Raw genomic sequence first — 72,089 nt, 5'->3', positions numbered from 1 at the left:
AATAATACTCCTCAGGCACACAAAACTTAACAGTTAAAATAAACTAACATCAAAATTGAAGAATTACGGGGGGGGGGGGGAAGGCTACACAGTTAATAGAAAATGACATAAAATGAAAGTAAATAATTAAAATAACAAGAAGTGGTTGAATTGTTACCAGATATTGAGAAGAAGTGAAGAAACACAATGCAAACAAGCTAGTATGAAGAAGAGGGAAGATGAACAGTGATTTTTAGGTCTTTGAGAATTAATTTTTCGAAAAGGGTAACCGGTGACCTCTGAGGTCTATTTATAGAAAAGCATGTGGGACCCAGCCTCACCTACCAGCGCGGCCGCACAAAACAGACCGTGGACCGCACTGGGTTTGTTCAGAATAAGGCTGAGAAGGCAGCCTCCGCGGACCGCACAAAACAAACCGCGGCCGCAGAGGTCCACCGCGGTTCGCACTAAATGGAATGCGGTCGCGGTGGCAAACTTCAGAGAGTACCTCACTTGGCCTTCACCAGTGCGGACCGCACAAAGTGCAATGCGGCCGCACTGGCAACTGCAGAGACTGTTCAGTTTTTCCAAAAATGTTTTGCACTGTATCAACACAGTCCCTGCAACATCTCACAACCAATTAGCTCAAAATTCAATCCTACACTACAAAGAAAATGAAAGAAAACAAGAAGAAAAAGACATGGGTTGCCTCCCAAGAAGCGCCTGATTTAACATCGCGGCACGACGCATGTTACCATCACATCACTTTGGATGAAGAAGTGCCACCACGTGGATGTCATCAAATTTTCCAAGATAATGCTTGACCCAGTGCCCATTAACTCTGAAAACTTTACCTTTTTTGTTCCTTAGATCAAGAGCACCAAATAGGGTCACAAACACAATTTCAAATGGCCCACTCCACTTTGACTTAAGCTTACCCGGAAACAGATGTAACCGAGAATTGAACAAAAGAACCATATCTCCAACCTTGAACTCCTTACCCCGAGCATATTTGTTGTGAAGGTACTTCATTTTGTCCTTATACAGGGATGAAATTGAGTAGGCATGGAATCTAAACTCATTGAGCTCATTGAGTTGTTCAACACAAAGATTTGCCGCAACATCCCATTCCAAATTCAACTTCCTCAAAGCCCATATGGCCTTGTGCTCTAACTCAACCAGAAGATGACAAGCTTTTCCAAACACCAACCAATACGAAGACATACCAATTAGAGTTTTGTAAGCCGTCCGATTAGCCCATAGAGCGTCATCCAACCTTTTTGACCAATCAGTCCTATTAGCATTGATAGGTTTTGACAAGATGCTCTTAATTTCTCTATTGGAGACTTCCACTTGACCACTAGCTTGAGGATGATAGGGGGTAGACACCTTATGATTGACACCATACTTGGAAAGTAACGTGTCGAAAGCCTTGTTGCAAAAGTAAGACCCTCCATCACTAATAATCGCACGAGGAGTGCCAAACCTTGTGAAGATGCTCTTTTTAAGAAACGCAACAACACTCCGGGCTACATTATTAGGCAAATCCATGGCTTACACCCATTTTGAGACATAGTCAACCGCCATGAGAATGTAAGTATTCCCACAATATCTAACAAATGGGCCTATGAAATCGATGCCCCAAACATAAAAAATATCCACTTCTAGAATCGTATTGAGAGGCATCTCATCCCTTTTTGAAATTCCGCCCGCTCTTTGGCACTCATCACACCTCTTCATCAAATCACCCGCATCTTTGAACAAGGTGGTCCAATAGAATCCACAACTAAGAATTTTCGAGGCGGTCCTCACCCCACCATGATGGCCACCATAGGGTGAAGAATGGAAAGCCTCTAATATACACAATTGTTCTTCCTCCGGGACACATCTACGAATCACACCACCCGTGCAAATCTTGAACAAGTATGGCTCATCCTAATAGAAATCCAAACTATCCCACTTGAGCTTCTTCCTTTGGTTAGAAGAGAGCTCACACAGAATTATTTCGGTAATGAGATAATTGGCAACATCGGCAAACTATGACATTCCATTCATTGACACCGCAAGGAGTTGCTCGTCGAGAAATGAATCATTTATCTCAAGGCCGTCACAAGGCCTCCCCTCCTCCTCCAAACGGGACAAGTGGTCCGCCACTTGATTCTCACTACCTTTCCGGTCAATAATTTCTAGATCAAACTCTTAAAGAAGTAACACCCATCTCATCAATCTTGCCTTGGAGTCTTTCTTGGTAATCAAATACCTAAGGGCGGCATGATCGGTGTGCACTATAACTTTGGCCCCCATAAGGTAAGGTCGGAATTTTTCCATCGCAAACACAATAGCCAACAATTCTTTCTCGGTGACTGTGTAATTCCTTTGAGCCTCATTCATGGTCTTGCTTGCATAGTACACCGGATGAAACATCTTGCTAATCCTTTGGCCCAAAATAGCCCCAACCGCAACGTCACTAACATTGCATATGAGCTCGAAAGGCAAGCTCCAATTTAGTGCGGTAATGATGGGGGTAGAAGTCAACTTGAGCTTGAGAAGCTCGAATGCTTGCATACAACTCTCGTCGAACAAAAACTTTGCATCTTTCTCTAGCAACTTGCACAAATGGTGTACCACTTTAGAAAAATCCTTTATGAACCTCCAGTAAAAACCCGCGTGCCCAAGAAAACTCCTCACCCCTTTGACAGAAATAAGGGAAGAAGCCTTGAAATCACCTCTATCTTGTCTTTGTCAACCTTAATTCCTCGCTTTGAAATTTTGTGACCCAACAATATACCCTCTTCAACCATGAATGGCATTTTTCCCAATTGAGTACGAGGTTTGTGTCTTCACACCGGACCAATACTCTATCCAAATTTTTCAGACACTCATCAAAAGAATCCCCAACCACACTGAAATCATCCATGAAAACCTCCAAGATATCTTCCACCATATCAGTGAAAATAGCCATCATGAAATGTTGGAAGGTCGCCAGAGCATTACACAATTCGAATGACATTCGAGAGAAAGCGAATGTGCCATAGGGACATGTAAAAGTTGTCTTCTCTTGGTCCTCCGGGGCAATTAAAATTTGATTGTACCCCGAGTAACCATCCAAGAAGCAATATAAAGCACGCCCCGCAAGACGATCTAGCATTTGGTCAAGGAATGGCAATGGGAAATGGTCATTTTGGGTCACCTTGTTTAGCTTCCGGTAGTCCATACATACTTTCCACACGATGACCGTGTGAGTAGGAATGAGTTTATTTTTGTCATTGGTCACGACAGTCATACCACCCTTCTTCGGCACACATTGCACCAGAGAAGTCCAAAAACTGTTAGAAATAGGATAAACAACACCGGCGTCTAACCACTTGATAACCTCTTTCTTCAACACTTCTTGCATCGCCTCATTTAATCTTCTTTGATGCTCCAAGGAAGGCTTTGCATCCTCCTCCAAGATGATTTTGTGCATGCAAAATGCGGGGCTTATTCCCCGAATGTCAGCTAGAGTCCATTCAATTGCCCTTTTTCGCTTTTGAAGCACCGCCAAAGTGGCCTCAACCTGCATGTTAGTAAGGCAAGAAGAAAGAATAACTGGTAAAGTAGAATTTGAACCCAAGAATTCATACCTGAAGTGAGGAGGAAGTGGCTTCAACTCCAACACTGGTGGCTCCTAAATTGATGGCTTTGTTAGTGGAGTTTTTCGATTTTCAAGATCCTAAGATAGCTTCCTCGGCTCATAAGACTAAGAGCCCATCCCATGTAGGGCATTAACACATTCCACTCTACTAGCATCATCATTGACATCTATGTTCAAGGGCACTGCTTCAAAAGGATCTTCCACGTTGATCATAGCACTGGTATCATCCACAATCACTGATGTTACAAGGTCTACAAATGAGCACACCTCGGTGCTATTGGGTTGCTTCATAGATTTGCAAATGTGGAAAACGACCTTTTCATCTCCCACTTGGAAAGTGAGCTCACCCGCTTCGACATCAACCAATGCCTTCCCCGTTGCAAGGAAAGGTCTGCCCAAGATAATTGGAACCTCATAGTCTACCTCACAATCCAAAATCACAAAGCCGACCGGTAATATGAATTTGTCCACCCGGACAAGCACATCATCAATAATACCCAAAGGTCGCTTCATCGATCGATCCGCCATTTGAAGTCTCATTGAAGTTGGCCTAGGTTGCCCGATACCCAAAGTTTTGAAAACCGAGTAGGGCATCAAATTGATACTAGCTCCCAAGTCACAAAGATCTTTAGCAAAATCCGCACTCCCAATGGTGCAAGGAATGGTGAAAGCACCGGGATCTTCAAGCTTCGGGGCCATTGAATGTACTATAGCACTAACTTGGTGAGCCATCTTTATAGTTTCACAGTCCATAGAACGCTTCTTTGTAACTAAGTCTTTCATGAATTTTGCGTAGCCCGACATTTTTTCAAGTGCCTCCTCCAGAGGCACATTAATAGATAAGCTCTTCATCATGTCAATGAACTTTTTAAACTGATTATCATTCTTCTACTTTGCGAGCCTTTGAGGATAAGGTGGGGGTGGTCTTGGCAAAGGTGCCAAGGCTTTTGGCACAACCGGCTCTGGCACATCAATGATGTGTTCCCTAGACGGGTTCACATCGTTTTGGGTTTCCACCTCGACTTATTCCATATCAATCCTTACTTTATTGTTCACATTTACATAAACCACATCTTCACTACCAAAGGGACTTCGTCCTCTTGCAACTCAACATCATCATCCACGACTTGCTTTTGCTTAGAGGCATTCACATCACTGCCTCTCCTACTTCTTGTTGTGACCGCCATAACATGATTGTTCCCACCCTTTGGGTTCACTACTGTATCACTTGGTAGGGCACCCTTCGGGCGAGTATTCAATGACTAAGAGATTTGGCCTAATTGCACCTCCAAGTTTCGGATAGAGGTGTTGTGAGAAGCCAACTGTGCATCGGAATCCGCATTCCTCTTCATCATCTGCTCGAACATCATTTCAATTCTGCTCATATCATTACCAGAAGAACTAGGACCTTGAGAAGGGAAATGGGGTGGATTGTTCGGTTGTTGGTACATTGGGGGCCTTTGAAAGCCTTGCCCCGATTGCCTTGGTTTCCATTGTTGTTCCACCCACCTTGATTGTTGTTGTTGCCCCAATTTTTGTTATTTCCATTCCAATTGCCTTGGTTGTTATGTTGATTACCCCAATTGTTGTTTTGGTTGTTGTTGTTCCAATTACCACCACCTTGCTATTGATTGCCCCAATTTCCTTGGGGTCGCCATTGTTGGTTTGAAGAGTTGCCTCTATTGCCTTGATAGTTGTTGACATATTGTACCTCCTCACTTTGGTCATCATAACCATCATTTTGACACCCATCATATTCATCAACAAAATGCTCGGAATTTCCTTGATTTTGTTTCCTCCTTTGCTTTCTCTTGTTAACAAGCATACTAACACCCTCCATGGCATTCACTTGGCGAGGATTCTGAACTTGTTGCAACTGTTCCTTAGCCAATTGATTCATCGTAGTGGTAACTTCACTTATCGCTTGCCCATGATCATGTAATTCCTTATGCAAATGGATAACCGTTGGGTCACCTTGAGGTACATTTGCTCTACTCTGCCATGCTGAAGAAGTGTCCGCCATTTCATCAAGTACATCACATGCCTCCTCATAAGAAAGTTTCATAAAATTTCCCTCGGCCAATTGGTTAACAATGCATTGATTTGTAGTATTTATGCCTCGGTAGAAGGTTTGTTAGATTATGGCCTTGGTCATATCATTATTTGGGCACTCCTTCACCATCGTTCTATATCGCTCCCAAATCTCATGCAAAGGTTCTGTTGGCTCTTGCTTGAAGGCTAATATTTCATCTCGAAGTACCACCATATGACTAGGAGAGAAGAATTTGGCAATAAACCTATCCGCCAACTCATCCCAAATTGTGATGGAATAGTTGGGGAGTCTCTCGAGCCAATCCAATGCCTTTCCCCGAAGTGAGAACGGGAAAAGTCTCAATCTCAATGCATCCTCGGACACATTTGTCTGTTTGCTCCCCCAGCATATATCTACGAACCCATTGAGATGTTTGTAGGCATTTTGATTTGCAGCACCTGTAAAGTACCCACGCTGCTCAAGTAAGGTCAACATCACATTGGTTATCTAAAAGTTGCCCGCTCGGACTCGGGGCGGGACAATAGCACTTGCGTAGACCTAGTTCAATAATACTCTGGGAGCCACTCTTGGAGGAACCGAGGGAGGGTCTGCAATATTGTCAATTGGATTAGCATTGGCATTCCGGCCTCTCCGTTGACCTTAAGGTGCAAGAGGCACCTCATCTTGCTCAAGATCATCTACCTCCTCCCCCGCTATCACGTTTCCAAGAGGATCATTAGTGTTGTTTAAAGCCATGTTGGTACCTGAGTAATGCCACAAACAAGTAAGTAACAAAGAAGGAAAGAAGAATAATACACAAAACTAACTAAATAGATAGCCAAAACCGTTAGCTCCCCGGAAACGACGCCAAAAAGTGATCAATACCAACTCCACACTACTAAAAAGTAGGAAGAGAGGGTCGCAATAGCTTTTACCCGATATGAGGGTCGGTATCGATTTCCACAGGGAGCTAGGAATGGAGTCGAGTATCTATCTAGACTAGAGTTGTGTAATTGTTCCAAATATCACTTCCATACATTTTTAGGTTTTTGATTATAAACTACTATTATCAAATTATTAATTGAAACTAGATTATGCTATGAGATAACTGCTAAGTTGTATCTAATGGGAAGAAAGGCACTAGGGTCGTGACATTACCTAGGTGGCTAATTGACGGGTAAATGTTACTAAGGTTCGATTGATATAATTGGGGCTTATGCTATAACCGTTGTACAATTTTATCCACTCTCACACCTCTCGGTAGAGAGAGTGATTTTGCCCAATTGACTCTCTTGAGACCAAACGGGTAGGCAAATTAGCTCAAGCAACTAGGGTTCAAGTTGGGTAATTACTCTCTCGAGATTTAACCCTTTAATTGGAACTATCAATTCTCTTGAGTCCATCCCAATTCCGGTGACCTAGTCCCTCTTTTTCAAGAAGAGCCAAGTTAACTTAGCACAAACCAGTGTTTGCAACTACCAATTCATAGATTAAACCATAAAATTGACCCAAATAACAAACACCCATAGTCAGTCTAACAATAGATGTCAACACCCATCAATTACCCACACTAGGGTTGAGCCACAACCCTAGCTAATGGGTTTAGCTACTCATGCTTGAAGAAGAAAATAGAGAAATAGATGAAGAACAAGGCATATTAATTAAATGCTAAATGAAAATACAAAAATCTATCGTTAATTTGAAGCTAAGATGCCAAAAAATAGCTATAGATAGGGTTCCTACGAGCGCAGCTAAGTTCTGGATATATTTGATGACCTAAAAATGGTAAAATATTCTATTTATACTAGGATGAAAAAACTGGACAAAAATACCCCTGCGGGGTCAGCGCGGGCCGCATAAAATGGACCCCGGCCATGCTAGGCTCTTGGACTTCAATTCTGGGCTCTCTGACTTGGGCTTCGCGGACCGCATAGAATGGACCGCGGCCGCGGAGGTAGCTGGCGCGGTCCACACAATCGTGACCGCGAACCGCATAGCTTGAGCTTTGGCATTTTTACATCTCTCTAAATCTCCCTTCCGCGAACCACACAAAAAGGTAGCGCGGCTGCGGAGCCTTCACCGTGGACCGCAAAATGTGTACCGCGGCCGCGTTACCTAAAGCCCATTTTTGCCAACTCTCTGAATCTCTCTTCCGCGTACCGCACAAAATGATAGCGTGGCCGCGGAGCTTTCACCGCCGACCGTGAAATGTGTATTGCAGCCGTGTTGCCTGAAGCTTGGTTTTGCCTTCTCTCTGAATCACCTAGCGCGGCCGCATTCGACTTTGTGCGGACCGAACTAGGCTTGTTTGCCTGTTTTCCCTCAGTTTACTTTGTCTTTGATACTTGAGCAGGTTTTACTCCTTTTGAGCCTATCTTTGACATTTCGTCACTTTGTCGATCAAACCTGCAATCAAGCATAACTTATGAGCCTTTTGGGACTAATTTGTAACAATTTATAATCAAAGCAAAGGCAAGAAGAAGCATGAAACTCGCTAAAATCCCTACTTATCACAAACCTTTTCAGAAATAGTGTCAAATGGGCTATAAATATGCATTGAATCCCAGAATTTTTACTTACCCCCTCCGTTCCAATTTATGTGAACTTGTTTGACTAGGCACGAAGTTTAAGAAAAAATGAAGACTTTTGGAATTTGTGGGCCTAAACAAGTTAAAAAGGGGCCCAAAGTATTTGTGTGGTTATAAAAGCTTCTCATTAAGGGTAGAATTGTAAGTTTAAGCTAAGTTGTTACCAAATTTAGAAAGGGGTCATTCTTTTTGGAACAGACCAAAAAGGAAATCGGTTCACATAAACTGGAACAGAGGGAGTACTAAAATTTCTCATTATCTTCTTCTTCTTCTTCTGCACAATATTTTCCAGTGTGTTTTACGACCATTAAGTGGCTCGTCGTTCACGAGAGTTTTTGGTACCAATACGCTGGTGAGTTAAATCGTTCTATTTTGGGAGGATATATTCCAGCACCTCAGGTACTTGAGGGGAATAATTTCCTTAAGGACACACTGTGTATTCAATGAGCTCGATTTATTCCTATATTATTTTCTAGAATTTATTTTGTCTGTCTGGTTCTACTAACTTTCCGTTTCTGTTTTTCCAGAAAGTTTACTATTTTATTGTTTATTATAGCAATACAGTTTTAATAACAGGCTATGCCTGACCTATAGCGTGGTCAAGCTGGCTATGCTTGGTCTGTAGCACGGTTAAGCTGGCTACGCTTGGCTTCTAACTAGGCTTGGGTACTTGGTGTTTTTGTGCTCCTTTCTTGTATTTTCGTCCTCTTTTCGTGCTTCATTCGACTCTTTCTACCGATGCGCCTACACATAAAATAACATAATTTAGCTCAAATGTCGCACAATTAATCATTAAACCAACAAAATATAGGGCAAGTAGTGTACTAAAAGTATAGCATTTTGGCCAAACGTCACTATCTGATCCCCAAAGTAAAATTTGGGTTACAAGTTTGATGGCATGGACTTTCCAGACGAAAATAATCACACGACTTTGATAGCTCTCTTGGCAACTTTTAAGTGAAGGAATGTACTCGTTTCGTGATGGATATGAGATAATCTTAAGCCAGAACCCTTCAACTGCAAATTTGATAGCTCAAAAATCTCATAAGCTGTACCAGATTCGGAAAATATTCTCAAGAATGAGAAATATTCGGAGGTGGAAGAGAGCAAAGGCTGCTAGAAGGGATGATTGGACAGACAGGAACATAGGAAGGCGAATTGGAAACTGATGATAAGCTTGCTATGTTGCAGTTTGAAGCTATAACTTCTATTTTTAATGAAGTGGCATGTGTGACAGAGAAAAACTGTCCTAAAGGATTTTGTATGATAGAACATTCTCTAAAGTGTTTGCAAAATCCCTTCTTAGAGATGATATGGTTCATCCAGGTGGGTTAATGGATTACTTAGTGGTTGTTTTTATGTTTTAAGTACTTGACTACTTGTGTTGTTATTTACTTATTTGTAATTTGCCAGTTATATATCATGACAGTAATGGAAGAGGAAAAGGAAAGAAGTCTCAACTTTCATTATTTGTGTTATTCCCTATTTTTAGGTTTTTTATTTTTATTTTTTATTTTTTATTATTAATTACACTACTTAATATATATTCAAAAAACTATTTGATACCAATGTAACATTTGTGTTACAAGTTTGATGGCATGAACTTACAAGACAAAAATAAGCACACAATGAGTCTTCGCTTCTCCAGTTATACTTTAGAAAAAAAACATATGAGGTTTCGGTATAACTGTGTAATCAACTTTGTTAGATGGTACTCTCAAGAATAAGACATGTAAAAATATTACTAGGATCGATGAAAATCGAAGAAAGTGATTTTAAACACTCATCAAGCATGTAGACCTTTTCATGAAATGATAACCAAGAATCCAATGTCCAGATCCATGTCCGGCCTGGCATGAGTAAGGTCATTTTCTCAGCCATGGTGAGATGATTGGAGTTCCCAATAATGGGTCTCATTTTAGAGGCCCGTAATAAGGTTGGGATGGTAAGGACTTTTTCTCAGCCAAGGCTACTTGATTAGAAATTCTAGACCCATAACCAGGTAAAAATAGCACGGTATAGCCAGTTTTCGGTCTGGTCATTAAAAAATAGCGAGCGTTTATGAATTCAATGAAAAATAGCCACTATTTTGCTACAACAGAGACCGGTCCAGCATAATATACTGGAGTTCGGTGTACCTGTGTATGAACTCCAGCATATTATGCTGGACTGGTATACTTTGCTGACTCCAGTATAATATACTAGAGACTGGAGCACCGGTGCTCCAAACTCCAATATATTATACTGGAGAATTATACTTGCTGGAACTCTAGTATATTATGCTGGAGTTCTTGTGTATTTATGCTGGAATTCCATCATATTATGCTGGAGTTCCAGCATACTCCAGTATAATATATTGACGTATTTTTCGATTTTGAACAGTGTTTTCGCTCAGATTTATCTTTACATGAAAAGTGACTAAATTTTGATTACTTTAGAAGCTGGGCTATTTTTGAACGGCCAGTTGTGAATCTGGCAATTTTTGAATTTCTCCCATACAACCAGGTTTGCAAGAGTAAAGCCGTCAAATTTGAAGTCTAAAATGAAGGTAGATCAATAGTTGATTTTGTATTGGGAAAATCGAGTTTACGTATTGAAGTGACTGGAAGATGATGTGTCATGATACGAAGGCTGGTCAAAGAGTGATGATTGGCAAAGAGGCACGAGCTGCAATAGATACGAGCAGAAAGTACAAGTAGAGGCACGAGTAGCTATTCAAAAGACTCAACGCTCGTACCTATTTATACTCAAAAATCAAGGAGAATGAATATGACAGCATAAGAGAGTACAAATACAGTATTTAATAAGCAGTAAATACTGAAAATGTTATAGAATCTGTATTAAATTACAATGATTATGTAATGTAGCATTTAATGCCTTTAATTGTCTATAATGGCCTGATTATAACAAAGGCAAAACGTATATCTTTAAGATAGCTATAAAAAGGAGAGAATGGATCATTTATAAGGACAAAAAAGATCATCTGAATATACTGATTTACTTTGTTTTCTTCTGTCTATCTTATTGTTAGCAAAATCACTTTCATTTATTCAGTTTTGATTATCAGTAACCCGTGTTCTTCTAAATTAAGGCTTTGATTGAAATTCCATTTTTTGGTTAGACAAATTGGTTCTTCTACCGGGAATCTGATAATCTACTCTTTCTTAGCCTAACCTTTTTTGTTGCATCAACTATGTCAAACATCAATGACAACACCCAAGGAAACCAACAACTCCAGGAGAATCCACAGGATGATCACATCCCAATCCATTCTCCACAAAGCTCCCCTTGACAATCTCGAGAAGGCACTCCTGATGGATCTCATGCAAATGGAAATGCTCAATTCGAAAATGATGAAGCTATCAATGAAGCTTTGCAAAAGCTAATCACTCAATAGGTCAATAAAGCTCTTGAGGCCTTTGTCAGCCAATTACCCGTTGCACCACCAACACCCACTCCAAATAATAACACTTTGGAGAACCTAATTTAGGTAGTGGTGGAATCCCCAGCGAGTCACGAGAAGGAGGACCAGGTAACTTGGTCAATTTTGATTTACAAAATTTAGTACTAACATTGCAGAAACAGCTCAAGGAGTAAAGTGACCGCATAGAGCAAATACCTGGAGTACTGCCCGTAATCAAAGGGATAGGTATGGATAAATATTCACAACAACCTTGGAAGCCAAGTGCTTCTCCCCTCCCAATTCTAAAGAAATTTAAAATGCCCGATATTCCAAAATACGATGGAACAATTGATCCACGAGACCACGTGACTGCATTTACAACAGGCGTAAAAGGCAACAACTTGACCAAACAAGAAATTGAATCAGTATTGGTCAAAAAATTCAGTGAAACACTCACTAAGGGAGCATTAACATGGTATTCTCTTTTACTTGAAAATTCCATAAATTCTTTTGATGAGCTTGCAGATTCATTTATCAAAGCACACTCGGGAGCTCAAAAAGTCAAAAAAGGAATGGAAGATATTTTCAAAATCAAGCAAGGGGACTCAAAATTGCTTAGAGAGTTCGTGGATAGGTTCCAGCGTGATAGAATGACGTTACCGCGCGTACCTGACAATTGGGCAGCTATTGGCTTCACTAGTAATTTGAATGAAAAAAGCTTTGACGCCACGAGGCGACTCAAGGAAAGTCTTCGTGAATTCCCAGCAACAATGTGGAATGACGTTTACAACAGGTACAACACGAAGCTAAGGATAGAAGAGGATATTATCTCACGATCTCAAAAGGAAGAAAAGGTGAGTTTGAGACGGGCGGAAACCAAAAAAAGGTCTGGTAAAAACAGGTATGAACCATATATGGGTCATGTAGCAAAATATTCACAGTCAAAACAGGACAATCCAAGGTACGATTATAGGTCGAGGAATAGAGAGTCGGGCTCGTCATCAAAATTTGGGAAAGATCGAAACGTGCGAGAGTCACGGGATGATGATAGAAATTTGAAAGCAAGGTTTGGCGGTTATAATTTTAATGTGAGCACTTCCGAGCTCGTAGCTATTTTAAAAAGTATGGGTGATAAGGTACGGTGGCCAAAATAAATGAGATAGAATCCAAACAGGCGCAACCCTGATCACTGGTGCGAATTTCACAACGATCACGGGCATAAAACAGCAAACTGTAGGTTGCTTCAAGGTGAAGTTGATCATCTACTAAAGCAAAGGTATCTCACTAAATTATTCAGTGAGAGAGGTAAGCAAGCATATATGAAGAATAGGCAGGAGCCCCCCCAAAATCACCTTCTCCCAAAAGGACCGTTAATGTGATAAGTAGAGGTAAATTACATCAATGGTGTGACGTACACAACAGCCAATAAAGCTTTCAAAGTCACAATTACCCACGGGAAGCGGGTGCGACATGTCTTAGAGGAAGAAAGAATTACGTTTGATGATGTAGATGCAGATGGCGTATTATCCCCACATAACGATGCACTAGTAATATCTCTACTTGTAAATGATAGTAATGTGAAACGAGTTTTGATTGATCCAGGTAGTTCCGTGAACATTATTTTGCTAAGAGTACTACGTGAGATGCAAGCCAAAGATAAATTAATACCAAAGGCGCATACTTTGTCTGGATTTGACAATTCCAGCATAGTGACGAAAGGGGAGGTAAGACTTACAACATTCGCAGAAGGAGTTATTAACGATACAAAGTTTCAGGTGGTAGATATAGACATGGCTTACAATATGATCCTTGGGAGACCATGGATCAACGAGATGGATGTCGTTCCGTCAACCTTGCATCAAGTTATTAAATTTCCATCACCATGGGGAATATGTCAAATCCGTGGGGATCAACATACATCCAGGAGCATCAACTCTGTAGCAGATTCAAGTACGGGAAACAAAGAAAAATAGCAATTACAGAATCCAGTTGAGAGTACCACAACACAAACCTCAACTGAACAAGGACGGACAGATGTGGACTCAAGGCCAAATGCCATTCAAGAACCAGAGGAAAATGAAAATATCAAACAACGATTGAAGAACTAGAAGCTGTAATATTATTTGCATAATGGCTTGAAAGGAAAGTCTACGTAGGGGCCAATCTAAGCCAAGACATGAAAGGTAAGTTGATTGAATTTTTAAAAACTAACGTGGATTGTTTTGCTTGGTCCTACTCTGATATAACAGGAATACCACCGGAGGTAATGACGCACAAATTAAATGAAGACCCATCGTATCCCCCTGTCAAACAAAAGAAGAGAAAGCAAGGAACTTTCAAAAATCAGGTAATTCAAGATGAAGTTCAAAAATTACTAAAGCTTAGGTCTATCCGTAAGGTAAAGTATCCTAATTGGTTAGCCAATACTGTTGTGGTACCGAAGAAGAATGGTAAGTTATGAGTTTGTGTAGATTACACAGACTTTAACAAAGCTTGTCCTAAAGATTCTTTTCCATTACCACATATAGATCAACTAATTGATGCTACTGCAGGACATGAATTGTTAAGCTTTTTAGATGCGTATTCAGGATACAATCAGATCAAAATGGATCTAATAGATGAAGAAAAAACTTCATTTATAACAGACAAGGGGACTTACTGTTATAAAGTAATGCCTTTTGGTCTCAAAAATGCTGGTGCAACATATCAAAGACTAGTGACCAAAATGTTCCAAGAACATTTCGGAAGAACAATGGAGGTCTACATAGATGACATGCTCGTTAAAGCTCAACATTCAGGGGATCATATATCGAATTTGTCTGATACATTTCAGATCTTGCGAGAATTTAAAATGAAATTAAATCCGGAGAAATGTGCATTCGGTGTTGCATCAGGTAAGTTTTTGGGTTTTCTTGTTTCTAACCGTGGTATTGAAGTGAATCCCGCACAAATTAAGGCTATTGAAGAAATTCCTGACATGCTTACAAGTGAAAAAGAAGTGCAGAGGTTGACAGGAAGAATTGCAGCCTTGGGGAGATTCATTTCTAAATCATCAGAAAAGTGCTTTAAGTTCCTTTCAGCTCTTAAAAAGCAAAATCAGTTTGAATGGACTGAGGATTGTCAGCATGCACTCAAAAATTTGAAGACATACCTGTCAAATCCGCCATTACTTGCAAAACCAAAGGCTGGGGAAAGATTGCTCATCTACCTTGCTGTTTCAGAAGTAGCGGTAAGTGCTGTTTTAGTCCGTGAAGACCAAGGTAAATAATCTCCGATCTATTATGTCAGCAAATCTTTATCAGGTACGGAGACGCGATATCCTCAGTTATAAAAGCTAGCACTTGCATTAATCATGGCATCTAGAAAATTAAGGCCTTATTTTCAATATCATCCTATCGCTGTAGTAACTGCTTATCCATTACGCAATATATTACATAAGCATGAGTTGTCAGGTAGGTTAGCCAAATGGACTATAGAATTAAGTGAATATGACATCGCATACCAGCCTAGAACCGCGATAAAATCTCAAGTGTTAGCAGATTTTGTGGCTGATTTTAGCCAAGGAATGCAATTGGAAGCAGAAAAAGAATTATAAGTGTTCAACGAAGACCTTATTTACTGATGGTTCATCTAATGTGAAGGGTGCAGGCTTGGGAATTGTTTTGATACCACCTACGGGTGAAACCATTCGACAAGCCATTAAATGTCATTCTATAACTAACAATGAGGCAGAGTATGAAGCTGTGATTGTAGGTTTAGAACTAGCACGAGAACTCGGCATTAATCAAATTGTGATAAAAAATGATTCACAACTCGTAGTTAATCAAATGCTGGGGACTTATACGGCCAGGGAAGCACGGATGCAACAATACTTAGAGAAGGTATGTGATTTGATCAGACAATTCCAAACCTGGAAAGTTATGCAAATATCAAGAGATGAAAATGTCGAGGTGGATGCCCTAGCCAATCTCGCATCTGTAGCAGACGTGGCAAGCAATGAAAATGCTTCCGTAATTCATCTGTTTCATTTAGTGCTCGATCCAGACAAAAGTGAGGTAAATTTCAATAACTTAACCCGGGATTGGAGGAATGAGATTGTTGCTTTTTTGCAGTATGGAACCGTCCCCGAAGACAAGAAAAAAGCTCACACGCTTCGGAAAAAGGCTGCTCGATATTGTTTAAAGCAAGGCAATATTTGTCGAAAAATGTTCGGTGGTCCCTTAGCAAGGTGCATCGGGTCTTCACAGACGAAATATGTGATGAGAGAAATACATGAAGGGCATTTGGAAATCACGTTGGAGGAAGATCACTAGTAAGAACCATGATTAGGGCAGGTTATTACTGGCCTAAAATGGAAGAAGAAACGGAAAATTTTGTGGCTAAATGTGATAAGTGCCAAAGATACGGTAATAACATGCATAGACCTGCGGAGTTGTTACATCCGGTCATTGCACCGTGCACATTTATGAAATGGGGGATGAATATCGTGGGTCCACTACCACAAGCAAAAGGACAGGTAAAATTCTTGCTTGTACTTACTAACTATTTTACTAAATGGGTGGAAGCAGGAGCATTCAAACAGGTGCGAGAAAAAGAAGTTAGAGATTTTATTTGGCGAAATATCATATGTCGATTCGGTGTGCCAAAGGAAATTGTGTGTGATAATGACCCTCAATTTATAGGCGCAAAAATTACAGAGTTTTTTAAAAGTTGGCAGATCAAAATGATTACATCCACACCTTATCATCTGGTGGGTAATGGACAAGCTGAGTCAACAAACAAAGTCATTATCAACAATTTAAAGAAGAGTTTGGAGGAATCCAAAGGTAATTGGACAGAATTGTTACCTGGTGTTTTATGGGCATACCGCACAACAACAAAAACAAGTATGGGAGAAACACCATTTTTATTGGTTTATGGAGCTGAAACTTTAATTCCAGTTGAGATAGGAGAGCCAAACACAAGGTTTACACAAGCGTCAGAAGAGTCTAATGGCGAAGAAATGCGCATAAATCTTGATCTACTTGAAGGAAAAAGAGAAGCTGCATTAATAAGAACGACAACACAAAAGCAGGTCATAGAACACTACTACAATCGAAAAGCACGCCTAAAATTCTTCAAGATTGGGGACTTCGTCCTCAAAAAGGTTTTTCAATCTACGAAGGCAGCCAATGTGGGAAAATTGAGTCCAACCTGGGAAGGACCCTACATGATTCATAGTATTGCAGGAAAAGGAGCATACGAGCTGGAAACGATAGATGTCAAGATACTACCTTCGCACTGAAATGCCGTCCACCTGAAGAGATACTATTTCTAAGGAATACCCACGGTCAGGTATCCATATTTTAAAATTTTATTTTTGAATTGTTAAAATTTTACTAATGATTTAAGATGATAGGCAAAAAAGCCAGCACGTACTAAATGATGGATCACAACCTGCAAGGCACGTGGAATAAATTAAAATTCCCGGTCTAGGGTTACAACTATTCTGATAGAAATTCAGACGGGTTAAGCAGTCTTCATCTATAATCGCACCTCCGAGTCCCGTATGTTTTTCCTTTTCAGGAAAAGGACCAAATGAGAGGAACAATCAAGTGCTCGAGACTTCATACTTCAATGCTCAAACACCTGGGGGACTATATAATATATGTGTATAAAGAAGGCAAAGAAGATTGGTAAATAATCAAAGTTCAAGCCTGAGAAGTTTACTCATTGAGTGAGAGCAAAGTCACGAGCTAAAGCCAAAGAAGAACCTTATCATAGTTAGGGTAAAGGCAATGTACTGAAATGGGTTATAAGTAAAAACCTTGTATTCATTTTCTTTTTTGAAATCTGTTATAAGGAAAATAGTTGCGAGAAAATTATAGAAGTAATTTAAATACATGTAAAGTGTTGTTTCAAACTTGACAAAGTTCAAATAAAAACTTGCCGAAGTTATTCCAAAAAACATGTGTATTCCTATTTCTTTTATCGTATATTAACACCATTATGAAGTTGAGACGTCTTCTTCATTAAGTGTCGAATATAAAAGGGCCCTCTTTTATAAAATTCATGATTAATTCAAGTATTCATGAAGTTAACAGAAGCATTTTTGAAGGATAAAAATGCAAGTTATTCAGTAAGTCCTTAAAAATAAAGGCAAGAATAAACAAAACAGAAGTTCAAACAGCAGCGGGAACTTCTTAATATTAAAGAGTTTAGACTAAGTATGAACTTAGTCATAAACCAAAATTTGTTTATACAAAGTGCCCCATAAAAGGACTGGTGACTTAATGTTTTCAACAAACCCTTAAAAATATCAAGGGTCACAATCACATACCACCAAAAACAAAAAAACAAAAGAATTCAAACAACATAAACTTTTCACTGAGAAGATGAAGGGACTGAAGCAGGGTCATCAGCAGCAGCGGGCTCAACTTTACTTGAAGGAGTGGGGATACCCGTATTATCTTCAACATTTTCAGAAACTTCAGCCACGGGAGAAGAAAAATTTTGGTTCTGTTGAGTCTTCTCAATAGTCTCTTTGATCTTGGCTAACTCAGATTCCAAGTTAAAATTCTCCTGGCTAACTTCAACAAGGGTATCATGGTGAGAATTTAAAAATGCCTAACTCACTTCAATGGCAGTTTAATCTTCAAGGATCTCATAATCTCTTTCCCAATCAGCAATTTCATTTTTTAACTTTACATTTTTAGCCAAGACAGATTTATAAGAACTTTGAAGAGAAGCGTGGGAACTCTCTAAAGAGCAACCCTTATCAGAAGATACCCGGAGGTGTTCTTGAGTTTTAGTCAAATTTTGCACGAGTTCACCAGCATATGCTTCTTTTTCACTCAAGAGAGCTCTCAACTCTCTAATTTCTTCACTTGCCTTGGACAATTGCTCGGAAAAAGAGGTTTCCAGACGAACCTTTTCCTTACTTGCTTGATTTGAAGAAGCTTTTTCAACTGCCAACTCTGAAGTCAAAGCCCGTACCTGCTGCTCTAAGGTACTTTTACTTTCTTCTAAAGTTTCCATGTCGATCTGAAGACTTTCACACCATTCCTTCCAATTATCTGCCTCCACTTGGTAGTCACGCACTAATTGCTCTGAGAGGGTAACCCTTTTCATCATCTCCATGCCAATTAGATTGACCTAGGAAAAAGAGAGGGGGAAAAATGAGAATCCTGAAGATAGAAAAATGACAAAGTAAAGCTTGAAAAAGGAATACCTTTAAAGAAGCATGCACTATATCATTCATCAAGGTCACAGAAATATGGCTATCAAGCTTAGATCTCTCAACTGGACCAATCAAAGGCTTTAGCCACCATCAGCTTGACCTGATTTCCTTAAAAGGTTATCCTCAGCGGGGACTTAAATGGTAACTCGCCTCATAGTATCACTCCTACTTGAAGAACTAACCTCTGTGTAAGGAGCAGTTGAAGGAGGAGTAGTCGAGGGAGGAACTGTGGAAGCAGTCATAATAGCCTGGGGAGGAACTGTAATATCCACGACCGGCAAAGGAGGAATCACAAGAACGGGAGTAGAAAAAGAAGCAAGAGGTGCTTCATCAGAAATCGGACCTAAATTTTCACCATCAAACCCACGGTTAAAAAGTTGCTCAACTGAATCATGAGCAGCAACGTGGACTTCATTATCAGGAATCATCACTGGGGCTTCAATAAACTCAGTAAGAGGAACAGAACGAGGGGGATGCTTCATCATCATAAATGATTCGCCTACGAGCTCGTGGCCTTTTTACCAAGGAACCCCCATCTTCCTTTTCTTCAGAATCTTGGTCACTAGCAACTTTCCCTTTCGATGAAGAACTCAAGATTATCTCTTGGGATCTTTCCAAAGAAATACGAGAAGCCACGACCGCCTCGGCACTAATCCCTCGAACAACATATCCTGATAAAAAGAAGGATTAAAATAAGTTTTGGGAAAAACAATAAAGAGTTAAATAAAAAAACTCTTACCATGAGTTTTCACTTTCCAACCAAATCATTGGGAAAGATGCTTCCAAGATCTACCCTCTATTGAGGTTGTATTCAGTAACCTTCCTACCCAACCATGGAAATTGGGAATTTCTTCAACAATTCCCATAGTTGCTAAAAAGAAAAAGGAAAATGAGAATATAGAACATCAAAATTGAAGAAAAAGGTACGAGAAAGTTATTAAAAAAGAAAACTCACGTGCAAAATTCCACTTCTCAGGGAAGGGGACATTTTCATCACCCACTAAACCAACGGTGGGGGCAGCAACAAACCTGGCATACCAGACACGGTCTCTGTCATCCTCTGGACTAACCAGAACCCTTTTGCTCCTAGATACTAAAGTAAAAATGCCTTGGCGGAAAAGTCTGGGAGAGTAAAGGTGAATTAAATGAGCCAAAGTGAAAGGCACACCGACCATGTTTGTCAAATGCCTCAAATAGGCAACAACCCTCCACACTATAGGGCCAATTTGACTTAAGCAAACATCGAAAAAATGACAGAATTTGAGAATAACAGGATCAATAGCAGGTTTGAATCCTAATGTGAAAGGGTATGTATAAACAAAGGAAAATCCAATTAAATAAGAGGTGATTCTTTGATTCGCGTTGGGAATTATGATAGGGAAGTCATGACTCCAATAACAGTCTTTACGAACTAAAGAAATCAGACCCTCTGTGATCTGAGTTGGATAGATATCAGCACGATCTAAAGAGGATACTTGATACCTAAGGGACTCCCTATCATTGTAAAAAGATAGTTCCGCAGGAACTATTTCTTCTACGGTAGGTTCACGAACAGGTTCAGCGGGTTCCTTACCTATGGAAGAAGATCTTTGTGAGAAAGAACCTCTGGTTCTAAAGGAAGGACTGGAACTAGATGAAGGAAGAGAAGAACCACGTACAGAAGAAGACCCTAAATTACGAAGTCTACCTCCTCTTTACTCCTGCTAGGGGCAAGAGGGAAGTTATCAACTATGGGGACTCTTCTAGGGTTAGAGTTTGGTGAAGATATGATAGTACGAGGAAGAAGTAAATAAAAATTCAAGAATTGAATGTTGAGGGAACTTTATGTGATAAGGATAAAGACGAAAACTATGTTTATACTTGGAAGCAACCGTCAAAGGAAAATGTGCAATGATGAAAAGGTCATAATGAAAACTGTTGCTTCGTGATTAGTGAAGCCGTAAAAAAGCCCTAAAAAGTGCTGCAAAGTTGCAGGGCCAATAAAAGGGTGCCACGTGTAATAAGCATTAAATGGAAGTGACAAATGAAGCGTCGATTTTACCGTAGCATTAATAGCGGCAACATTCCCGCTTTAATAAAATCCACTTCCCAAATATTCTACTGATGAATAAATGGTAAGTTGGGGGACTATCTGTATTGGGAAATTCGAGTTTACATATTGAAGTGATTGGAAGATGACGTGTCATGACACGAAGGCTGGTCAAAGAGTGATGATTGGCAAAGAGGCACTAGTTGCAATATATACGAGCAGAAGGTACAAGTAGAGGCACGAGCAACTATTCAAAAGACTCAACACTCGTACCTATTTATACTCAAAAATCATGGAGAATGAATCTGACAACATAAGAAAGTACATATACAGTATTTAATAAGCAGTAAATACTAAAAACGTTATAGAATCTGTATTAAATTATAATGATTATGTAACGTAGCATTTAATGCCTTTAATTGTCTATAATGAGCTAATTATAACAAAGGCAAAACGTATATCTTTAAGATAGCTATAAAAAGGAGAAAATGGATCATTTGTAAGGACACGAAAGATCATCTGAATATACTGGTTTACTTTGTTTTCTTCTGTCTATCTTATTGTTAGCAAAATCACTTTCCTTTATTCAATTTTGATTATCAGTAACCCGTGTTCTTCTAAATTAAAGCTTTAACTGAAATTCTACTTTTTGGTTAAACAGATTTTCTAGGTGTTAATAATGCTTTTATGATGAAAACTACAAACGCCAGAAATCTTGAGAACCATGACCCTCCCTTCAAGCCCCAACACCACAACTCCTTCGGCCCTTCATGACATAACAATTTATGTCTTTTTTCTTTTTGCTGAATAAGAACTATCTATGTTGTGAACATGTGATATCCTCAAAAATGAAATAATTGTGGAGTTAATTTCTACGAGAAATAAGAAGCTCAAATTAGTTAGCAACAATATTATTAGGCAAAAAACTGTCAGGTTAAGTTAAGAATGAACATCCGATTCATATACATAAATCACGTAATCCATCTTTAATTAGGTGAATTAAGCAAACAAAAGAAAAGGAACAGAACAGGACCTAAGAAATAGTGTTTTAAAAGGCTTTCTTGGGTCTCGGGCTCACCCGGCCGGGCGGGGCGCTATCAAAACGTCCCGAGGCTCATTGTGAGTCTTAATTCTGTGAGGCTTACGTCCCAAGCACCCGATTATACTGAACGCTCGGGGGCTCACCTAGTAGTTCTTAATACAAATTATGCGTCTAATTACCTAATTAGCACTATTGACCCTTAAAATTCTTTAGCAAATGAATGATTAAAGTTCTATTCATCTATAAAAATATGAAGATGAGACTAACTCAAAATAATGAGCCATAGTATTATATATTAATTAACTGAGAATATCGTAAGGGTGAGTATCATTTGAAGAGCCTAAATTTGCATATTCGCTTCCTATAGATCTTCATATCTTAATTCTATGTCTCTCAAAATTATTAAACTTTAATTATTTTGCTATTTGAAAATAATTTTATATTTACTCGTAAGGAGTAATATTTTAAATTACAGTTTTGATGAAATTTAATGTTTTGATAATATTTTTTAAAATATTATAATTTTTAAATCGTTTGAATGATAAGACGTTTTAGTTGATTTTTATCTCATAGTAACTTTAACACTATTTCATTATTTATGTTTATAAAAAATGCTAGATATTTTATTTTTATAATTTTTTATTTCCTTATAATTTTCATAAATTTTTAATGTATTTCATATATTTTTGTGTGATTATTTTGCAATTTTATTAATTTATAAATTAAAAAATTTCAAGATTCATGGGCTTACGCCTCATATTCATGTAAAGCAAAATGCCCGCCTTACGCTATCACCTTTTAAAACACTACTAAGAATAAGCAAAGAGAAAGGAGATGGCCAAAATGGGACCACCTTACTAAATTTAAGTCAAATAATGAAGATTGGCGAGGAAAAAAATAGATTATGCAATTCACTTGAAGTTTCCTAAATTCCCTTGCGCAATGTGGCTGCCATTGATTGGTCCATTTATATGCGAAGAATATTCCGAATTCACAAATCTTCTGGCATCATTCAACGAACTAGTCTGATTAATTGAGATGAGTATATGGTTGTGGTTCATCTTGTGTTTTCTAGAGCACTTGTGTTCAGAGGCGGACCCAGGATTTAAGCGACGCGGGAGCACCACCACTTTTAGATATGATAATTATTAACGGCAAAGTTTGACGTACCAAATCTTTGAAAACATAATAATTATGATACATATCAAGAAAATAAAGTTTAATATTTACTAACATAACTAATTTGGTACTAATATAAGATCATCCGTTCATGTTTAAACTCATTGTATTTATAATATGTGCAAACTGTGCAAAGTTTGAACTAAATTCTTGTATAGAATATCCCAATGTGATTCTAGTTAATTAAATATTAATTAGTTAAATGCTTAGGTATCACTAATTAGAATTTAGAAAGTATATATCTTGCTGATGCATAAAAAATTATAAGCCACTTGCAAATTTTCATATGGAAAACACACATCAAGTTGTCCAAGTTATTTTGCATTTTACTATCTTCAAAAGGTAAATTTTATTAGTAATTATGTGAATCCAACCGCACTCTCATTCTTGTAAAATAATATGTTTAACTTCCCCACCAAGCTTAGTTCTTTAATTTACCTCTTTTAATTTTCCTCTAGATAAAAATTTTAAAGAAAGAGAAAGTTCTAAACAAGGGGGAATATAAAAAAGAATAAAATAAATTAATACTAAACTAATTAAAAACAAGATAAAAGAAAAAAAATACTCCAATTAACTACGAGGGAGTAGTAGTAACTAGTAAGGTAACAAAACGGAGTAGTAAGTATAGTTGAATTAAGAAAAGTAACACCAAAAACAGGAAGAAACAAAAAAGAACTTAAAAAAATAAGACGACTTGTAGATGGGATTCAATCCCTGGTATACAGGGGGTTGCGATCTGCCACTGTCCACAAATGCCAGTTCTACTGTGCAGCTTTTGTGTTTTGAGGGGGCCAAAGAAATTATATGAGGGGTCCTCACAATACATATAAATATATATAGTAGTAGATAGATACAAGATTTTTTTCGAGGCTAACGGGGTTCGTGAACCCTCAACCCCCAGTGTAGGTCTCTGTCTCTGCTTGTGTTTGCTGAGTCAAATTCAGTTGTCCGGAAACTACTTTTCAAACAGATGATTCATCAACTTATAATTTGAACAGTCAGTTCTTTTTGCAATATAATATTATTACTTCTCAATATTACTTCAATATTTCTAATCTAATGGTAGAACATGATTACTTTGAACCATCAAAGCAACAGAGATAGACCCCATACATGTTTTTCACTAGTAACTTAATTCCACATGCAGTTTTGGGAAAAATGCAGTTTGCGGTTCAGTAATCTTGTTTAGCTACTAGCCAGCTACATCCTAAAGAAGCAGAGGTAAGATTGTTTAATTAGGGTGGAGTAATTTGTGCTAATTACGCCCATAATTCTTATCAATATAATCTGAAATCAAAATAGATGTATGTAGATCAATACTTGGTGAAATTCCTAAAAACTTTAGGATTCAATAGTCAAGACTGTCGCCTAGTAGGCAACAAACCTAGAAATTTTGAGAACCGTGACCCACTCTTTATTACAGCAACAAATCACGCTATCTTCCTTAATCACATCAGCATCCTTCAGAATATTCCAGTAAAAGTTATTAAAGTTGTTCATTACTCATTAGTCGGCAGTCAATTGCTCATCCTCAACTACTCTATTTTCCTTTAGGATAATGTTTTGGTCGGTTTACGTTACTAAAAATTACTCCTATTTCTTTATCCTTAAACGCTCCCAATCTAAATTAACCCCACTTGTCAATTCTTTTTAAGTGTTATGACCAACTAACATAACTACTGCACAATAATAAAGAGGACCAAAAATAAATAGTACAAAGTCAGGAAAAGTAGCTCAAAGCCAACGTGGCAAATCTTCGTCCTTAACTCTACTACGTGGCGACATTTCACAGCCCGGGGGTTAACGCGCTCTACAAAGTGGGCCGCTTGTGGGCCATATCTAACTTCCAAAAACAGCTATGGGCCCTACTTCATTGAAGGACATTTCAATAGATAGCCCCCACCGACGAGCTATGAGGGGTACCACGCGGCATGAAGCAGCCACGTGGCTGCATGTTTGATGACTTTGACACCATAATTTTGATCCTAAAATGGATTGTGGTCGGCGACGGTTGCAACATTGTCAAAAGTCAAAAAACGCTTGTTGTGGGTAAAAGATTTTGTAGTTATTGTACATAAACAGAAAAAGGAAATATATCTTCATAAAAGAATAGTAAATTTCACGCGAGCATATTACATAAGGTAACGTAATATGAACTGTTCGAAATCAAATCTTCTATATCTATTCTTAAATTTTTCATTTGGTGTTTGTATTGATTATTCGTAAAATGATAAAGTTAAATTTGTAACGTGGTTGATAGGCAAGCGAATCGATTTGATCTAAAAATGATAAAAAAAAATAGGATTAAAATTAAGATTTAACGATTGAAATTAAGGAAGGTAACAAGCCTGGATCCGAACTCGACCTTTCCGATAGCAAAAGTGAAAGTAAAGACAAGGCAATGATGAAGTTGTTAAATTGAGAGCTTAATAATAAAATATGAGAGCAAAATAGTAAAGTATGGCTTTTGCGTGCAGAATGTTTCATATTCCTACAATGGTTGTACTAACTCTACTATTTATAGCTCTACTTAGAGAAACAAGATCCTATGATTAAGCATCTTCTTTAAATGAGAATCCAAGTGTCATTGAATATATAACGGCAGACCATGAATGCAAATATTCTCTTTAACAGATGCTCATTTAACGCTAGCAAAAATTCTCCCATTGAATGATGTCCGATGGCAAACCTTTGAACTTCTACTGCCGACAACGTTCCTTTCAGAATCCACCCGGTACCGATCACACATGTCGCATTCAGTATTAATTATTTCCCGACTCATCCTTTGCCTATCTTCAGTTCCACGTGTCATCTTACCATTCGATCACTTATTATCGACCAATTTTATCCCATACAGATAATCCCCCTACTTTTTGGTGACGCAGCTTAGTGTTGCTGGGAAGTAGGTAAAGATTTCTTGCTTGGCGGGAAAGTTCTTAAACAATCTCTGACACTTGAAAGGATGCATGTCTTCTCACAATTAATACCTTGACCACGTGTTGCCCCACGATACAACAAATATTCTTATCGTTTTTCGAGGTAATTATGACCACAATTTTTGTCGTCTATAACTTCTCTGTTACTCATCTTTTTTACTTCTTCTCTCCCACAACTTTCATAAGTCTTCCCTTTTTCTTTACATTTGCTTAGAAACCTTTCACAGCCTTCAACTTTCTCAGCAAGAAATTTTATTTTACAAACCTCTTACCACCATGTCTTCATACACTACTTCCATCGATAATACCGATCTTTTCTTCGGTGGAGGCCCAAAGAAAAATAAAAACAAGAAGGTTGACATTGAGTCTGAACCTCCAACTATTAGCACCATCATACCTCTTCAGCTCAGCACTACAAACGACCTTCAAGAAAAAGCTCCTTGTGCAACTTCTCAAGACTATCAGTTATGGCCAGTTCGCAGGTATCCCTCCTCCATTCGCCATTCTAGTATTCCAACTGTGAAAGAGGACTGTAACTACCCAATATTAAAATCCCCGCCCCGGATATGGTAGAGCGAGTTACCCACTCCAAGGAGGGGTTTACGTATCTATATGTATTTTTTTAACTTGGGTCCATTCTCTTTGGAGTCAAGTGAAGGGCTCGACCCATTATTTTTGGAGTTTTGCCACTGTTATCAGGTCTACTTAGCACAACTAGGTGCATCTATATGGTGGACAGTGGCCTACCTTTGTCAATTTTGTATTGAGACCGCGGAAACCCTAACTCTTGCACATATAATGAACTTTCACTCTCCCAAGATTTTCCGTGATGGAGTAATAAACTTTAGCAAGCATGGCCACCACGCTCTCCTCAGTAGCATAGACGACAACAATGACTGTGGATAGATGGAACGGTTCATCGTTATTACTACTAGGGACATCATCTCGACCATAACTCCGGCCTTTCCCGAGTTGTGGAACCTTTTTTGTAAGTTTTCAGTTTTCTGCTTTCTTTAACTGTGAAAAGATCATTTCCCACTTTTGCTGATTTATGTTTCCTTCATTTCAGCTACCCGATGGGAACCGTCACGGATTCAAGGCCTGGACCAATGAGTTTAGAAAATTCTAAAAATTACTACTCTAGAATCCTGACTGTGGAAGGAGATGGCCCCCAAATACGGGTGGAAGGACAAGAACCATGGTAAGCCATGTCCTTTTTTCTTTTATACTTGTTCGAACACAAGAAATCTCATTAATAAGTTGCTAAAACCATTTTTGATTGATATAGGGTTTCCGAGGGGCTATGTCATCTACCCCAAAGTCGGCGCCTTAGATGACCCCGAAGAGGCCAAGAGGGTGTTGCAAAATGCCCTTTCCCAAATATAGCTCATGGATTTTCCTGAGCCTCTGGTGAGGGCACCTCCTCTCGAAGTCCCAAACCCAAGAACAAGAAATCGAAGAAGAGACGTTCCTTCTCAGCTGGGACTAAATAGAAGAGGGTAAAGAAGACACCAACCGAGCCGGCCACAGTACCTACAGTAGACCTTGATGACGAAGGAGAAGCCAATGATGAATAGGCTTCCCTTCTCATGAGAAAAGGATATTCATCAGCTCAACTGGATGCTCAGCCGGGAGAGATCCAAAACCCATTGTCAAATGAAGTGGAGGCACTTTGGGGTGAGATGGGATTGGTCGAGAATGTTGACTCTCGTTTCCCGGCCCCCATTGTTGTCTCCAGCCAAATGAGTTCGAACCTCAAGCTCTTTCTGCCTTCAAATACTAAGCAAACAACAATCACCATCCCTTCTGCCACAACCGCTTCTTCTCCTTCTACGCCAATAACTTCATGCCTACCGACACCAGTTGATTCTCCACTACCAGCACCAACTGCATCTCCTCCACCGGCATCAGCCAATCGAGAAAGGGATGTTTCTCGTTCTCGTTCTCCTGACTATGGGAACTTGATGAGCACCTATGCTATGCCTTCTCAGGATCCGCAATGAAGGTGAAACACCACTCTTTCAATCTCGGAGGAGTTCCATGTCCTCTCCAAGACGGTGGAGCTTGCTAATTACATAAAGCCGCTGGCTTCACCGAAGAATTGGAATAAAACGTGCTCCATTTCTGGAGAGTGTTTGATAAATAATTACATGCAGAGTGCATCACATGTATCATACTAGTTTTCCTCCTATCTTTTTTTCTGCTTACATGTTGTAATTGTAATCCTAACTTCAACCTTCTCTTTATAGGCCAGCCTTCTTGCTTCCGAAGACCTGCAAAGGTTAATCCTTGATAAACAAGGATTTGCTTCCGAGCGGGATCAACTCTTAGCTGAAATGAACTATCTTGTCGCGCGTCTCCCGGTGCTAGAGGCAAAAGTTGCAGAGATCGAATAGCATGTGGCTCAGTTACAGCAGAGCGAGCAATATAGAATGTCCCACAACCAAAAAATGCCAAATTACATGAAAATCTACAAGAAGCTAAGGCTAAGTGGGGCCGAACTTCACGATGCTACCATCACCGCTGCAGAGCGCGAGTCTACCTTCGAGGAGCAAATTAAAAATATGAAGGCGGACTTAAGCTCCACAACCAAGGAGGCCAATGCTGTCGAGGAGAAGAGGGCCAAAATGGAAGAGAGGCTCAAGAGGGTCATGGAGGAAAAATGGCTTCACTCAACTACAAATGTTGAGCTTGACTCCTGCCTCATCGCCATGAAAGCTGATAAGGAAGGACTTCAGACCGAAATTGATAAACTCTAAGCTCAAATCTAGTATCAAGAAAATTACCTCATCTTCGAAAAGACCTATGCCATGTACCATATAAAAAGGAAGACTTTGGAAGAAGCCAAATCGTGCATTGTTGATATCAGTGATTGCATTGCCAAAGCTCGAGAACTGGAGTTAACTGCCTGCGAGAAACGTCCCGCTCGACCCATTTCAACAGACTCTTCAAATACTGGTTCTGAGTATTCGGGAACCGAAGGGGAGACTGAAGAAGATGGAGGCCCTAAACTGGTAGTGGATACGCCTTCCTCTACCGAGGGAAACGTAGATTCTTCTCTCTCTTCGGGTTATGACAGCAATGATATATAATTAAATTTTTTTATATTTTGTAATTATGTTAAACGTAGATTCTTCTCTCTCTTCGGACAAATAATAGAATTGTTTGCTTAAGTGTTGCGAAAAAAATATCCTTTTTATGTTTGATTAAAGCTTCAGGCATATTTGTTTATCCGATAGCTTTTGATTTCGAGCATAAATTCTTTCGAAATCTACCCTTTACTATGAGGGTTTCATAATAGAGGGCCCTTGTGCTTATGGTTCTCTTGAAGAGGACGTATCATGTTCATTCTGGCATAAGCATTTGAAGTTTTTGTTAACTTTTAAACAATAAAATTAACTCATCATTTGGACAAGAAATAAGATAAAAATAAAAAAGACTTTATCTTATTTCTTCTATTTTTAACAGCTTGTTTGGATGATTGTTACCTATTATATTGTATCGTATTGTTATTTTAACTACGACGTTTGTTTTAGTTGTTACTTAAATTTTATTGTATCGTATCGTTAAGTCCATCGTTACGTAACGACGAAATGTGCCACTTTATGAAACGACTGATTTGGTGTGGTTGCATCGTTATCTTGTCTTTTTCTCTCATATCACCCTTCATTATTGTTAAATAATTTTATTTTATCATTTACCCTACCTTTTACTCCCTCCGTTCCAATTTATGCAAACCTGTTTGACTGGGCACGAAGTTTAAGAAAAAATAAAACTTTTGGAATTTGTGGTCTTAAACAAGTGAAAAAAGGCCTAGAGTATTTGTGTGGTTATAAAAGCTTCTCATTAAGGGTAGAATTGTAAGTTTAAGCTAAATTGTTACCAAATTTAGAAATGGATCATTCTTTGGAGCGGACCAAAAAGGAAATAGGTTCACATAAACTGGAACAGGGGGAGTATATAATAACCTCGTATCATTATTTTTCTTTATAATATTGCAAGTTCATTCTTCATATTGCTAATGCGTGATATCATGAAATAATAGCAAATGATACAATCTATCAAAACATTGTATTCATAAAACGATATAGTACAATACAATACAATACAATACAATACAATATGATACGATACATTATGAAACGACATGTAACAACCATCCAAATAAGCTGTAGAAGTATAGAGGCATTCGTTTTCTTAAGTAAATAAAGCTTCCAATACATGTGGCTAACTTGTACAACTTATTTCTACGAGACTGATCATGCAGTGCCCGGTCCTGATGAAACATTGATCCCGGTGCTCCTTGTCCCCATTTTCGTGGAACTTCTAGTGTCGTATCAAATATTATCCCCCCGAGTGTTTGAATGCGAAGCATGCGAATTCGAGCACTTGAAGTCTTGTACCCAAATTACTGTTTCATCGGTGGAGATAACTTGTGAATAGTTAAATAATCTTTTTTTTAATAATGGAAGGTAAGGCTTGCCATCGAGCCAAAGATTATTTAACTATCTATATAGCTATTTACCATCGATGTGAAAATTTTAGTGCCTTGATATTTAAAGGTCTTTCCTTTGCTGATGACGCTTCCTTCGTAGTATGTTTTTCGTTGCTTCCTCGTTACAAACCTTGCCAGAAAAACCCGATTGGGACAAAAACTGGTCGAATGAAAAAATAGTGTAGCACATACTTTCAGTATTGGCAGGAACCATCAGCAATAAAAACTTTTGAGGTGAGTCACGTTCCAATTACTGGGCAATTTAACTCCATCTTGATTTACGAACTTATATGATCCCTTACTGGTGATAGTTGAAACTCGATAAGGACCTTCCCATGTTGGTCCCAGGTTTTTGGCATTGACTTCCCGAGTGCTCTGAGTCAGCTTCCTCAAAACCAAATCTCCTACTTTGAAATAACGAAGATTGGCCCTACGATTATAATATCTTTCCATCATTTGCTTTTGAGCCACCACCCTCACATATGCGAAGTCCCGGTGTTCATCAAGCTAGTCCAGCTTCACCAGCAATGATTCATTTTTTGCCTCTTTGTTTACTCGGGAAAACCATAAAGTCGGCTCCCCCACTTCTACTGGTATTAGAGACTTCGCGTCGTACATGAGTGAGAAGGGTGTTTCTCCCGTGCTCGACTTCGCCCTTGTCCTAAATGCCCATAGCACTCCCAGTATCTCATCAGGCCACTTGCCCTTAGCATCTTCTAACTTCTTCTTAAGGTTCTAAAGAATTACCTTGTTGGTTGATTCCGCATGTCCGTTAGCACTTGGGTGTTATGGTGACGACGAAATTCTCTTGATATTTAACCCTTCCAAAAACTTTGTGACTTTTTAACCTATGAACTACGGCCCGTTGTCACAGCGATTTCCTTCGGTATGCCAAATCATAAATTATATGGTCCCATATGAAGTCTACTATTTGGCTTTCACTGATCTTTTGGTAAGGACCTGCTTCAACCCATTTGGTGAAGTAATCAGTTAAAACTAAAAGAAATCTTACCTTTTTGGGGTCTGGTGGTAGAGGACAAACTATATCCACCCCCCATTTCATTAATGGCCATGAGGAAAATATCGAATGGAAAAGTTCTGCTGGTTGGTGTACCAACTGCGCATGACGTTAACATTTGTCACATTTTCGAACAAATGCCTTTATGTCCTGTTCCACACGGTCCCAGTAGTAACCTGCCCTGATTAGCTTTAGAACTAACGAGTCTACACCAGAATGATTCCCAAAAACTCCTTCGTGGACTTACCTCATCATGTAGTCTACCTCTGTGGTCCATAGACACCGGTCCAATAGTCCTTGGAACGACCTTTTGTATAACTGCACATCTACGGGGCAGTACCAAGCTGCTTTGGTCCGCAGTGCCCGGAATGCCATTGGGTCCTCGGGTGATTTACCATGCCAGAGATACTTGATGAACTCGTTCCTCCAGTCCCAAACCAAGTTGGTCAAATTTACCTCGCAGTAGCCATCCACGTCCAACATCGAATGTAAAAGTTGAACGACTGTACCAGAATGAGGTCCTTTCGTTTTCGTGGACGACCCCAAAATTAGCCAATGCATCTGCTTCCACATTTTCTTCCATTGGAATGTGGATGATTGTCCATTCCCTGAATCGTGCAAGCAACGCGTGAACCTTGTTCAAATACTGTTGCATGCATTCTTCCTTTGCATCGAAAATCCCATACATTTGGCTTACTACCAGCTGGGAGTCGCATTTCACTTCGATGACCTCGGAGCCTAGTCCCTAGGATTGTTCCAGTCCTCCAACCAAAGCCTCATACTCTGCTTCATTGTTAGTTAACGGAACAGTTTAAATGGACGGCCTCAGAATTTCCCCCGAGGGCGTTATTAGAACTACCTCAAGACCGGGCCCTTTTACATTGGAAGTTCCATACGTAAATAAGGTACAAACTCCCAATGCCATTTCTGACATCAGCTCTACGTTCTTAGCAACCAAGGTCATTAACCCACGACTTAAATTCGGCCACAAAATTGACCAAAACTTGTGACTTGATATCAGTCCTAAGCTTGTACTCATTGTCAAATTCATTAATTTTCACTGCCAATTTAGCCAAACAGCTTGAAAATTCAGGCTTGTGAAGGACATTCCTTAAGCGAAAGATTGTCACAACGGCTATCGGGTGGCATTAAAAACAAATATTAAGCTTTTGGGAGGCAACTAAGAGAGCTATGGTGAGCTTTTCGAGGTGCGGAAAATGAGTCTCCGCTCTCGAAAATAATTTACTACTATAATAAACAGGATATTGCATACCTTCTTTTTCTTGGACCAAAATGGCACTTGCCGCTTCTTCCAAGACCGCTAAATTTATTAATAACTGCTCACCTTCCCCCAGTTTTGGCAGTAACATGGGGCTGGATAGTTACCTTTTTAGGTCTTTCAATGCCTGTTGGCTTTCAGAGTCCATTCGAAATCTTTCTTCTTTTTCAGAAGCGAAAAGAAGTGATGGCACTTCTTTGAGGATCTTGAGATGAATCTGTTTAGAACTCCCAACCTTTCGGTAGCCTTTGTACTTCCTTCACACTTGTTAATTGGTCCATAATGTCCTCGATAGCTTTGATCTTGTCGGAATTTACCTCTATCCCTCTTTGCGAGACCAGAAACCCCAAGAACTTACAAGAACCAACCTCGAACGCGTATTTCTCTGGGTTGAGTTTCATGTTATGCTCCTCAGAATATCGAAAGTCTCTTAGTGATGTTTCAAATTCTCTCCTTCATTTATAGACTTGACTAACATGCCATCAATATATACTTCCACTAGTTTGCCTATCCGATCCTCAAGCATTTTATTAACGAGCCTCTGATAAGTGGCTCCAACATTCTTAAGCCTAAAAGGCAACACATTATAGCAATATAAGCCAAAGTTTATTATAAAAGAAGTTTTTCCTAATCCTCCGGATTCATTTTTATTTGAATTTACCCATACTAAGCATCAAGGAAACTCATTAGCTCGTGTCCGACCATCACAACAATCATTTGATCAATGTTTGGTAATGGGAAAGAGTCTATAATGCATGCCTTATTTAAATCTTTGTAGTCTACGCATATCCTAAATTTTGTTCTTTTTGGGTGCTACAAATACATTAGCTAACCATTTCGGATACTTTAACTCCCGGATTGAACCGATATTGAGTAGTTGGGTTACTTTTTCTTTAACAAACATGTTCTTAACCTCCGCTCTCACAAATTTCTTTTTTCTTGCCGATAGAAAGTTTGGATCCAGAATTAGCTTGTGGACCACTAATTCCAATGGAATACATGTCATATCCGAGTGCGACCATACAAAGCAGTAAACGTTAGCTTTAAGAAAATTTATAAATTCCAACATGAGCTAGGGATTTAACCCTATTCCTAGATGAAACTTCCTTTTTAAAAACTCTTCGAACAAGTCCATTTGCTCAAGTTATTCTATGGTCGACTTGGTCACATCCGTCTCTTCTGCTACCTGAAAAAATCGAAATCTGGTAGGATCCCAACGGCTCCTCGCTTTTATCGTCTTCATTCGAAAAGTGAGAAGGCATCAGTTCCTATAATAGATATTTGTTGGAATATTTCCCCTTGCTGCTGGAAATAGTCACCGTGTTCATCTCCCTCGTTACCTGGTGGTCTCCTCCAATTTGCTTGATTCCCTCATGCAACAGAAATTTCAACAACTAGTGATATGTTGAGGGTACAACCTTTATCTCGTGTATCCACAGCCTTCCGAGGATTACATTGTAACTCATATCGCAATCTACCATTTTGAATAGAGTGGTCTTTGTTACTCATTCAGTGTGTGTGAGCAGCAAAATCTCTCCTCGGGTTGTCACGCTTGTCAAGTTAAAGCCAACTAAGATTTTTGTCGGCGGAACAATACTACTGGTTAACTTTGCTTGTTCCATAACTCTCCATTGGTTGATGTTGGCTGAACTCCCAATATAAACCTGAACATGCTTAAAATTGAAATCTAAGACATTGAGAGAGATTACTAAAGCGTCATTGTATGGTAGAAGAAGTCTGTCAATGTCCTCCTCCATGAAGGTGATATCATCTTCCGCAAGCTCCGAGAGTATCTTGTTGTAGTTACCGATATCTTTGCTACTGCAAAGGCTACACCATTGACTTCACTTCCACCAAAGATCATGTTGATAGTCATCTGAGGTGACCCTTATGCTATCTTTGAAGGATCTATAGTGTCCCGGCTTAGGCCATAATTGTTTTTGGCACGGTAATTTAAACACTCCCTAAGATGTCCATTCTTTAACAATGTCTCGATCTCTTCACGAAGATGTCAGCAGTCCCCAGTTCTGTGTCCGTGAGTTCCATGGTATTCACACCATAACATGGGATCCTTCTGGCTAAGATCTAATTGGATTAGCTTCGTGAACCGCACTTTTTTTATATTTCTCATTTCCGATACCAACTCTACCAAGATGATGTTGAAGTTGTAATCCGATAACCTGGGATATGCAGAGTCTCGGGTTCGTGGCACCTTTTTTTCTTGCAACGACTTGCTATTTCAGCCACAATCAGCTCTTTTGTCGGGAGCGACCTTATCCGATGTCTATAACCCTTTTCTGACACGCTCATCTGTCCTGTCATACAGTAAAAACGACCTCTAGAGGACCGCTGACCCACATCAAAATCGCTCTTAAACTTGTCTTGGTTTTTGTCTCGATCCCGTCCCTTAGTCGATATTGAAGACCTAAGCTGATCGTCTTCTATCCTTAGTTTTGACTCATAACTGTTATGGACATATCCTATGTGGTTGCCTGAAACTCGAGTAGGATCTCCTTCAATTTTTGGGCGGCAGCGAAACTCAGTAGATTTAAATCCTTTGTGAATGCCTCCGTTGCCCACTCATCTGGAACCGCCGATAGCAGCTCGAATTCAGCCTCGCAATCCTAACTATATATACCTTTCTGGCCTGAACGTTCCTTGCTCCGGCATGAGCTTTAATGAACGAGTTTGCAAGCATTTCAATAGAATTAATTGAATGCTGGGGTAAAAGAGAGTACCATGATAGGGCCCCCTTTGTGAGGGTTTTACCAAACTTTTTCAACAGAACCGACTCGATTTCTTGTTGATCCAATGCGTTTTCTTTCAGTGCTGTGGTGTAGGTTGTAATGTGCTCCAGCGGATCCGAAGTCCCATCGTATTTTGGTATGTTCGAAATCTTGAATCTCTTCGGAATTAGCTCTAGTTCTACACTCAGCTTAAACAACAACTGTGTGTAGTTTTTCGAATTTGGACCTTTTAACACTGGTGGTGTGCTTGGAATTGGATCCATTTGAGTGTGAAACGCTTTCACATTCTGATCCATCCGTTCATTCATCTCTCTCATGAATCTCATGAGCTCAGTTTTGAAAGGATCACCCCCATTATTATTCCCAGATCCGTTACAGGTTCCTCCAGCTTCGTCGAAATCGACTTTGCCCTTTGGGATATTGTTATCGATTCTCTGATCTGTTTGATTTGCGGGAACACTAGGAGGAATCGAGCCCCTTCCGCTCACACTATTGGAGTACCTCTCAATGCTTGTTTTAATTCCGTCATCACCCGATCTTGTCTTGAGAGGTGATCCATGATTATTCTCTGATGTTCCCTCAGGATTTTGACCCGTTTCTACAACATGTTTGATAATAGGCGAAATATGGGTGATTTACCTATTGTTTATGTTTCTGCTTGATTATATTCCAATGTTATATTATGGATAATTGATGGAAAAATAGGCTCTACTCAAAAGCTGTATAGCTTGCAGGATGAGAAGCCTAATGATGATTTCAAGAGGAGATTGGAATGATTTATGAGCAAGAACAACCCCTAGGAGTCGAGTGTGTGCAAGGACGAGACGGAAAAAATGGACAAAATCGAGCTACTGAAGCGTGCGAACTATCGCGCGAAGTTTGAAACTTCGCGCAATAGTTCACGAATATTTCTGCCTGGAAGCCAAGAGAAGCGCGCGAACTATCGCGCGAACTTTTAAACTTCGCGCGATAGTTCGCGCGTGTCCTATCCGGAGAAGACTTTATTTAGGGGTAAAATCGGAATTCTTTCTTAAATCCCACTCAACTTACATAAAGCAAGAACTCCATTATGGAGAAGATCAGATTTTGAGGGGGAGTAAGTACAAAAATACTATTCATCTTTTAGAGAGAAAGTGAAGAAGGAGCTTCATCTTGGAGCTAAGAAAGGAGAAGAAGAAGAAGAAGAACATCTTGGAGAAGGATTTAAAGAGTTCTTTCAAACTTTCTTCTTCTTGCTGGTTAATATTATGTTTAAAACTTTTATTGTTGATTTTTGTATGACTATGAGTAGCTAAAAACTCTAGTATTCTTGGGTCATAGATGTTAGATGATCTTGTTGTTTGAAGCTTAGATTGAAGATCTTGAATCTATCGTTATGGGTTGTTTATTTGATTCTGCTTCTAATTATTTTACTGCGTAGCTGACAGTGAAATATTATTTACGAATCTTGAATTAAAGTTAAAAAAGGAAATTCTTGGTTGCATATAGAATCAAATAGAGAAAGATCCGGATCCTGGACATCGGGTGAAAGATTCGCAATTAAGATAGAACTATACTTAATTGCCTTGCTTGGTTGAGAAATAGGATTTGTAAATGCATTTGAGTTAATATTAATACCATAGACATATAGGTATTAATTTAACTTGAATAGATGCATAAGAACTCGAAAGATTCTTATGAATATTATTAACCCTATAATCAATAACCCGGATAATTCAATAAATCAATCTTAAGCTAAAATAGTAGCATGATCTCTAGCAAGTCCATGACCCTGGAATATCTTTACCCAAATTGTTATCAAAATATTGTGTAATTGGTGTAGTAATTTTGTATTGAATTATTGTTTAATTACTAAGTAAATTGTAAATTGGTTCTTTATATAGTTTGTCATAATTTAGCTTGAATTGATAATTGTTTGAGTCTACATCAGTCGAGAAGTTGATCATAATTCCTCGTGGGAACGATACTTTACTTACTATTATATTACTTGTCGATCGCGTACACTTGCGTGAGTGTTTTGGTCGCAACAAGTTTTTGGCGCCGTTGCCGGGGAGTTGAAATTAGCTACTTGACTGTTTTAAAATTTTATTAGGTGTTGATAAAAAACCTAAATTTTCCATCTATTTTGTTTGTGTTGCGCAGGCTCTTCTCTTGAATGCGGAGGAGTAGACACAAACAACCTCTTCCCTTTTGATCCTGAAATTGAACGAACAATTCATAGAACAAAGAAGGAGTGGGAAGCTAGAAACAAAACAGAAAGAGAGTTGGACATTCAAGTTCAACCACAGCCAACAGTGATGGCAGGTAATCAAGAACGTGCGGTGATAGAAGCAGCAAGGCCAAACCTTGCTAATATGACTCAGGCCATTGTGAAGCCTGAAATCACCGGTCACTTTGAGCTTAAACAGTACATGGTGCAGCTGATACAGTCAACTGGGCAATATGTTGGTCTAGCTCATGAAGATCCACAAAGGCACATTCAAATTTTTTTGGAAATAACGGATACTTACAATTATCCAAATGTTTCCAAGGATTATGTCAGGCTGACCTTATTTCCCTTTTCATTATTGGGGGATGCTAGAGAATGGTTGCAAAAAGAGCCAGCTAATTCAATCCACAATTGGGATGATTTAGCAAAGAAATTCCTAATCAAGTTTTTCCCCACCAAAAAGACAAAGTTTTTGCGGAGTCAGATTCTTGGGTTTCAACAACGGGATGGTGAAACTCTTCGCCAAGCTTGGGAAAGATACAAGAAACTACTTCGGGATTGTCCTCATCATTGTCAAACTGATGAAGTATTGGGCCATACTTTTGTTGATGGATTAGACGAAACTTCCAAAATGAATCTTGATTCAGCTTGTGGAGGTAGTTGCATGGCAAAACCATACAGTGAAATACAACTTCTGTTAAATAACTTTACTGCTAATGATCATAATTGGCAAGGTGAAAGAGAACCAAGGAGAGCAATGAAACAGAAAGCAGGGTTACTTGAACTGGATGACATTTCCGCCATGAGAGCAGATTTAGCAAAATTGGCAAATCAAATGACCAGAATGACAATGGGACCATCACAACCAATGCAGCAGGTTCAACAAATGTCAGTTTGTTGTGAAATGTGTGGAGATAATCACACAAGTGACATGTGCCCAACGAATCCTGAATCTATTTATTATGTGGGGCAACAAAGCAGAGGGCCGATGAACCAACAGGCACAATATGGGAACACTTACAATGCAAATTGGAGGAATCATCCTAATTTCTCTTGGGGTGGAAATCAATCAAATCATAATCAATATAGACCCCAAAGAAATTTTAATCAACCTCAAAGGCCGCCACAGCAAGCAGAAGAAAGTACAAATGATTTGTTAAAAAAATTATTGCAAGACAATCAACAACTCAGAACGTACTTCAGAAATCTTGAAAGGCAAATGGGACAACTGGCTGCAAATCAAAATACTAGACCTGCAGGGGCACTTCCTGGTGATACAGAGAAAAATCCTCAAGTGAGTGCAATTACACTTAGAACAGGAAGGGAGTTAGAAGAAGTTTCATCAAAGAAAAAGAACAAGCAAATACCTGAAGGTGAATTAATTCCCAAAGAAGCACAAGAGGAAAAGAAAGATGATACAATTCCAGCACCTGTAAATATTCCAAAACCACCACCACCATTTCCACAAAGGCTGCAGAAAAAGAATGACGATCATATGTTTAACAAATTTCTCTCTATGTTGAGTCAGATTCAGTTGAATATTTCATTGGTAGATGCGATGCGTGATATTCCAAAATATGCCAAATACATAAAAGATATTGTGGCTAACAAGAGGAGACTGACTGAATTTGAAACAGTTGCACTTACTGAAGAGTGCACTTCAAGGGTCCAAAATAAGCTTCCTCAAAAGCTTAAGGACCCTGGCAGCTTTACTATCCCTGTGAGAATAGGCAATGTTGATGTAGGCCATGCACTTTGTGATTTGGGAGCAAGCATAAATTTGATGACATTGTCTTTGTACAAACAATTGGGTTTGGGAGCTCCAAAACCCACCACTGTGATGTTGCAACTAGCAGACAGGTCCATAGCTTACCCGGAAGGGGTGATAGAGGATGTGCTACTGAAAATTGGGAAATTTATTTTCCCGGCTGATTTCATTATTTTGGATTTTTAGGCCGATGAAAAAGTTCCTATTATATTAGGAAGACCTCTCTTGGATACAGGTGATGCTATAATTAAAGTAAGAGAAGGAAAAATGATCATGAGAGTTGACAACGAGGAAGCTGATTTTAATGTATACAAAGCAATTCAACTTCCTCGACAGTATGAAGAATTGTCTATGATATCTGTCATGGAGATTGATGAACAACTTGTTGCCTCAAGTGTATATTTGCAGGATTCTTTAGAAAAAGCAATTGTGCTATTTGAAAGTTTGGAGATTAATGATGAGGTTGAGGAGATGAAACATACTTTGAATGCAACATGTGAATATATAAAAGGTTTTAATCCCTTTGAACCTTTGAACATGCCAGATGGTCCTCCTCTGAAGCCCTCAGTTGAAGAAGCTCCCAAATTGGAATTAAAGCCTTTACCTTCTTATCTTCATTATGCTTATTTGGGTAGTTCTGAAACGTTACCTGTTATTATTTTGGTTGACTTGTCTAAATTACAGGAGGAAAAATTGTTAAGAGTACTACGTGAGCATAAAAGAACAATTGGGTGGACAATGTCCGACATAAGAGGTATTAGTCCAGCTTTTTGCATGCATAAAATTCTCATGGAGGAAGAGCACAAGCCAAGCATAGAACAACAACGCCGCCTAAATCCGAACATGAAAGAGGTGGTAAGAAAAGAAGTGATTAAATGGCTTGATGCAGGTATTGTATTTCCAATATCTGATAGAAAATGGGTAAGTCCAGTGCAATGAGTTCCAAAGAAAGGAGGAATGACCGTAGTAACAAATGAAAATAATGATTTGATTCCCATTAGAACTGTTACTAGGTGGAGGATTTGCATAGATTACAGAAAATTAAATAATGCCACCCGAAAAGACCATTTCCCCTTCCCTTTATTGACCAAATGCTTGATAGGTTAGCCGGCAGGAATACTACTGTTTTTTGGATGGCTACTCGGGATATAATCAAATTGTTATAGCCCCAGAAGACCAAGAAAAGACCACATTTACATGTCCCTATGGGACATATGCATTTAAAAGAATGTCATTTGGTCTTTGCAATGCACCTGCGTCTTTTCAAAGGTGTATGATGGCTATTTTCACTGATATGGTTGAAAGTTTTGTGGAAGTATTTATGGATAATTTTTCTGTATTTGGATGTTCTTTTGATGAATGTTTAATGAATCATGATAAAGTCCTTGATAGGTGCGAAGAAACAAATTTGGTACTAAATTGGGAAAAATGCCATTTCATGGTACGAGAAGGCATAGTCTTATGGCATAAAGTGTCCAAGAATGGATTGCAGGTGGATAAAGCAAAGGTGGAAGCAATTGAAAAATTACCTCCACCAACATCAGTGAGAGGCATTCGCAGTTTCTTAGGCCATGTGGGTTTTTACCGTCGTTTCATCAAGGATTTTTCAAAAATCTCATCTCCTTTGTGCAGGCTTCTTGAGAAAGATACATCTTTCAAGTTTGATGATGCTTGTCTGAAAGCATTTGATGAGCTGAAACGAAGATTAGTTACTGCACCGATTATCATTTCTCCAGATTGGAAACTTCCTTTTGAATTGATGTGTGATGCAAGTGATATAGCCATTGGAGCTGTTCTGGGGCAGCGGAAAGAGAAAATATTTTGTTCCATTCACTATGCGAGTAGAACTCTTAATTCATCTCAAATGAATTACACTGTTACTGAAAAAGAATTGCTCGCAGTAGTATGGGCATTTGATAAGTTTAGATCCTATCTAGTGGGGACAAAAGTCATAGTTTACACAGATCACTCCGCTATAAGGTATTTATTTGCAAAGAAAGATGCCAAGCCAAGGTTAATTCGATGGGTTCTTCTTTTGCAGGAATTTGATTTGGAGATTCGAGATCGAAAGGGAACAGAGAATCAGGTTGCAGATCATTTATCTAGGCTGGAAAATAGAGGCCATGTCACTGAAGGAGAATCAATCAAAGAAACATTCCCTGACGAACATTTGCTAGCCATCACTTTGGATGAAACCCCGTGGTATGCTGATTATGTGAATTTCATTGCAAGTGGGGTGACTCCACCAGAATTCACAACTGACCATAGAAGAAGGTTCTTACATGATGTGAGATTCTACATGTGGGACGAGCCTTTTCTATACAAGCAATGCGCAGATCAATTGGTAAGAAGGTGTGTCTCTGAGGAGGAGATGAATGCAATATTGCATGACTGTCATTCCTCTCTTTATGGAGGTCATCATGGTGGAGCCAGAACTGCACAAAAGGTTTTGCAATCAGGTTTTTACTGGCCAAAATTATTTAAAGATGCACATGCTTTTGTTAAAAATTGTGACAGGTGCCAAAGAACCGGAACGATCACGAAGAAGCACGAGATGCCTTTACAAAATATTTTGGCAATAGAGCTCTTTGATGTCTGGGGAATAGATTTTATGGGACCATTTCCGTATTCTAATGGGCACAAATATATTTTGGTTGCAGTGGATTATGTGTCTAAGTGGGTTGAGGCCATTGCTCTTCCTACTAATGATGCAAAGGTAGTGGTGAGTTTTGTGAAGAAGCACATTTTCACACGCTTTGGAACTCCGAGGGTGTTGATAAGTGATGGAGGAACACACTTTTGCAATAAATTATTGAAAAATGTTCGAGCAAAATATGGTGTAAGACACAAGGTTGCTACTGCATATCACCCTCAAACGAGTGGTCAAGTTGAAGTGTCAAACAGGGAGGTGAAACAGATTTTGGAGAAAACTGTGAGCGCAAATAGGAAAGATTGGTCCGGTAAGTTAGAAGATGCATTATGGGCTTACCGAACTGCATACAAGACTCCAATAGGTACTTCTCCATACAGGTTGGTTTATGGAAAAGCATGTCATTTGCTTGTTGAGATAGAACATAAAACTTATTGGGCAATCAAAAAGCTAAATATGAATATGGACTTAGCTGGAGAAAAAAGACTGCTACAACTCAAAGAACTTGATGAGTTTAGGTTGCATGCTTATGAAAATGCCAAGTTATATAAAGAAAAGACCAAGAAGTGGCACGACAAACACATCCAACATCGTGAGTTTGAACCGGGTCAAGAAGTTCTCTTGTTCAACTCAAGGCTAAAGCTTTTTTCCAGGAAAGCTTAAGTCCCGTTGGGCAGACCCTTTTGTTGTAGTAAGTGTAACTCCTCATGAAACAGTTGAATTGCGAAACATTAATTCAACAGGCACGTTCTTGGTAAATGGTCAATGAATTAAACACTATTGGGGCGGTGACATTCAACGCCACAAAACCTCAGTAGATTTAACTGATGTTTAATGCAATATGGCGTCGTGCCGCGACGTAAAACAGGGCGCTGGTTGGGAGGCAAACCAACGATTGTGGTATTTGTGAATATATAATTTTTTTTATGTACTAATAAATGCAGGTGAACAAGGGCAGATGCTATGAGTTATTTATTAAAAAAACTACATAAAAAAACCGGGTGTAACTGAAACGCGCGAAGTATCGCGCACCATTCTGCCTGAGAGCACTAAACGCACGATAGTTCGCGCGCCTGGACGATCCTATAAGACTGGAACTTTTCAGGCATTTTATGTTCTGTTTTGTGTTTGTTTTATTTTGTTGTTTCTTTTATTTTAGTAAGATAAATAGATAATACCCCTTCCCCTTCCATTAAAACCAAACCCAAAACCCCCAAAACACAATCATCTCTTCCAAACCAACAAAACCCCCTAACTTTCATAACTTCAAGCACTCATCTCATATCTCAAAATACTTAGGGTTTCTTCCCTAAAATCATTAGCAGCTTCACCCCACCTCACGAATTCTAACAAGGTATGAACCCTAGTTTTAGTTTTCTTTAGTTTTATGATTTTCTCTTGCTATTTTCAGATTTTAAGTTTCTTGTTGAATGTTAAGCTATTAATATAGTTGTATCTTGTTATTTGGGTTTCAAACTTGGTAAAATATATTGTGGGGTTAGTTTGTTGTAAGTGTGGGATGCGTAGTACTTGAATTGGGTGATGAATGAACTTTTGTGGGAAGCCATTGTTGCAATACCATTAGAAAAAAGCTGTGAGAGCCTACTGCCCACAAGGTGTTTGTGGAAAAGCCTCAATGATCATGATTATGTAGTTATGACCAATTTTGCGTGTGAAGTCTGAGTAACCGCAGCAAGTCATAATAGTTTTATTGGGTTGAGTTAATATGTCCACGTTTTGCAGGTATTATGGCACCAATGAAAAAGCGCCAAGCCACAGGTCCATCATCAAGCCGCCAAAGGGCTGCTCCAACGCGCTCTTCTGACAACACCAAATTTGTCTCCCTTGAGGCTCATAACCGTTTTATAGCAAAGGCGGTTAAGAAGGCAATTGCGGAAAGAGGCATCAACATCAACAAGGTCAAGGAATGATGCCCCCACATGTTCAATGAGTTGATGGAGCGGGGGTTGCAAGCTTTCATTGACGAGCCAGGGGAGGCTAATGAAATGGTGGTACAAGAATTCTATGCCAATCTACCCGAGCACGTCCACCAGGTGGTCACAGTGAGCCAGAAGGAGGTAGATGCCTCCATTGAGGCGATACGCGCAGCTTATCAACTGCCCGACCCTCTACCTGAGAACTCAAACTTCTATGAATATGGGCCCCATCCAACCGATGCCAAGTGGGAGCGCTTCTTTGATGAAATTTGTGAACCAGGGAAAACGGTAGAATGTCTAGAATTTGGAGAGAAGTTCCATTCAGCCGTCTTAACTCAAGAGGCGAAGTATTGGCTGTACGTGATCAACATTCCACTTATTCCCTCCACAAATACTATAGAGGTGAATGGACCCCGAGCTGTGTTGCTTTGGTGTTTCATCAAGGGCCTTCCCTTCGACATGGCCAAAGTGATACATGACGAGATGTTCATCAGATGTCCCCAACGCCAGTATGGTTTCTTTTTCCCTTCTTTGGTGACTAGACTTTGCAGGAATGTGCAGGTGCCTGAAAACATTCGTGTGGATGGGCTGGTAAGAAAAAGCCACAAGATAAGACCTGGCCCGAACACCATGGAGGCAGCCCCAGCAGCAGAGATAGGTAGAGAGAATGAAAGTGGTTCGAACGCTTCGGAGGATGAAGAGCATATGGATGTGGAGGGAGAAGCACTGCTCAAGCACCCAGAAGATCAGCTGCAGCATTATCACGCGTAGCATCCTCTTCAAGAAGTGCCAGAGTATCCCGATCCACCACATTGGAACAAGAGGTGGCTGATATACGCACTTCTATGCATGATTTGAATACTCGTGTGGACAGAATAGCTGACCGACAAGTCAAGTCGGAAAAGAAGTTCATGGGTTGGCTGCGAGCCTTGGGGCGTGCGTGCAACGTGAATCCCGAAACTGTGTCTGATCAAGAGTGACTCATCAGGGAAGTACTTCTGCTTCATCTCTTGTTTATAATGAAAGACATGGGGACATGTCTTACTTTAAGTGTGGGGTGGAAGGATGGTAGTAATTATTATGAATTTTTAGGTTGTTTAAATTATTTTGGATTGTTGGAAATATAATATTTTGGGATTGCGTGATTATTTCACTTTTGTTTTTAAATGTTTTGGTGATTTAGTATTGTTAGTAATTGTAGTATTGTTGGAGTAATTGTTCTTAAACATATAATTTTTTTATAGTTATATTGGCGCGGCCCGATGACGGATTCTTTTAGATAGGAGTTCTTGAGGGACTGAGCTTATTGAAAACAACAAAAAGATTTTTGTTTTTATGTTTTTTATTATTTTTAGGTAGTATAACAAATCCCCCTTGGTTTTTCTTTAAGCCATGGTTCTTTTCCAAGGGTTTATGTTGAACTGAGCATATGTAGTGGGTCTAATATTTTTTTAAGGAGTTTTTAGCTCCAAGAATGAATTTTTGTTTTTTAAATAAAGGGATGCAAGTTATAGAAGAGAACCCATAGCGTTGACACACATGAACACAATAGACCCTAGAGTGTAACGCTTAGTCCTAATTGTTGAACCTTACTGAAAGTGCCTTAATTTGTATGTTTGTACTGAATTGAATGCTCGTAATGGAGCGTCTTGATGAGCTGATCTGGAATGAGTCATAGGCCATGTGTGGTGAGTTTTTGTGTAGTCCATGTATTGTACTTGTGTCTAGAACTTGCCCGGTATGTGAGTTGAAGCGAAATTTGAGGTGATGCTCGGTTTGAAAAATGATGTTAGGCTTTCTTTGACCTTTTTGAGCTTAATTGCTTATTAAAAAATAAAATTTGTCCCTAGTTAACCCTTTTGAGCCTTCAGATTTTTAGTTTGGCACCCGCATTACAAGCCTATACCCTTTTGTTCTTAATTGACATTATTTTGATCCTTTTACCTCTTAAAGCACTTTAATTGTGAGAAGAGCACTGAAAGAAGTAAGAAGGAAATAAGTGTGGGGTGACTTTTGAGTGGAACCAATAAAAGGATGAAAGGTGCACTTATGTTGTAAACAAATACACCACTAGCAGAAATTGAGTGAAAAATTTGGAGCTAAGAATTTTGGTCTAGCTAGTGGGAATAAATTAATAGAGTGCTTAAAGAAAAAAGGTGTATATGTGGGATGACATTGTGTATAAATGAGAAGTGGGTTGAATAATTTATGTTGAAAAGTGTTCGTGTGATGTGCTAAAGTGCTTAGGGGTTGAGTCACTATTCCTAAATACATCCTACCCGTCCCTTAGCCCACATTACAACCATGAAAAAGTCCTAATTGATTTTGGATCGAGCTAGCCTACACTAGTAGAGATTTACATTAAGGGCAAGCTTATGGTACCAATTGCATGCATGTGACCTCTTTTGTGAGATTGAGTGATTTCCTTGATATATGTGGGCATATGAATTGAATGTGATGGATTGAACTCAGTTTTTGTTGATATAATTGTGAGGGCATATGATTCGTGATAGAAAAGCAAGTCTTGACTTCTATATAGAGTACTTTGAGGAAGTGTGAATATTGCATGGCACTTGAGAGTCGACTTTGAGGCTAGAATTGTTCACTGTTAAGCGTAATACATGTACATTGTTCTAGGTGTAAGGCGTTAAGGGAAAGACTTGAGTAAAGAATTCTCTAGTTGATCGCTCGAGGACTAGCAATGAATTAAGTGTGGGGTATTGATAATAGGCGAAATCTGGGTGATTTAGCTATTGTTTATGCTTCTGCTTGATTATATTCCAATGTCATATTATGGATAATTGATGGAAAAACAGGCTCTACTCAAAAGCTGTATACCTTGCGGGATGAGAAGCCTAATGATGCTTTCAAGAGGAGATTGGAATAATTTATGAGCAAGAACAACCCCTAGGAGTCGAGTGTGTGTAAGGACGAGACGGAAAAAATGGACAAAATCAAGCTACTGAAGCGCGCGAACTATCGCGCGAAGTTTGAAACTTCGCGCAATAGTTCGCGAATGTTTCTACCTGGAAGCCAAGAGAAGCGTGCGAACTATCGCGCGAACTTTTAAACTTCGCGCGATAGTTCACGCGGGTCCTATCCGGAGAAGACTTTATTTAGGGGTAAAATCAGAATTCTTTCTTAAATCCCACTCAACTTACATAAAGCAAGAACTCCATTATGGAGAAGATCAGATTTTGAGGGGGAGTAAGTGCAAAAATACTATTCATCTTTGAGAGAGAAAGTGAAGAAGGAGCTTCATCTTGGAGCTAAGAAAGGAGAAGAAGAAGAACATCTTGGAGAAGGATTTAAAGAGTTCTTTCAAACTTTCTTCTTGTTGCTTGTTAATATTATGTTTAAAACTTTTATTGTTGATTTTTGTATGACTATGAGTAGCTAAAAACTCTAGTATTCTTGGGTCATGGATGTTAGATGATCTTGTTGTTTGAAGCTTAGATTGAAGATCTTGAATCTATCGTTATGGGTTGTTTATTTGATTCTGCTTATAATTATTTTACTGCATAACTAACAGTGAAATATTATTTACGAATCTTGAATTAAACTTAAAAAAGGAAATTCTTGGTTGCATATAGAATCAAATAGAGCAAGATCCGGATCCTGGGCATCGGGTGAAAGATTCGCAATTAAGATAGAATTATACTTAATTGCCTTGCTTGGTTGAGAAATAGGATTTGTAAATGCATTTGAGTTAATATTAATACCATAGACATATAGATATTAATTTAACTTGAATAGATGCATAAGAACTCGAAAGATTCTTATGAATATTATTAACCCTATAATCAATAACCCGGATAATTCAATAAATCAATCTTAAGCTAAAATAGTAGCATGATCTCTAGCAAGTCCATGACCCTGGAATATCTTTACCCAAATTATTATCAAAATATTGTGTAATTGGTGTAGTAATTTTGTATTGAATTATTATTTAATTACTAAGTAAATTGTAAATTGGTTCTTTATATAGTTTGTCATAATTTAGCTTGAATTGATAATTGTTTGAGTCTACATCAGTCGAGAAGTTAATCATAATTCCTCGTGGGAACGATACTTTGCTTACTACTATATTACTTGTCGATCGCGTACACTTGCGTGAGTGTTTTGGTCGCAACAATGTTCCTTATCCGCATCATCAGGAGTTGGTTCCCGCACATGTCGGGAATACTGTTCTTCACGAATCGGGGTCGTCTCATCCCCTTCGTTACAAGTCTCACTAATTGAGTCATCGTGCTGGGACAATTCTTCTCGTTCAACGCTTGCTTCAACATTGTGTGTGTTGTTGACGTCGTTGGCTGCCATATCCGGATTTTACTAAGGAAAGAAACAAAACTCGTTACTAACAAACGAACGGACCAAAGCGATTACGCAGTTGTCTATGCCCCACGGTGGGTGCCAAATTATTTATCCGTAAAATGGTACAGTTGAATTTGTAATGTTGGTTGATAGACAAACGAATTGATTTGATCCAAGAACGATAAAGAAATAAGACTAAAGTTAGGATTTAACAATTGAAAAAAAAGAAGGTAACAAGCCTAGTTCCGAACTCAGCCTTTCCGAGAGCTAAAGTAAAAGTAAAGACAAGGCAATGATGGAGTTGTTAAATTGAGAGCTATAATAATAAAACATGAGAGCAAAATAGTAAAGTATAACTTTTGCGTGTAGAATGTTTCATATCCCTACAATGGCTGTTAAATTTACTATTTATAGCTCAACTTAGAGAAACAAGATCCTATGATCAAGCATCTTCTATAAATGAGAATCAAAGTGTCATTGATGAATATATAACAGCAGACCTTGAATGCAAATATTCTCTGTAACGGTTGCTCATTTAACGCTAGCAAATATTCTCTAATTGAATGTTGTTTGATGGCAAACCTTCGAACTTTTACTGCCGACTATGTTCCCTTCGGAATTCACCCAATACCGGTCACACACGTCGTTAATTGTTTCCCATGTAGTCCTTTGCTTATCTTCAATTTCACGTGTCATCTTACCATTCGACCACCTGTTATCGGCCAATTTTACCTCATACATACAATGCTCGGTGTTTGATATAGAATTACAAGGTTAATAACACGTTATATTTGTGTAGGGTAATCATCATATAGGAAACCCGTATCTACAATCGACGAATTAATTTTGTGTAAGATTTCACTATATATAGCTGGTTTACGTATTTGATTTTGATGCATTGCTATATATGTAAAAAAATTGTTTTATGGGATTTGGCTTTTTGATTCGGAACATAAGATGTATATGAAATTGAGTACATATTATAAAAGAGTGTTTGAAGTAATTAACTTTATCCGAAATAAATGACACAATCGAAAGCGAGATCCAGGTTTCTATTTTTGTGGGTAATTTAAGCGATGAGATAACGGTGGGCCAAAAAGAAAGATTATTCTAGTGTTTTCTACTTTAATTAATTACTATAAAAAAAGAAACTTTAATTAATTACTGAAAGCACCGCCCACTTTCGAGAGATTTCTCTCGAGCAACAAGTAACCGTCACTATTTGTGCAACAAAAATACTGAACCGTTGATCTTAAGCAGAACCAGATTTACGGGCCCAAAATGCGCTACTTCAAGGAAGCGGAGAACTATGCCGTAGCACGACGTCGTTTCCATGATATACATCATACGACATCGTACTGTTACAATTCATTTTTTACATATTTTTACATTCCATCCAACGCCTATATAAACAACCCCAGCTTAATCCTCGGAAACACTCAAAACACATCAAAGTCATAAAGAAATCTTCACTTGATAACATACTAAAAAACACTCTTTATTCAAAACTTTCAAGAGCTAGCTTCTTTTTTTCTCATCTCAAATCACTCAAAGAATCCTCATTTCTAAGTTCCAAAAATGGCTCCTAATGTTGTTGGTCTAGCAACCAAGGCTACTGGTTTGGCTAAGGCGGCAAGTTTGTCAAGCCGTGCCTATGTGACGTTCTTGGCAGGTAACGGTGACTACGTGAAAGGCGTGGTCGGTTTGGCTAAAGGATTGAGAAAGGCAAAATCTGCTTATCCGCTTGTTGTGGCTATTTTGCCTGATGTCCCAGAGGAACATCGACGTATACTCATAAACCAAGGTTGTATAGTCCGAGAGATCGAGCCAGTTTATCCTCCAGAGAACCAAACTCAGTTTGCTATGGCTTATTATGTCATCAACTACTCCAAACTCCGTATTTGGGAGGTACATACGAGAACATTCCATCTCTTATGGTCTTTTATTTATATTTGGTGCTAAAATGTTTTTTTGTTAAATGAATAATTGCAGTTTGTGGAGTATAGCAAGATGATATACTTGGATGGAGATATCCAGGTGTTTGATAACATAGACCACCTCTTTGACTTGCCAGATGGCTATTTCTATGGGGTGATGGATTGTTTCTGTGAGAAAACTTGGAGTCACACCCCACAGTACAAGGTTGGGTACTGCCAACAGTGCCCAGATGAGGTCCAGTGGACTGAAGATTTGGGTCCCAAGCCACCACTTTATTTTAATGCTGGCATGTTTGTCTTTGAGCCAAGTCTATCCACTTACGATGATCTCCTGACCACCCTCAAAGTTACCCCTCCTACTCCTTTTGCCGAGCAGGTAATTATACTTTAATAATTTCACGGTCAAAAGGAACTGATCAGGATCTAGAAACAGTGAAAATTCAAATAAGAATATAATTATATATACAATTTTAATTCTTTACGTATGTTTACATAGCTGGATTTATTTTGTAGGATTTGTTGAACATGTTCTTCAGAGATGTATACAAGCCAATTCCAAACAATTACAACTTGGTGTTAGCTATGTTGTGGCGTCACCCAGAGAATGTGGAACTTGAGAAGGTGAAAGTTGTTCACTATTGTGCGGCGGGGTCAAAGCCGTGGAGGTACACTGGCGAGGAAGAGAACATGGACAGAGAAGACATTAAGATGCTGGTGAAGAAATGGTGGGATATATACAATGATGAGTCATTGGATTACAAGAATGCTAATGTTACTGCAGTGGATGCTGAAGCTGACAAATTTAAGGCAGCGCTTACTAAGGCGGGTGTTGTGCACTATATAACTGCCCCATCGGCCGCTTAGTATATTGCTTTGAAGTTGTCTTAGTCTTTTTTGTTTGTTTATTAAACTTTGGTATTTCACAGGGTCGAAAGAAAGTTATAGAGATATATATTATAAGGGTCTTGGGTTTACAGACTGCTTTTCTTCGCCTGCAACAGACAAAGGTTGTCTGCAGAATAGGAGAACTGGGAATTTTGTGAAGTTCTTCTACAACTTGCGGGTTTTGAGTGTCTTTTTTATTCTTCTTTTGTTTTCGTCGATGTTGGAAAAGTACATAAATGAAATACGTATTTACATTAATACTTATTTTGGTACCGGTTTCAGTAATGGCCTCGCAACAATGTTGTTTTGATATGATATCAATTCATGTTACTTGATGAAAGAGTAGTAAAACAAATGATATTGACTTTGTACAGAATTCTTGTTCTCTCGAATGAGATATCTTTCCTTACAGGTTTATGGATTCATTTTCATTTTAACTTTTATGTGGTAATTTTTATACATTTATCCAAAATATTTTCTTAAGGTGGTGATGTTGTTTATTAGAGCACAAGTTAACTAACTATGCTTTGACCACTTCTTTGACCAGTAGTTAAGATTTTGTTAGTCCTTTATTTTCTCAAATAAATCTCCTAATTTGTTCAGCAAGTAGTTTAGTCCTTCTCGAGGAGTTAGTTTAGGAAATTGATTTTTCACTCTTGTATTTAAAGGTTGCATTGATTCAATAAACAAATTAGCTTTTTGTGCTTTACTCTGGTATCAGAGTCTTAACAAACTCTAGCGAGCAAGATCCTATAGTTTTTTCTCTCCCACTCACCCTCCACAAATGGTCAAGACTGCTAGAGTTGTTAATGCTGATAAGAATATTGGTGCGATGGTCATTCAATTTAATCCTACATCACAATTGCCAATAAAATTACATAGCATCCAAAACTTTGCAACTTGGAAGGCTCAATTTTCCATGCTTAAGCATGTTCATGATCTTTATGGTCATCTGAATGGGTCTACCTTTTTTTTCTTTTGATTATTTTCATTCCTTTCTAAACTCTTTATGTAAGAAGGGTGTTTCTCTCTATGTGAATTGGAGTGATGATCTCATCCCAAGGACTAAAATTCTCCAACCTTTACTCTAAACGGAATGTAACTTAATTCAATAACTTTATTGTAAATAACGGTAGAAAAAAAAAGTACTTTAATTTTAAGGTTTCGTGTTGACTGTGTTCTCTCGTCCATCAAATAGTTGAATTATCAAAGTAAAATCCATATTTTTATAAAAGGACACAATAATTTAGCCAAATTTAGAGTACAGGACAATAGAAGTCAAACTTAAGTTTGAGACAAGAATTATTTGTTAGAATATACCTGAAAATCGAATTGAAATATTGAAACGATGTTTCTGTCATCAATTTGGGGAATGTTTCTACGCCTAAACTTATTTAAGTGGATGTGAATTTTTTTATTGAAAAATTTTCAGTAATCATTCTTCAATTTCGCTCATAAATAAAACTTAGATATGACATTTACATGGTCTTATTTCAATTTCTCGGCAAAAGACTAATAATTTTACATGATAAAATTTCTAAAAACTATCCTGCGTCGTCTTAATAATTAGATATAAGTTTTATTAACACAAATCTACTCCTCGTTTCATGCGACATCACTTGTATGGAGCTGATCGATCGTGTCCATGATGAGAATGCGTGGAGTAACATCTTCTTTGCAGTATTTTTAATATCAAGGAAAATCGACGATAACAATGGTCCCAATGGGTTTGGATGTGATTTCAACATTACAATACTTGTCTTTCTAAGGTTAATGAAAAAATATTTTAGTAATTGCTTAAAGTTTTTATCTAGGTACTATGATATACGGAGTAATTCTTGTTAAAAAAAGGCGTAATATAAACAGAATTTAATCCGTACGAGAGCAAACACATGATGTAATATGCAAAATAGTGACAGGTAGAGTTTGAGAAGATTTTTTGAATACCTGCAAAATAATGACAGGTAAAGTTTGAGAAGATTTTTTGTATACTAGCAAAAAAAAACTATTGTCAATTACTATACGACCATATATATTCTGTGTTCTGTATTAGTATGATCGTCTATAAAGAATATTCAGTGTTATCGTCAAGACCCTAATTTCGAATAACGTATAGGAGAAAAGCAATACAAAAAACAGTAGCCCCAACAACTACAAACCGAACCCAAAAGTGGGCTATAAATGCTTTCATGACTACGACATTCCACAACTAGAGCCAGAAAATGGAAAAACAGAATCCTATTACAGTACCCACTGCTACTTGGTTTAATGTGTGAAGTTGTTGTGAAACTCGTAGCCACGACTGTAAAGTGAAAGACAAGGAAACTTGTGTTATTTTCAACACCATTTTTAGATTGAACAGCCATATATGCAGAAAAATCGCTAAAAGGTGCAACTCGATCCACACTTACAAAGTACGAGCCCATTACTAAGATAAACGCACTAACAACTGCAGTTATTCCATTCAATCCGAAATATTGAATCACTGCGTCAAACAACAAAGTGAGAACAAAAAAGGATTATCTCGTAAGCTCAAAACCGTAATTCTACAGAAAATCCAAGAAGAGATGACGAGAAAACTCAAAATATAACAAGGCCTAGCTAGATTACCAATGTACGTTCTCCTTTATTGTGCCGACAACAATATTGTTTGATGATACATGTAAGTAGATTATATGATAACTGAATCTTCCAACCAGAGCACTTGAGAAAATGAACACACGAGTAATACTAGGCTGATTATTCAAGAACGTCCAAAAAAGTAATCTTAGTACATCAATTCCTCATCATGATAACATACAAATATCACATTTATAAGGGAAGAAAAAGAGTGAAACTTGAGCAGGCTACCTGTTCTTTTCAAGCCATGCGTTTCTCATGGTCAACAAAAAAATCTTAGCATCTTATTGATATTAGACGATTAATTACAAAGAGATTTACTTCCGATATACTCTTCACATTTAAAATACAAAACAAAAGTTGAAAAACAACTGCAGCAACTACTTCTTTAGCTTGTGCCTCTTTCACTTTCTTAGCCCTTTCCCTAGTGTATCGTTAAGCCATACAAATATACATATAACCACAAGAGGTAACAGTAATTAATTTTACTCTTTTAGCTGACATCTTCAGGTTTTAGTGGTAGTCCTTTAGTTTTTTAGTTACATATTCAAATTTGAAAGCAATGATTCAAGAGAACCAATAATGGTGGAACTGGAACGATATATATTCACACGGATGAAGAATCATCAAAAGACAAAGTAAATTTATGCATTTGATCAATTAGTATGAGAAGCTTACTTGAGTGGATACAGAATGTGAGTGTGTAGAAGATGTAGTGGGCATGTGAAGAAGGCATTCCAGGGTCTGATCTTAATGTTGAAACAGGGCGTTCTTGGTTAAGTATCCTCTTCAGTACAATTGAGAGACAAATATTGATAATTCCACCTGAAGTAGCCCATACTGCTTCCATGTCATGCTTCCAAAAGAAGATAATACCGAAAACTGCAGCAATCAGCCACTTACTCTGTACTTTAGGCCTACTAAGCATTAGAAATCTTAACAACACCAAGACTTCAAAAGCAATTCAAAGAGCTGGACATAACTAGTGACAGACTTTGCTAATAAATTTGATCAAATAATGTACAGCGCAAGTCGCAAAACATTCAGGTCTGCTGGACCAACATGATATTGTGAGGAAGTATTTCCTCCACTAATCAGATTGAGAGAAAAAAAAAGGGGTGTTAAATAGAAATAGCACTATCCAAACTTTTCAATTTTGATATATAGTTATACAACAAAATTACAATACTTGTGGAAGCTAATATTTTTTGTTTAAACCGAAACAGAGAGGAAGATAACTTGAAAAAAATGAGTTTAACCAGAGCACTCGCAGATGGAAATTCAAACATTCATTATTTATCTTCATTAAAAATCAGTATAAGTAGCTCTCTTTTGAGAACCAGGGACTTGCAGTGAAAATGAAAATAACAAGATTTCTGCAAATGCAACAATTTATCAGTTCCAACTAAGCAGGACATAAAAATTGAAAAATTACAACAAACAATCTGTAAAGTAAACGTGGAGCTTGGCGTTAGCTATTATAAATCAAGTTTTACATAAGATATATATAAATTTTTTCCCGTAATCATTCCCGTACAGCCAATAGACTAGCAAGTTATTCCCCTAGCAAATTAGCTTTCCGCTCCAACAATTCCTCTTTTTTGATTTTATCTTACATATATATGACAACCATTCCAGCACACAGTTGCACATAGAAAATTCAAACATCCTCTCTCTTTTATAAAATGTCAAATTAAAGGAATGATACATAAACATGAAGCAATGGTAAAACGTACGGAGCATGTCAAAGGTTGACTAACCAGGCTATTGAGAGCAGCTTCTATTCCACCCGAACCAATATTCATGGACAGAGCTTCTTGTTCTAAACCACCAAGAGTAACACCTTCATCACCGGCAGCGCCTTGGTTCTTGACTGAATCCATCATAGGGGGAAGTGGGTACCTTGTAGAATGAGAAATGGATGTTCGAGATAAGAATTTGCGTGAGAAATCCAATTTGAAAGTGGAAAATCTATTGAGTCTGGGAAATTGACGTTGGGTAACTAGTATAGGTCGATATACAAGGTTAGTAGCAGCAGACATTTTGGTAGCTGCGCTTCTATCTTTCTCTGCTTTTTAATTAAGGAGACAAGACTCTTATAATCATGTTGAGCAGAGACATGTAATTTGAAGGAGGTGTAAGAAGTGAGCAATGAAGTTTAAAATTCACTTTCACTATTATTTTGACTTTAGTGGCTGGCGGTCTTAGTTGGCGCAAGACAAGTAATGCATCTCACTGCCTAACCGGATCTTATGTCGCAGCATCCCGTCGTACGTGAGATATTAGGAAAAAAAAATCACAAGGGTCTTCTAAGTTTAGAGGTAAATATATTCTCATCCCTCAAATACTCTACTTAACATACAGCATCCTCCAAATATGTGATATTGGGGCAATTATGGTCCAAAGCTAACGACATGCGTAAAACTTAAGGGGGTTTCCTTCAAAGTTGGAAACATGGTGGTGACATTGGATGACTCTAGTCTCAGACATGGCTTCCATTTTCCAACTCAATACTGCAAATTCACCAAACTCAGGTCCGAATAAGTGAAAAAGAAAAAGACATAAACAAAGTGTACCATATGTTTACAGACGATGCAAAATTGGAAAGTCACGATCATTTCAATAATGAAGTGCTCTTGCAATTTTCACGTCCGAATAAGTCGCCATTAAGCCTTCTAACAAGCTTTCTGTTAAGTGGAATATATAATTGAGGGACGAGAGTGGTTTACTCCTTAAATTTAAGGGACTATTCTAATTATTTTCTCTGATTCCTTTCATTCCAATTTTTCGCATTAAGCTTCAATAACTTTTATCAATAACATTATTTATCGAAGATGTTATAATTTTCAGATATTAAAATTTATTTTAAGTTCTATCAAGCTATTAAGCTAACTTTTTTGAATTGTTACTTTAATATTTCCTCGACTGTCAATAACGCAAGAAATAAATATGTCTACGATAATATTGAAAAGAGGATTGCAATTTTTAAGGTCGAAACCCATTTCTTGCATAACACAGATAGATGCCATTTCATGGATGGCGTTTAAATAAATTATGAAAATTGACTATCTATAGTGAGGAGGAGCAGGAGGAGGAGGAGGAGGAGAAGAAAGAAAGAAGAATGACCATCTATGGCATTTGGGTAAAGGTGAAGAACATGATTATGTGGTTTGAATCAGAATTTGGAAATAATAGTTACCAAAGATGACCCCAAATGCATTATTTTGACGAGAATTCCAAATTATTTGGCAATGTGTGCTCCATTTTTGGTTGAACATATGTTATATGTCATCTTAGCGAATTGTAACTAAACATAAAAAAAAATGTAAGTAGTTCTTTTTGTACGAACTAAAAAGAAAAAAATATCACATAAATTGAGATAAATTGAATATTAATTAACTTCGGTCAAGTGAAAGAAGTATATTAGCAAATACTACATTTTATGTATTTATTAGTGTTGAATAAACACCCAATGCCAATATATTTTGGGAAAAAAGACCAAAATTGTCCCTATACTATCGAAAATTAGTCATGTTTATATACGTTTCTACTTTCGGTCCAAATATACACCTATCGTTATTAAAGTGTACAAAATCGTCCCCAACCCTAACAGATTTTCAACGTGGCATCGGGACCCATAATAATTTGCCAACCGGGCAAATACCTACCCGAATTTCATTTTTTTGACCCAACTATCCAACTACTTTATGGGTCCCACCTCTCTCTCTCTCTTAATTCAACCGACAACATTTCTTCTTCCTCCTCAGTTCTTCTTTTCCGGTTCTTGTTCTTCCTTTGTTTTTTCTTTTTTTTTTTCCTCTTTCATTTTGGAGCTGTTGAGTTTCTTTTTAAGATGAAAAAGTCTTAAAAAGAGGGTGAATGAGAAATGGAGGGAAAATAAAATTTTTGAGTGAAATTTTAAGTTTCGCTCTCTTGACAATGAGACATTGTCCCATATTGGAAGATGAAAAGGCTTTTGGTGAGTATATATACAATTGCTCTTCTTGTATCTCTTAAAGAGTTAAGAAGAAGGCAAACTTCGCGTCGTCATCGTCTCGCTCGCTCGGCTCGGCTTCAGCTACGGCTACGGCTTCGGATTCGGATTCGGATTCGGATTCGGATTTGGTCAAATGATCGATCTATTGATTAATTTTTTGGACCAAATTTATTTGTTAATAGTGAATATTAACATAATATTATTCGTGTTTGTAACAGATGTTTTCCAATCCGTGGATATAACTAAGTGTTCCAGCAGCCTAGTACTTCTCCCACCATGGCCAAGTATTTGCTCCATAATAGCAAGTGCTCCAAGTGATTGCTCCAATAGCAGCCTAGTGCATGCTCCACCATGGGCAAATGAATGATATCAGGTCCGTTTCTCATCAGCTGGTTGCACTATAAATATGTGTAGCAGCTTGTTGAAAATATACGAATGGACAGAAATGGAATTGAGAGCAATCTGCCTGTTGTTGATCTCCTCTTCAGTTAAAACTCAACGTTGGCTATAAATTGCAGTCCTTCCTCTCAGAATTTCCATTCGACTTCTGAGTTCTCCTCCTTTGTTTTGCATTGTTTTTAAACTTCAAAAACAAAGCAACCGTAAGTGTGATTTGCTACCGAACTTTGTGTTCGCTGAAACACTAGGGTTTGAAGTACCGCTACACCAGTGTGTAATTCGTTCTATCCTGGGAGGAAATAATCCATAACCTTGGGTACGAGGAGGTGATTAAATTCCTTAAGGAAACACTGTAAATTCAGTGAGCTCGAATTAATTACTGTTTAATTTATATTTACGTTTATATGCTAACTTTCTTTTCTCCAGAATTATTATTTACAGATACAACAAGTAAGAAGATACAACTAACAAGCTTAAGGAATTTAATCTTTATTTCTGTATTTGTGGTATACTTACTGCTGTAGAGGCTAAAATCTTTGTGGTTTTGTCTACTCCCATTTTTGGAGATTAAATTCTTCATGGCGTTTTGTTGGAGAATTACAATTCTGAAGACTAAAACCTTTGTGGTTTCGTCTACTCCCATTTTGGAGATTAAAGCCTCAGTGGCGTTTTGTTTAAGATTAAAATCTACGTGATTTTTTACTCCAGTTTTAAAGCTTTCGTGGCGGTTTGTTGGAGATTAAAATCTACGTGATTTTTACTCCAGTTTAAAAACCTTCGTGGTGGTTTGTTGGAGATTAAAATCTACGTGATTTTTTCACTCCAAGTTTAAACGTTTGTTTTTGTCATTCTTTTACAGAAAAAAGATGAATGACAACGGAAACCAAACTGGTCTGATGGTGACTGCCAATGCATCGACATGGTTTCTGAAGAAGGGTCAAGCAAACATGATTGAAAAGCACGTAGACATTGATGACTTGTGTGATATGAAGTGGTGGATTGATTCTGGAGCCACTCGCCATGTTTGTGCTGTTAGGAAAGTATTTTCTACATATGCTTCTGTTGGACCCGAAGAGACGCTTTCTATAGGAAATGCTGCAACAACAGAAATTGAAGGATATGAGAAGATATTTCTCAAAATGACTTTTAGCAAGGTCATGACTTTGAACAACGCCATTCATGTTCCCTAAATTAGGAAGAACATAGTCTCTACTGGACTTTTTGTAAAGCACAATTTCAAGTGCGTTTTTGTATCCGACAAGGTGGTGATAAGTGAGAACGAAATGTTTGTAGGAAAAGGTTACCTTACTGAGGGCCTTTTCAAGCTGAATGTAATAGTTGTCAAAAATAATAATAAAACATCAGCTTCTTCTTACTTACTGGAGTCAAATGATTTATGACATGTACGTTTGGGTCATGTCAATTATAAAACCTTGCGAAAAATGATTAACTTGAAAATATTACCTAAGTTTGAATGGGAAAAATCAAATGTCAAATATGTGTGGAATCTAAGTATGTTAAACATCCTTATAAGTCGGTTGAAAGGAATTCAAATCCGTTAGACTTAATTCACATAGATATTTGTGACATGAAGTCAATACCATCTTGCGGTGGAAAGAAGTATTTCATAACTTTTATTGACGACAATACTCGATGTTGCTATGTTTACTTACTTAATAGTAAAGATGAAGCAATAGACGCATTCAGGCAATATAAAAATGAAGTTGAAACACAACTTAACAAGAAAGTCAAAATGAAGTGATAGGGGTGGTGAATATGAATCTCCTTTTGAAGAAATATGTCTAGAATATGGAATTATTCATCAAACAACAGCCCCTTACATGCCCCAATCCAATGGGATTGCGGAAAGAAAGAATCGTTCATTAAAGGAGATGATGAACACATTGTTGATAAGTTCTGGTTTGCCACCGAACTTGTGGGGGGAAGCCGTTCTTACGGCTATCCGGATACTAAATCGAGTACCTCATAGCAAAACACAATCCATTCCATATGAAAAATGGAAAGGAAGGAAGCCAAACTTGAATTATTTGAAAGTGTGGGGGTGTTTGGCAAAAGTGCAAGTTCCTAAACCCAAAAGGGTAAAAATAAAACCGAAAACAGTTGATTGTGTTTTCATAGGATATGCGACCAATAATAAAGCATATCGATTTTTTATTCATAAATCAGAAAATCCCGACATTCACAATAATACGATTATAGAATAAGATAATGCTAAGTTCTTTGAAAATATATATCCGTATAAAAAGGAATGTGAGTCGTTTGGTGAAGGATCTAAACGACCTCGGGAAGAAACAAAAGAAAGTATATTTAATCAGGAGGATCCAAGGCGTAGTAAACGTCAAAGAACGTCTACTTCGTTTGGACCAAATTTTGTGACTTTTTTATTGGAAAATGAGCATCAAACATTTAAAGAAGCTATGTCTTCTTTGGAATTATTGTTCTGGAAAGAGGCAATCAATAGTGAAATAGAATTTATATTGAACAATCATACATGGGAATTGGTTGATCTTCCTCCTAGAAATAAACCTTTGGGTTCTAAATGGATTTTTAAAAGAAAAATGAAAGATGATGGCACTATTGATAAATTTAAGGCAAGACTTATTGTCAAAGGGTATAGACAACGAGAAGGTCTTGACTACTTTGATACATATTCTCCAGTGACGACAATTACGTCTATACGAATGCTAGTAGCTATAGCTGCAGTTTATGGTCTTGAAATTCATCAAATGGACGTAAAGACAACCTTCTTAAAGGGAGATTTGGAGGAAGAAATCTACATGGAACAACCTAAAGGGTTTGTGGTTCAAGGTAAAGAAAAGAAGGTATGTAGACTTGTTAAGTCCCTCTACGGACTAAAACAAGCACCCAAACAATGGCATGCAAAATTTGACCAAACAATGTTGGCAAATGGTTTTAAGATAAATGAATGTGATAAATGTGTGTACATTAAAATTTTTCCAAATCACATATTCATTGTTTGCCTATATGTGGATGATATGCTGATGATGAATAATGACATTTCCAACATAAATGCGACTAAGCGTATGCTAACTAGCAAGTTTGATATGAAGAACTTGAGAGTTGCGGATTTAGTTCTGAGGATTAAGATCCAAAAGATTCCTCAAGGTCTGGCATTGTCACAATCTCATTATATTAAGACAGTACTTGAAAAATTCAAGCACTTAAGATTTAAAGTTGCAAAGATTCCAATTAACGTGAATCTTGCATTAGCAAAGAACAAAAAGCATATCACACTTGGATTATGCTCGTGTGTTTGGATGCTAATGTACGTCATGAATTGTACACGACCAATTATAGCTTGTGCTATAAGTAAACTGAGTTGATACACGAGCAATCCAGGTCAATCTCATTGGATGGCAATGAAACGAGTTTTGGGATATTTAGAACATACCCAAAACTTTGATTTGCACTACAGTAAATATCCTGCGGTGATTGAAGGATATTGTGATGCAAATTGGGTTACCGGTTCAACTTATTTGAAGTCCACAAGTGGATATGTATTCACTATTGGTGGAGGAGCGGTATCTTGGAAGTCATCCAAACAAACTTGTATTGCCCGCTCTACAATGGAGGCTGAGTTCATAGCCTTAGATAAAGCCGGTGAAGAAGCTGAATGACTCCAGAATTTCTTGGAAGACATTCCATTTTGGCCCAAACTATTGGCATAAGCATACATTGTGATAGCCAAACGACAATTGGAAGGGCTGTGAGCATTATATATAACGGTAAATCTCGTCATATACGACGAAGACATAAAACAGTTAGGCAACTACTCTCTAGAGGAATTATCACGATTGACTATGTAAAGTCAAGTGATAATGTGTTGGATCCACTTACAAAAGGCCTAACTAGAGAGGTAGTTGAGAAATCATCGAGGGGAATGGGACTATGGCCAAGAACAAGTCATTGTGGCGGTAACTTGATCGCTACCTACTCCGCACTACTAAAAAGTAGGAAGAGAGGGTCGCAATAGCTTTTACTCGATTTGTGGGTCGGGATCGATTTCCTCAGGGAGCTAGGAATGGAGTCGAGTATCTATTTAGATTGGGATCGTGTAGTTGTTCCAAATATCACTTCCAATCATTTTTGGTTTTTCTTTAACAAACTACTATTATCAACTACTAATTATAAATGCAACTAGATAATGCTAAACGAGAATTGCTAAAAGTTGTATCTAATGGATAAAAAGGCACTAGGGTAGTGGCATCCTTCTAGGTGGCCAATTGACGGGTAATTGCTTCTAAGGCACGATTTACATGATTGGAGAAATATGCTATAACCGCTGCACAATTTTACCCACTCTCACATCTCTCGGTAGAGAGAGTGATTTTGCCTAATTGACTTTCTCAAGACCAAATGGGTAGGCAAATTCGCTCAAGCAACTAGGGTTTAAGTCGGGTAATTACTCTCTCGAGGTTTAACCCTTTAATTGGGATTATCAATTCTCTTGAGTCCATCTTAATTCCTTGTTGTGTCAATTTTGGAGACTTAGGCTCTCTTTCTCAAGAAGAGCCAAGTCAACTTAGCACAAACCAGTGTTTGCAACCACCAATTCATAAATTAAACCATAAAATTGACTCAAATAACAAACACCCATAGTCAATATAGCCCTAAATCACAATACCCATCAATTACCCATACTAGGGTTAAGCTACAACCCTAGTTAATGGGTCTAGCTACTCATGCTTGAAGAGAAAAACAGAGAAATAGATGAAGATAAAGACATATTAATTAATTGCTAAGGTAAATACAAAGATTCAATGATAAAAAATAAGTAAAAATGCCCAAAATGGCTATAGATTCTCTTCTAACGAGGGCAACTCAGTTTAGAGAATAGCTGATACCCTAAAAATGGAAAAAGGTTCTATTTATACTAAGCTGGAAAAACTGTACAAAAATATTCCTGCAGGCTCAGTGCGGACTGTACAAAATGGTGTGCAGCCGCACTAGGCTCTTGGCTCTGAAATTTCAACTCTCTAAACCCAGGATCCGTGGACCGCACAGAATGGACCGCGGCGGCGGAGGCTTCCAATGCGCTCCACGCAGAATGGACTACGGACCGCACATGCTTGAACCTTGGCACTTTACATCTCTCTGAAGTTTGCTTTCGCGGACCGCATTAAATGGTTGTGCGGACCGCGGTGTCTTCAGTGCGGGCCGCACAATATGTACTGCGGCCGTACTGCTTTGATTCCTTTAAATCCATCTCTCTAAATCTCCCTAGTGTGGACCGCACAAAGTGTAGTGTGGCGGCACTAGGCCTGTTTGTCCTGAGTTGTCTTGTCTTTGATACTTGTGCAGGTTTCACTCCTTTTGAGCCAATCTTTGACGTCTCGTCACTTTATTGATCAAACCTGCAATCAAGCACAACTTATGAGCCTTTTGGGTCTATTTTGTAAGAATTTATAATCAAAGCGTAAGCAAGAAGGAGCATGAAACACGTCAAAATCCCTAGTTATCAACTCCCCCAAACTTAAGCTTTTGCTTGTCCTCAAGCAAACAAAATAAGACTCACCCCTTAAGGGAAAATCTAAGAATTTTCAGATATCCTAAAGTAACCTCAACTAGCATCAATTGGGACTAACAATTGCCCTCAATACAAATAAATCATTAACAACATTTAACCTTTGAAAAATCATGGATCAAGTATGACACAAAAGCATCAAGAGTTGACTCATTACATCAAAGAACTCTATCAACTACTTTGGTCATTGTGGAACCCAAACTCACACATCCTCAGCTCTTCCTAAGTAAACCTCACCTTTTAGAATAGTGGCACACAAATCGAGGTTAATGAGAATTCACTCATCTCTCTCAAGAAAAGATCACAAGTCCGGCTCTAAGTACCATATGCTTGCCCCTTATGTAAGTATCCACTAATGTAAGCTTCATTCAACTCAAGATCATATAGGGCTTTTGTGGAGTCATTGTGAAGGCTTTTGGTTCAGAGTAGGAAATGTTTTGATCTAAGTGGGTTCCATCTTCCCTTAAGCACTTCTTTTGATTTATTTGACACACATTCTCTTGACTCTTTGAGTCATCTCACTTATTTCTAAGGGGTTAGAGGGACACGCTGTCACTCTTTCTTATGCAATTCAAACCGTTTCTCCTTTTTCAACTTTCCACACCTTTCATTCTTTTGCTTTTCTTGAATCCCTTTTTATTCTTTTTCACATTGAGCATTCTTTTTGTATTTTGATTTTCTTTCTATTTCATTGCCTTTCCTTTTCTTCATTTTTGTGCCTTTTATCACTTTGTTTCCACCCTCGTCTCTCCCCCCAAAATTATACTTTTTCCATGTGCTCAAGGAAAGATCGGGTGCCAAGAGAGGGTATCTTTTAGAACGGGTATAGGCTTGTCTCATGGTTCTTGAAAGAAAAAGGTCTAAGGCTCAAAAAGGTTAACTAGGGATCATATCATTGGTAGGCTATGGAATTTTTCAAGATATTATTGGGTCTAGGAGGGCTTATAATCACGTCTCAAGTCACATTTCACTTAAGATTTCGCCTCAACAAACATTCAGGGCAAGTTCTAAACCAGTGGCTCGGGACTTGGACTCACAATTCGATTTCTCACCACACAAGCTAAAGGATTGCTAAAGACATTAGATACAATTTGAGCACCCAATGGTCCCGAAAAGCCACTTGATGATTATCGGTCAACACAAGAGTCTCAAGGTCACGACTTTCACCATCCTAAACACAACATCTTGTCTTCGACCATGGGATCAAAGACAAATGTGCTAGGCCCAAGTGAAGCTTTGCTTGAGGTATCCTTAACTATAAACAACTAAGAACAAAAACAAAAACGGTCTCAAACCCTTAATAAGGTTGTCACGCCATCCATCATTGGGAAGAGCCACCCGATTCACACAACACTCCACCTTTGGAAAGAACCGTGGCATTAAGAAAACCAAAGGCTTCTTGAAAACGTCCAAAACAAAACAAAAGCTACGAACATAAATAAGAGGCTAAAATGAATTTTTTTTGCGAAAATAGAACGAATATGTACAATAGGGGATTTGAATATATAACGGGGATGAATATATACAATGATGTAACTTTATATACATACCCAACGAAAGATAAAAAATGCGATAAAAGTAACTAGTCCAAATAAGCATAAAAAATAATAGAAAAAGGTTATGAAGACTCCCTAAGCCATGTCTATCTGCATATGCTCATGGGTGGTCCCTGGGTCCTCTGTGTGCTCGGGAATCTCTAACTAGTTCCCAGTGGTCTGCTCTACTACTACTGGGACCTGGACCTGGGCCTGAACCTCGACAGGCTGTGGAACTGGTACATCCCGTGGCTGACTAGAGGAAGCTTCTGGTGGGTCCGCCAACTGGATGATGGCATCATCTGCTCTATGGATCTTCCTCCTCTTCGGAGGCCTATGGGGCTGCTCCGGCTGTGGATGAGCTGCTGAGACTAGGTCATCGAGCAACAGTTGGGGTAGAAGCAGGGGCTTTGTGGTTCTTGTCCTTGGGGTTGTCATTCCCCTTCAAGCTGTACCAGGAGAACGAGGCTATTGCCTTGACCTTGATGTCGTATGGTCTCTTGTCCACTTGCAAGTCCCGGAAGTACATAGTAAGGGTGTTGGGGAAGGGATAGTTCCATTCGCTCTCGACACCCACTATAGAAATGATCCGGGACATCACCTTCCCCATGTTGATGGGATACCCCGCCATAATGGAAGCAACCAAAACAGCCCGGTGGAGAGGAAGTATCTGGCCATGGGTATTAGGCTCTAACCGACTGCACACAAATGTCTCCCAGCCCCTCGCCTCAAAGTTTAGGGTCCTCCATAGTATCTTGACCCTAACAGTCAACCACTCTGGAACGGCACCTGGGATTGCCAAGTACTGAGATAACCATGGACTGACCTCCTCGCCCGTCTCCAGCTTTGCCATGTAAAGAGACTCATCTTCCTCATTGAAACCCAGGTATTCGTTGAACGACTTCCCGTCAAACAATACCTTGAGGTTCCAAACCTTAGTCACTTTGGAACCCTTTATGATGTGGGATACATTACAGTAGAACTCTTTGACTAAGTGTTCATTGGCATCCACACAGTCATCTAAAAAGTGCTCCCAACCCACTCTCATTCTGAACTATCTATGCACATCAGGGTTGTGGGGTAAAAGATCTATGTCAATGAAACTCCGCTACGATATCAATTTTCTCACTGGCCACCACTCCCTAAATTTGTGGTACGCCACCTGGCTCACGAACCTATCCTCCCAAACTTCGGATTTTCTAGTTCGGGCAATGCCCCCAACTTGAGGCTCACCACCCTCAGCTACCTCCTCATCCCCTTGCACTTCTTCTTTACCTCTGTTTGCACCCTCCCCAGATAATGAAGCTGTAGGGGAGGTAGAGTATTCACCACTGCCAACTGTCGAGCCCTCAGATGACTCAGTAGAAACATGCCCTGGTACTTGGGTAGTGGGTGATGGCGGAGGAGTGTTATCTGTCAATCTGAAACTTGAGTAGAAATGTGTTGGTACTGAGTTTGAAAAGATATCTTGGGAGGGCAGATACTCACACCCCGACAGATCACAGGCTCTATCAGTTGCCTTAATTGCCTTTCTCATCTTCTTTATGTTTTGACGAGCCTGGGGAGTGAGTTTAACTAATCTCTGCTTCCTTACCCGGGAGGAATCGCCTCTGTCGGGTTGTTTGAAGCCTTTACCTCTTTGTTTAACCATTATCTGCAAACACAATCATCTCACATTGTTAGTATCAATAGAAGCAGTGAGTAACATTTCTGCAGAAAGAATTGAATAGTTACAGGCATGTTGCAGAAACAGCCCAGTGCGGACCGCATAGAATGGAGTGCGGCCGCAGAGGGACCATCGTGGATCGCACAATAACGACCGCAGTCTGCACAGGGTGGGGTTCAGACTACCCTTCCTATGAATTTGACCAGTGCGGCCCACACTAAATGGTACTGCAGCTGCACTACATTCAGTGCGGACAACACAAAATGTAGTGCGGCCGTACAGGGCAAGGGTCACCTTGATACAAGATCATTTGTGTGGTCTGCACAAAGTGGTGCTGCAGACCGCACTAGGGCACCACGGACCACATAAAAACGACCGCGGTTCGCACAACGTGCCTAGAAGTGGCACTGAGTTAGGATTCTTAGATTTTGCCTTAAAGTCCAATTTTCCACTAAATTATTGTCCCTAAACGATTTACCCAGTCCATAAAACTACTAAGTCTACAAAAATCAACCTTTAAACTAATCTAATCCTAGAGTTGAACTAATTACAGAAGGAAGAAGAAGAAGTATAAGTTAAGAAAAGGAAAATGAAAATAGAGCAAAATTACAAAATTAATCATGGAAAAATTGAGTGTAATGTTACCAGATTATGAGGTGGAGTGAAGTTAATCAATGCTAAGCAAGTTTTCACGATCAATATCAGGGAAGGAACAATAATAATATGCTCTAAGATTTAATTTTTGTGAAAAGAGTAAAAAGGGGGTCCCCAGGGTCTATTTATAGATAAGCCCCTGGGGCCCAGCCTCACCTACCAGTGCGGACCGCAGAAAATGGACCGCGATCCGCACTAGGCTGTTATGATCAAGATTGGCCTAGTATCCCACTGCGGTCTGCACAAAATAGACCGCGGCCACAGTAGTCCACTGCGGACTGCACAAAGTGTAGTGCGGCTGCAGTGGCCAAATTCAGATAGGTATCACTTTGGCCTTCACCAGTGTGGGCCACACAGAGTGTAGTGCGGCCGCACTGGCAACTTCAGAGACTGAACATTTTCTTACTATGTCTTGCACTGCCTTAACACAATCCCTGCAACATCTCACAACCAGTCAGCCCAAAAATCAGTCCTATACAATAAAGAAAATCAAAGAAAACTAGAAGAAAAAACATATGGGTTTCCTCCCAAGCAACACCTGATTTAACGTCGCGGCACGACGCATGTTACCACCACATCACTTGAGATGAAGGAGCGCCACCACATGGCTGTCATCAAAATTTCCAAGATAATGCTTGACCCGGTGCCCATTAACTCTGAGGACTTCACCATTTTTGTTTTTCAAATCAAGAGCACCAAAAGGGGTCACAAACACAACTTCAACGGTCCACTCCATTTGGATTTGAGCTTTTCCGGAAATAGACGTAACTGGGAGTTGAACAAGAGAACCAAATCACCTACGTTGAACTCCTTTCCATGAGCATATTTGTCATGAAGGTACTTCATCTTGTCCTTATACAAGGATGAACTGGAGTAGGCATGGAATCTAAATTCATCGAGTTCATTGAGCTGTTCAACACGAAGATTAGCTGCAACATCCCATTCAAGATTCAAATTCCTCAAAGCCCACATGGCCTTGTGCTCCAACTCAACCGGAAGATGGAATGCTTTCCCAAACACCAACCTATACGGAGACATCCCAATCGGAGTTTTGTAAGCCGTCCGATAAGCCCATAGAGCGTCATCTAACTTCTTCGACCAATCGATCCTATTTGCATTGACCGTCTTTGACAAGATACTTTTGATTTCTCTGTTGGGGACTTCCACTTGACCACTAGCTTGAGGATGATAAGGGGTAGAAACCTTATGATTGACACCGTACTTGGAAAGCAATGTGTCGAAAGCTTTATTGCAAAAGTGAGACCCCCCATCACTAATAATCGCACGAGGAGTGCCAAACCTTGTGAAGATGCTCTTTTTAAGAAATGCAACAACACTCCGGGCTTCACTGTTAGGCAAAGCCACGGGTTCAACCCATTTTGAGACATAGTCAACCGCCATGAGAATGTAAGTATTCCTACAAGAGCTAACAAATGGACCCATTAAATCGATGCCCCAAACATCAAAGATATCCACCTCAAGAATGGTATTGAGAGGCATCTCATCCCTTTTTGAAATTCCGCCCGCTCTTTGGCAATCATCACACCTTTTCAAAAAATCACCCGCATCTTTGAACAAGGTGGGCCAATAGAATCCACAACTAAGAACTTTCGAGGCGGTCCTCACCCCACCATGATGGCCACTATTGGGTTAAGAATGGCAAGCCTCTAAGATACTCAATTGTTCTTCCTCCGGGATACATCTACGAATCATACCATCCGTGTAAATCTTGAACAAGTATGGTTCATCCCAATAGAAATCCAAACTATCCCGCTTGAGCTTCTTCCTTTGGTTAGAAAAGAGCTCACACAGGATTACTCCAGTCACAAGGTAATTGGCAATATCAACAAACCATGACATATCATTCATTGACACCGCAAGGAGTTGTTCATCGGGAAATGAATCATTGATCTCAAGGACATCACAAGGCCTCCCCTCCTCCTTCAAACGGGACAATTGGTCCGCCAATTGATTTTCACTACCTTTCCGGTCCACAATTTCTAAATCAAACTCTTGAAGTAGTAACGCCCATCTCATCAATCTTGACTTGGAGTATTTCTTTGTCATCAAGTACCTAAGGGCGACATGATCGGTGTGCACTATAGCTTTGGCCCCCATAAGATATGGTCGAAACTTTTCCATTGCAAACACTATGGCCAACAGCTCTTTCTCAGTGACTGTATAGTTCCTTTGAGCCTCATTCATGGTCTTGCTTGCGTAGTACACCGGATGAAACATCTTGTTAACCCTTTGACCCAAAACAGCCCCAACCACAACGTCACTTGCATCACACATGAGCTCGAAAGGCAAGCTCCAATTTGGTGCGGTAATGATAGGGGTAGTGGTCAACTTAAGCTTGAAAAGCTCGAATGCTTGCATACATCCCTCATCAAACACAAACTTTGCATCCTTTTCTAGCAACTTGCACAAGGGGTGTACCACTTTTGAAAAATCTTTTATAAACCTCCGGTAAAAACCCGCGTGCCCAAGAAAACTCCTCACCCCTTTGATAGAAATGGGGAGAGAAAGCCTTGAAATCACCTATATCTTGGCTTTGTCAACTTCAATTCCATGCTTTGAGATTTTGTGACCCAACACTATACCCTCTTCAACCATGAAATGACATTTTTCCCAATTAAGTACGAGGTTTGTGTCTTCACACAGGGCCAACACTCTATCCAAATTACCCAAACACTCTTTAAAGGAATCACCAATCACGTTGAAATCATCCATGAAGACCTCCAATATATCTTCCACCATGTCGGTGAAAATAGCCATCATGCATCTTTGGAATGTTGCTGGAGCATTACACAATCCGAACGACATCCGAGAGAAAGCGAAGGTTCCATACGGATAAGTAAAGATGGTCTTCTCTTGGTCTTCCAGGGCAATTAAGATTTGATTATACCCCGAGTATCCATCTAAAAAGCAATAAAAAGCATGCCCCCGAGACGATCAAGCATTTGGTCAAGGAATGGCAATGGGAAATGGTCCTTTCGGGTCACCTTGTTTAGCTTCCGGTAATCCATACATACCCTCCAACCTGTGACTGTCCGAGTAGGAATAAGTTCATTGTTGTTATTGGTCACTACAGTCATGCCACCCTTCTTTGGTACACATTGCACCGGAGAAGTCCACAAGCTATTAGAAATGGGGTACACAACCCCGACATCCAACCATTTGATCACCTCTTTCTTCACCACTTCTTGCATAGCCTCGTTCAATCTTCTTTGATGCTCCAAGAAAGGCTTTGCATCATCTTCCAAGATAATTTTTTGCATATAAAATGCGGGGCTTATTCCCGAATGTCAGCTAGAGTCCATCTAATTGCCCTTTTCCACTTTTGAAGCACCGCCAAAGTGGCCTCAACCTACTTGTTAGTAAGGTAAGAAGAAAGAATAACTAGTAAAGTAGAGTTTGAGCCCAAGAATTCATACCTGAGGTGTGGAGGAAGTGGTTTCAACTCCAACACCGGTGGCTCCTCAATTGATGGTTTTGTTGGTGGAGTTTTTCGATTTTCAAGATCCAAAGACAATTTTCTAGGCTCATACGAATAAGAGCCTATCCCATGTAAGGCATTCACGCACTCCACTCTACTTGCATCCTCATTGATATCAAGATTTAATAGCATAGCCTCAAGAGGATCCTCCACATTGATCATGGCACTGGTATCATCCACAATCACAACTATGACAAGGTCTACAAATGAGCACACCTTGGTGCTATTTGGTTGCTTTATAGATTTACAAACATGGAAAATGACCTTTTCATCTCCCACTCAGAAAGTGAGCTCACCCGCTTCAACATCAACCAATGCCTTCCCCGTTGCAAGGAAAGTTCTACCCAAGATAATAGGAACCTCATAGTCCACTTCACAATCCAAAATGACAAAGTCAGCTGGCAAAATGAATTTTTCTACCCGGACAAACACATCATCAATAATGCCCAAAGGTCGCTTCATCAATCAATCCGCCATTTGAAGTCTCATTGAGGTTGACCTAGGTTGCCCGATACCCAAAGTTTTGAAAACCGAGTAGGGCATTAAATTGATCCTAGCTCCCAAGTCACATAGAGCCTTGGCAAAATCCGCACTCCCAATGGTGCAAGGAATGGTGAAAGCACCGGGATCTTCAAGCTTCGGGTCCATTGAATGCACTATAGCACTAACTTGGTAAGTCATCTTTATAGTTTCACAATCCATAGAACACTTCTTTGTAATAAAGTCTTTCATAAATTTTGCATAATCCGACATTTGTTCAAATGCCTCCACCAAAGGCACATTAATAGATAAGCTCTTCATCATGTCAAAGAACTTTTTATACTGATTATCATTCTTCTACTTTGCGAGCCTTTGAGGATAACGTGGCGGTGGC

The 72,089-nt window shown here is 38.9% G+C and overlaps 4 protein-coding genes across 5 annotated transcripts; 3 read left to right on the top strand and 1 right to left on the bottom strand.

Annotated features, from left to right (window-relative positions):
- Positions 1-14,307: 14,307 nt before the first annotated feature.
- On the top strand, positions 14,308-15,949 carry LOC138885181 (uncharacterized). Its single transcript, XM_070166091.1, has 2 exons — positions 14,308-14,896; positions 15,195-15,949. Exons 1-2 carry the CDS (start codon positions 14,308-14,310, stop codon positions 15,947-15,949), a joined length of 1,344 nt encoding a protein of 447 aa, XP_070022192.1.
- Positions 15,950-16,524: 575 nt separating this feature from the next.
- LOC138885180 (uncharacterized) lies at positions 16,525-16,920 on the top strand. The gene has a single exon (XM_070166090.1). The coding sequence runs from the start codon at positions 16,525-16,527 to the stop codon at positions 16,918-16,920; it is 396 nt and encodes a 131-aa protein (XP_070022191.1).
- Positions 16,921-49,911: 32,991 nt separating this feature from the next.
- Positions 49,912-51,565, top strand: LOC104239217 (galactinol synthase 2). The gene is made up of 3 exons (XM_009793794.2): positions 49,912-50,366; positions 50,451-50,771; positions 50,909-51,565. The coding sequence occupies exons 1-3, from the start codon at positions 50,037-50,039 to the stop codon at positions 51,257-51,259; spliced, it is 1,002 nt and encodes a 333-aa protein (XP_009792096.1). The 5' UTR covers positions 49,912-50,036; the 3' UTR covers positions 51,260-51,565.
- Positions 51,566-53,286: 1,721 nt separating this feature from the next.
- On the bottom strand, positions 53,287-56,136 carry LOC104239218 (lipid phosphate phosphatase epsilon 2, chloroplastic-like). Of its 2 annotated transcripts, XM_009793795.2 has the most exons (4): positions 55,660-56,115; positions 54,578-54,803; positions 53,692-53,765; positions 53,287-53,582 (listed from the first exon to the last, which is right to left on the bottom strand). In XM_009793795.2, the coding sequence occupies exons 1-4, from the start codon at positions 55,939-55,941 to the stop codon at positions 53,490-53,492; spliced, it is 675 nt and encodes a 224-aa protein (XP_009792097.1). In that variant the 5' UTR covers positions 55,942-56,115; the 3' UTR covers positions 53,287-53,489. The 2 variants fall into 2 exon arrangements, with proteins under 2 accessions (XP_009792097.1, XP_070024135.1); XM_070168034.1 differs by lacking the exon at positions 53,692-53,765 and having other exon boundaries at positions 54,578-54,755; positions 55,660-56,136.
- Between the last annotated feature and the right edge of the window lie 15,953 nt (positions 56,137-72,089).

The sequence above is a fragment of the Nicotiana sylvestris genome, chromosome 2 (assembly GCF_000393655.2).
Source record: "Nicotiana sylvestris chromosome 2, ASM39365v2, whole genome shotgun sequence".
NCBI lineage: Eukaryota > Viridiplantae > Streptophyta > Magnoliopsida > Solanales > Solanaceae > Nicotiana > Nicotiana sylvestris.
The sequence above is the reverse complement of the archived record's forward strand: the minus strand, read 5'-3'. Positions and strand labels throughout refer to the sequence as shown.

What these genes read in the sequence shown, in the direction of transcription:
- LOC138885181 (XM_070166091.1), top strand. Translation starts at nt 14,308, where the DNA reads ATGCCTTTTGGTCTCAAAAATGCTGGTGCAACATATCAAAGACTAGTG. An exon ending in TTTAGTCCGTGAAGACCAAG is followed by an intron (nt 14,897 to 15,194) that starts GTAAATAATCTC and finishes GGCTGATTTTAG; the next exon opens with CCAAGGAATGCAATTGGAAG.
- LOC138885180 (XM_070166090.1), top strand. Translation starts at nt 16,525, where the DNA reads ATGGGAGAAACACCATTTTTATTGGTTTATGGAGCTGAAACTTTAATT.
- LOC104239217 (XM_009793794.2), top strand. Translation starts at nt 50,037, where the DNA reads ATGGCTCCTAATGTTGTTGGTCTAGCAACCAAGGCTACTGGTTTGGCT. An exon ending in CCAAACTCCGTATTTGGGAG is followed by an intron (nt 50,367 to 50,450) that starts GTACATACGAGA and finishes GAATAATTGCAG; the next exon opens with TTTGTGGAGTATAGCAAGAT. An exon ending in CTACTCCTTTTGCCGAGCAG is followed by an intron (nt 50,772 to 50,908) that starts GTAATTATACTT and finishes TTTATTTTGTAG; the next exon opens with GATTTGTTGAACATGTTCTT.
- LOC104239218 (XM_070168034.1), bottom strand. Translation starts at nt 55,941, where the DNA reads ATGTCTGCTGCTACTAACCTTGTATATCGACCTATACTAGTTACCCAA. An exon ending in AAGCTGCTCTCAATAGCCTG is followed by an intron (nt 54,756 to 55,659) that starts GTTAGTCAACCT and finishes TTCTTTTGGAAG; the next exon opens with CATGACATGGAAGCAGTATG. An exon ending in CACATTCTGTATCCACTCAA is followed by an intron (nt 53,583 to 54,577) that starts GTAAGCTTCTCA and finishes TTCACTTTACAG; the next exon opens with TCGTGGCTACGAGTTTCACA.